We start from the raw sequence: 72,089 nt of genomic DNA on the forward strand, positions 1-72,089 counted from the left end.
CTTCACCCAATATTGTGGCAGGGAAACACCTCGGAATAGTATGTGAGGAAACCTTCTGTGATAGACACAATGCCCCTGGCATTTTCCTTCATTTCTTCCACAACTCAAAAGGTAGCTTAGAAGTTATAGAGCAAAAGACATTATTGTTCACTTACAGTGCAACCCAATCACTTGCTTCTAGGGGCTGCTAGCCACTCTTTTGCAGTTCCCCCTTCCTCCAGGAAAGGGCAATCCTGCTCCAAATATGAAAACACACAGGAGTTATGGGCTTCTTCAAGAATCTGTGCAGCTGGTGATATGATAGGATTCATGTTGGTCAGAAAAGGGGATGCAAAGGATGCAAAAAGACAATATCTGGAGCCAAAAGGAAAGTGGAATCTCAATGGATGTTACAGGAAATTCCTCAAGCTGTTGAGTAAACACAAGAAGCAAAAGTAAAATACAGAAGTAGAGTCTGATAATGCAGCTATTTGGTGACTTCTGTGCAGGGATAAAGATTAATACTATTAGAATCAGCACAGAGTTAGGAGCCCCTGGTAGGAGTCCTTTGTGCCGGCAGAACTGCTGACCAACAGGTCAGCAATTCAAATCTGGGGAGCAGGTTTTTTTTTTTTTTGTTGTGTCAGGAGCATCCTGTTGTGAGAGAATTGGACATCAGCCAGGACGTTGCCCAGGGGATGCCAGGATGATTTTGATGTTTTATCATCCCTGTGGGAGGCTTCTCTCATGTTCCTGCATGAGGAGCTGGAGCTGATAGAGGGAGCTTATCCGCCTCTCCCCGGATTCGAACCTGCAACCTGTCGGTCTTCAGTCCTGCTGGCACAGGGCTTTAACCCACTGCGCCACCGGGGGCTCCTGGGGAGCAGGTGAGCTCCCGCCTGTCAGCTCCAGCTCCCCAGGTGAAGACATGAGAGAAGTATCCCACAAGGATGGTAAAACATCCGGGCATCTCCTGGGCAAGGTCCTTGCAGACGGCCAATTCTCTCACACCAGAAGCACACAAAAAAAAGCACAGAGAAATAGAAGGGAACTACAAAAAAGGAAGAAAAAGAGACCTCTTCTGCAAGATCTAATAAACTAAAGGCAAACATAAATCAAGAGTGGAAATACTCTGCAATCAGCAGGGAAAGGGGCTATGTGACAAAGTACAAGAAAGACAATGAAAAAAACATATTTTTTTAAATTTCTTTATTGGGGTTTTTCATACTATATACATACATCGGGGGTAATGGAGAGATAGGGAAACGGTGGGGGGGGGGTCAGGTTGGTAGTGTGAAAGGAAGGGTATTGGGAGGGGGTGAGGGGTGAGGAGGGTGTTGGAGGTTGGGGAGGGGAGGGAAAAACAGAGGGGAGAGAAAGGGGGGAGATTGCTTCCCGTCAGTCTTCCAGGAATCTTTATTTTCTGCTGTTTCTTGTGCTTCAGTGTCAGCGTTGTCCTCTGTGTTTTCTTTCTTCATATGCAAGACAAGTTAATTTGTACAGGGAGATCCTTGAGTGTAATAAAGTCTTTAAAACCTGACCAATTTGTATGTTTATTTATTTTAATTTCTGGGAGAGACTATCCATTTGGATAATATCTAAGTTTTGATATACCTTTCTTCTATAGTCGGGACATCTTTGGACTTCCAGACTCTTGCAAGTAAAATTCTCGCAGCTGTACTGAGTAGAAAAATTATTTTCTCTTGGTTTTCGTTTAATTTTATGTTTGTAATTCCTAATAGGTATGTTTCTGGTGTTTGGGGGAAATTGACTTTTATAATTTTTTGCATTGCCTTATGCACCTCCTTCCAGAATTTCTTGACTAATTTACAAGTCCACCATTGGTGGAAAAAGGTCCCTTTTTCCTTACCACATTTCCAGCACAAATCCGAGCCACTTTTATTAAATTTTGATATTTTTTCTGGTGTAAAGTACCATCGATAAAACATCTTAAACCAATTCTCTCGTAGATCGCTGGCTTCTGAATATTTTATTTTTGTTGTCCAAATCTTTTCCCACTGCTTTGTTAGTATGCTATGTCCTATGTCTTTAGCCCATTCCACCTGACAGTTTTTAATTTGTTATTCTTCCGTGGACCATGTAAGTAATTGTTGATAGATGATTTTTATTAATTTCCTTTTCTTTTCCATTACTATTTTCCATACTCCTTGATCTAGACTGAAACCATATTTACTATCTTCTTTATATTCCTGGTATATTTGATGGTAGTTTAGCCATGATATCTTCCTGTTGATCTGTTTTAGTTCATCCAAAAATTTTAACCTTAATTCTCCACCCTCATTTTTCTTTAGTAGTTGTTTATAGGTCAGCCAATTCTTTTCCTCCAATTCCCTTTTATGCTTGGCCTCTGTTGGGGATATCCATAATGGGGTTCTCCTATATAACCTGGGTTTGTATTTTTCCCATGTTCTAATCAGGGCTGCTCTTATATAATGATTAGTGAAGGCTTTCTCCACCTTTCTTTTGTTATACCATAGATATCCGTGCCATCCGGCACGGATATCGTGGCCTTCCAGTGCTAACAAGGGTCTATTCTCCAGTGTAGCCCAGTCCTTTATTGCTACCAAATTACAGGCCTCGTAGTAGGCCTTGAAGTCCGGTAGCCCAAGACCTCCCCTTTTTTTGTCATCTGTTAGGATTTTTAGACTGATTCTGGGTTTTTGATCTTTCCAAATAAATTTGCTCACGTCTACATTCCATTTTTTGAAGAGGTAGTCATTTCTTAATACTGGTAGGTTTTGAAAAAGGAACAGAAGTTGAGGTAATATTGTCATTTTAATTATAGCAATACGCCCTAATAATGAAAAGTTTTTATATTTCCATCTATTAAGATCATGTTTTATTTTTTTCCATAATAGTTCGTAATTAGTTTTTACTAAATTTATATTACTTTTTGTTATATTCACCCCTAGATATTTTACTTTCTTTTCAATTTGTATCCCCGAAATTTCATGTAGTATGGATTTTGTTTTTGGGTCCAAATTTTTTACCAGTAATTTTGTTTTTTGTTTATTTAATTTGAAACCTGCCAATCCTCCAAAATTTTCTATTTTCTTAAGCCAGTTTTCTATGTTATTTATTGGATCTTCTATTATGCAGACTACGTCGTCTGCATAGACCCTCAGTTTGAAATTGTAATTTTGAATTTTCAATCCCTTTAGTGTTTGGTCTTCATTTATTGTTCTGATCAGGGTCTCCATTACAAAAATAAATAGTAAAGGAGACAAGGGGCATCCTTGTCGTGTTCCTTGTGATAACTTAATAGCTTCTTTTTCTTCCTCTCCGTTGATTATAAGAGTGGCTTCCTGATTGGTATATATAGTCTCCACCGCACTTTGAAAGTGAAACCCCATGTCTAGTTCCCTTATTAGAAGTTTTAGGTAGTCCCAATTGATCCTGTCAAAGGCCTCAATGAACATCAGTGCTACTTGTTTTTCGTTATGTCTCTCATAATATTCAATTGTGTCGATGATTATTCTGATATTATCCCTAATCTGCCTATTTGGTAAGAATCCTGCCTGATCTAAGGAGATCCAATTTTTTAAGAATTTTTTAAATCTTTCCGCCATTATTATTGCAAATATTTTGTAGTCCGTATTTAGTAACGATATAGGCCTGTAATTTTTTACTTCTTCCGGGTCTGTTCCTTCCTTATGGATTAGTACTATGTTGGTTTTTTCCCAGGATTTTGGCATCGATTTATTTTCTAGGATATTATTTAGGATGTCTTTTAGAAGTTGGCCTAATTCATTTTTGAATACTTTAAAGAATAAAGCGGTGTATCCATCTGGCCCGGGTGATTTATTGGGCTTTAATTTCTGAATGGCTTCATCAATTTCGAAAGGGGTAATTTTACCATTTAGGAGTTCTCTTTGTTGTTCTGTTAATTTTGGTATTTTTAGTTCACTTAGATACTGTGAGATGTTATCTAACGGGACATTTCTTTTCCTGTAGAGGTCTTGATAAAATATGTGAAATTGATTTGCTATGTCATGTCTTTCTGTATGTATTTTCCCATTCGTTTTAATTTTTGTAATTACTTTTGTTTACGTTTCTTAATTTTGTTGGCTAGCCAGTTTCCAATCTTATTGGCATTTTGAAAATAGTTTACTTTTGCAAATTTCATTTGTCTCTCTATGTTCTCGGTTTGTAATAATTCCAATTGTTTTTTAAGAATTTTGGATGTATAAATTAGTTTTTTATCTTTTGGCTTTTCCTTTAGTTGACTTTCGTTTTTGTTTAGTCTTTCCATTATTTCTTCTAGTTCCTTTTTTTTAACTTTTTTCCTATTGGCCTCTTGCTGTATAAAATACCCTCATAACAACCTTCATTGCTTCCCATTGGGTGCTTTTTGATGTTTCTTCCCCCTTATTTAAATCTAGATACTCTATTAGTAGCTTTTTATTCCTTTCTATGTCTTCTTCTTTTCTCAGTAAATTTTCATTCAGTCTCCATCGATATCGGGAACCTTTCCCTTTAATTGATACCTCTAGGGCGCAGTGGTCAGAGAAAATCCTTGGTAAAATCTCTACCTTTTTTATCATTATATTTAAGGAGTTCGTGGCCCAGGCCATATCTATCCGCGACCACGAATCGGGCCTGCCCGAATAGAATGTATAATCTTTTGTTTCACTATTGTGGTGCCTCCATACATCTTTTATTTGCAATTTTTCTAATTGGGAAAGGAATTTTTTTGGTAGTAGCCCAGTTTTATTTTTGGCTTTAATTTTAGCTTTCTTTTGCTTCCTACCTGATTTATCTAAGGTGCCGTCTACCACACCATTGAAATCCCCAATAAGGATTAGGTCTTCATAGTCTACCTTGTTTATAACCTTTGCCAATTCCGTTATAAATTAAAATTTTTGGTCCATTAGGGCAATAAATGTTGCACAGTAGAGTTTTTTTGCTTTTTATTTCAATTAAGATGCCTATGTATCTTCCTTGGGTGTCTTTAAACATTTGCTTGGGGTTTAGCCAATCCTTTGCATAGATGGCCACACCCCTTTTTTTCTGACTATAGGATGCCTGAAAATTTTTTCCTAATTTGTCTTGGTTTAGATGTCTTACATGTCTATCAGATATGTGAGTCTCTTGCAGAGTTATTAGGTCATATTTTTTTTTGTTGCAGGTATTTGAAAAATCTCCTCCTCTTCCTAGGGCAGTTCAATCCATTGATATTGTTAGAGTATATTCTGACACCTTCCCTACTCGTTGTTTTTGGGCATCTCCCACTGCAACATCTCCTGTGGGACCACTAATTGATAGTTCTCAGGAGAAAACTCTCTTAGTCTTTTGATGTCTCTTTTGTTTTCCTCTTCATGTTGTTCTCTTGCCCATTTACCTAGGCCTTTAACTTCCATTCCCTCCTCTTCTTCTGATTCTTCTCCTATTTTTGATTTTGTGTTTTCCTCATTTTGGTTTCCTTTTTTCCCATTGTCCTTCTTTTGTGTGAATTCTGTTGCTCTGTCCTTAATGTGGTTATTATAAAAGGCCTTGGCACTTTCCTCTGTATTCAACCAGTATCTCTTGTCGTTTAGAGTGACCGTCAGACCGTCAGATTTTTCCCATCTGAATTTTATCTTTTTCCTGGTTAGTTCTTTTGTGAGAAAAGAGAATTTCCTTCTTCTTGCCAGGATTTGTTGTGGGATTTCCTTCATGATGGTTACTTTTTGCTCCTTGTAGAAGACTGATTTTTTTGCATTTTCTTTTAGGATCTCATCCCTAGTGCTCTTTCTGCAGAAGCTTATTACAACATCTTGTGGTGTTTTATGTTTTCTGGCATATCCCGTAGGTACCCTATACACCCTATCCACATCCTGCCCGATTACTTCTATGGATACGTCCAACAATTCTGCCAATAATTCAATCATAGTCTGTTTTATGTTTTCATCTTTAACTTCTTGCAGGTTACGAATTCTTAGTTGATATTCGGCTTCTCTATATTCCAGTCTTTCGGTTTGTTCATTAATCTTTTGGGTTACTGTTTCCAGTTTGTTCATTCTGCCTTCCATCTTTCCTTGAGTTTTAAGTATTTTTTGATTTTCCTCTTGACTTTATCCACATCTTCTTGCAATTTACCAATTTCTTCCTTCAGCTCTTTTTTCATGTTTTGAATTTCATTTTGTAACTCTTTGTGCTGTTTATCATGTTTCTCTGAGAGTTTCTTGATCTCTGCCAGTATGTTACTTAACATTGATTCTTCTGTCGGGGGATCTTTCTTTATGTTACCTTCAGTTTGTGGATCCTGTTTGCATAGAGAGTCTCTTCTGTTTTGTCCTTTGAATTGTGGGTTCTTCCCTTTAGTGCTTTGTGTCGTCATCCTTTTTTTCCCCCCTAATTTTCTTGATTAATTATCTTCAGTTTATTATTATATTGTTGTATTAGTTCCCGCGAGATGTTAACGAGATTTCATCTAGCCTGGAAGTCTCGCATAATCTCGCGCTTAGCGATTGTGCTCACTTCCTCAAGCGCTTGGGGAGGAATGGGCGTGCCCGTCCTGCCTGTTGATTGATTGCCGGGGGCTGCAAGTCTCTTCAAGGCCTCCCTGAAGATAAGAATGTTTATGCCTCCCTTATCTTTTACTCCCAGCCAGCGCGTCTTCAAGGTCAGTAAGCCTCTGAGACGATGGTGGTGTGGGGATAAAGGGTTTTGTTTTCCACAGTGACTTCAGGCTATGCCTCTTAAGTTTCAAAGTCTTAAATTTAATATCTTGTCAGCAGCCCACTATACCTTAACCTCCAATCTCCCATCGACCAGCCCCTTTAAGAGCTGGTCTCTGGGCTTGGAGGGTCTCTCGGTTTTGCTGTCCCCTTGAGGGAGGGAGCAATCCTGCTCTACCCGGCTGCTGCTGTTTTCTTTGAGTGTTTAATTTCCCTTTTCCCCACTTCCTTTACCTTTCCTTTTCTCCTTCTATCCTTCTCTCCTTTTCTTACTGTTTCATACGTCTTTCACGCTTCCCACCAGTCCGGTCCGGTTCTTTGTTTACTTAGATCGGGTTTCATATACAGGGCTCCTGTTGTTTCTTTGCTGTGCGTCCTGACTTGCCTCAGCTGGTCAGTGTCTCTTTATTTTTCGCTGACTCGTGATCCCGAAAGAGCTGTTCGCTTTGTATTTGTATTTGATTTTCCTTCAAGTTTCTTCACTTTTCGGTGTGTTGGCAGCCAATGCGGAGTTGAGGGCAATAGCCTTCTACCGAGGAATGGAGTCCTTCAAGTATGCCTAATTGCCGGGCGTCTCCGGGTGTCTCCTTGAGGGGGGCACCTCTCAGACGCCGTCGGCTGGCATCACTTAGAAATAGCCCCTGCGACCTCCGACCATCGACAGGGGAGGGGTGATGATTCCCTGACCTTCCAATACCTGGTTGCCTGAGCTCTCTTTCTGGAGAGTCTCAAAGCATGTCCGTCATCTTGCAGCCACCAACCGGAAGTCTCAATGAAAAAAACATGAGAGCAATATTAAAGAGATGAATGAATGGCAGATTATTTTCGAAAGAACCATATGAAGAGCACTCTTCCACTTCAGAAAGTGAAGTGGAAGCTTCACTCGAAGAATGCAGGAGAAATACAGCAAATCACCAGGGACGGACAACATACCAACAAAGCTCGCTCCAGCTTCCGAGACAGATTCCTGAAGTTCAAACTAAAATCTATCAACAGAATAACGGCTCACAAGATTGGAAATGTTCAATTTTCATTCCAGTTCCCAGAGCCCTCAATGGTTCAATGGGTTAAACCCTTTGTGGTGCAGAACTGCTGACCAAAAGGTCGGCAGTTTGAATCCAGGAGCTGGGTGAGCTCCCATCTGACAGCTCCAGCTTCCCATTCAGGGACATGAGAGAAGCCCCCCACATCTGGGCATCCCCTGGACAACATCCTTGCAGATGGCCAATTCTCTCACACCAGAAGCAACTTGCAGTTTCTCAAGTTGCCCCTGACAAACACAAAAAAAAATCCAATCCTCAAAGAAGGGGGCAGCAGGGATTGCAGTGACGGTGGGGTCCTAGCATTAATTAATCTCCCACGGAGGGAGGCAATGGGATGCTTGAACTTCCACAAACCCCTTGAACACAGTGGAGCAAAAAATGCCAGTCCTTCAACGAGTGTTCAGGAAAGGAAGGGGCACTGGATCATATTGCAAACATTCCTTGGATACGGCAGACAGCAAGGAGTTTCAGAAGAAAGCCAGACTGTCCTTCTTAGATTATAGCAAAGCCTTTGGTTGTGTAGGTAAAGTAAAGGTAAAGGTTTCCCCTTACATTAAATCTAGTTGTGTCCAATTCTGGGACGTGGTGCTCATCTTCATTTCTAAGCTGGAGAGCCGCCATTGTCCATAGATGCCTTAACTGTCATGTGGCTGGCATGACTGCAAAGAGTACCATTACGTTCCTGCCAAAGCAGTACCTATTGATCTATTCTAATTTGCATGTTTTCGAACATCTGGACAATGCAATGGGAAAATAATTTTAGTGATGAGACACATGACTTTTTATGGTTTTTATTGTTCTACTTATATGACCTATATTATATTTTATTGTTTTTGATTTTACTTTATGTTGTGGGGGGCATTGATCTGCATCTGTAAATCACCTCGAGTCACCTTCGGATTGAGAGAAGCGGTATATAAATAGGGTAAATAAATAAAATGTTGGCAGAAGCTGGAGCTAGCAGCAGGAGCTCACTCTGTCCCACAGATTCAAACTGTCAACCTTTTGGTCAGCAAGTTCAGCAGCTCAGCGGTTTAATCTACTGCATCACGAGGGGGAACATCAAAAATCATGGGTCCCCATTGAAGAAATTGGTGAGTCACAACATTAGATTGCCTTGATGTGTAAAAGGCGGCTCTTGGAATGCAGAGAAATGGAATGGTTTCCAGTTGGCAAGGGGTCATTGTGAGGTGAATTATTTTCAGCATTGGGTTGTTGTAAGTTTTGCAGGCTGTATGGCCATGTTCCAGAAGCATTCCCTCCTGACATTCATCTACATTTATGGCAGGCATCCTCAGAGTTTGTGACGTCACAACCTCGGAGGATGCTTGCCATAGAGGCAGGCAAAACATCAGTAGAGAATGCTTCTGGAACATGGCTCTACGGCCTGGAAAACTCACAACAACCCAGTGATTCCAGACATGAAAGCCTTCAACAACATTTTTAGCATCCCTAAGCAGGATTGTGTCCAGAGGAAGGAAGGAAGGAAGGAAGGAAGGAAGGAAGGAAGGAAGGAAGGAAGGAAGGAAGGAAGGAAGGAAGGAAGGAAGGAAGGCAGGCAGGCAGGCAGGCAAGCACTGAAGGGGTGCAGTCATTGAAGAAATGTGGGCTGAGCAACCCTTCATGGCGTGGCCAGCCTTTCCCCTGCCAAGATCAATACTGCCATAACTGTATCAGAAGATGAAATTAGCGCAACTTTATTTACATTTTAAAGTGCTGCGGAAATAATTCCCAGGCCAGACCTAATTAATGTTGTGGGCTTGAAACACGCCACTCTGCACCATGGTGCGAAGAGATTAATGCACCTTTTTACAAATAATTAGTAGCTTAATGAAGTGGGGAAGTCATTGCTGCCGCTGAGGCTTGGATTGGCTTCAGAGGAAAGAAGAAAGGGAAGGGATGCGATGGAGAGGGACGCAGATGGGGCTGGATTTTTTTTGGATGCATCCTTTGCGGCAGATAGGGCTCCATCCTTCTCCCCGTGAAGGGGCTGCAGACTAACTGAAAGGCTTCATGAAAGTAGAGGTGAGAGTATGGACAGCCATTCTAAACTACTGGCTATGCCTATCCGTCTCCCCATCCTTCTCCCCGCATTGTCTTGTCCCTCTAACCATGACAACTTGTTAGAGCTGTTAGGCTCAAAATAACTCTCACTTGGGCTGATTCATAGAATCATAGTGTTGGAAGAGACCTCATGAGCCATCCAGTCCAACCCCCTGCCAAGAAGCAGGAAAATTGCATTCAAAGCACCCCTGACAGATGGCCATCCAACCTCTGTTTAAAAGCTTCCAAAGAAAGAGCCTCTACCACACTCCGGGTCAGGGAGTTCCACTGTTGAACAGCTCTCACAGTCAGGAAGTTCTTCTTAATGTTCTGATGGAATCTCCTTTCTTGTTGTTTGAAGCCATTATTCCGCATCCTCCTACTTTCCAGGGCAGCAGAAAATAAGTTCGCTCCCTCCCCCCTATGACTTCCTCTCACATACAGTATTTATACATGGCTATCATATCTCCTCTTAGACTTTTCTTCTTCAGGCTAAACATGTCCATCTCTTTAAGCTGCTCCTCATAGGGTTTGTTCTCCAGACGCTTGATCATTTTAGTTGCCCTCCTCTGGACACATTCCAGCTTGTCAACATCTCCTTCAGTTGTGGTGCCCAGAATTGGACACAGTATTCCAGATGTGGTATATCCAAGGCAGAATAAAGGGGTAGTTTGACTTCCCTGGATCTAGGCACTAGATGTAGGCCAAAATCCCATTGGCTTTTTTGCCGCCACATCACATTGTTGACTCATGTTTAACTTTTTGTCCACGAGGACTCCAAGATCTTTTTCACTCGTACTGTTCATGAGCCACACGTCCCTCATTCTGTATCTTTGCAGAATGGGGAACATCTATATTTTTTGCAGATCCCACCAAAAATATAGCAGAGTGCAAGAAGCACAGTTCATAACCAGCAGAAACTTACATGTGGTGAGATAGGGTTAGCTTTCCTTCAAAAGGATGGATCAGGATTGCAGAGTCACAACTTTAAGTTCCCAAAATAAATTTATTGAAGTAAAAAGAAATCCATTTTAGATAAGAAAAGGGTCTTGGAGCTAACTAGCTTGCTAAACTCATCTTCTAAGGAAGGTAAAGGATAAAATAACAAAAGTATCCATGCAGCTACATTTTGCCTGATGAATGACAAAATGCATCCTCACTGGAAGGAAGGCAAAGGCAGAAGAGAAAGGCCAAAATGGTGAATAAACCACGTAGTCAAAAGCCAGGACAATTAAAAATATCTTTAAAGAGGAAGTTATTTCATCTCTCACAGAGATTACATTGCTACATCTTCAAAGGGGGGAGGAGATAGTGAACAGAGATAAGAATAAGACAAAGGCCCTTCGGGGATAGGCATGCATAGAAATGTGGGGAAGGAATCTCTCAACTCCAGTGTTTCTCAACCTGGGGGGGGGGGGGGAGTCGTGAGGAAATTTCAGAGGGATTACCAAAGACCATCAGAAAACATATATGTCTGATGGGCTTAGGAACCCCTTTGGCAGAGAAGGCTGAAGATCTCTCCGCTTGTCCTTCTCTTCCTATTTGGAAGCAGATGGAAAATCCTTCTAACAAAATTCCTCCTCCGCTGTGATTGGCTGGCCTCTCAGCCAAGGGGATTTTTGTTCTTGAGACTCCAAGCCGGGAAGGGGAGAGCAGACATGCTCAGCGCATGGCAGTATGGTGAGCATGTGCTGGTGAGGGAGAGTATACAAGCCTGGAGGGAGGCTCAGACCAGCAAGTCCCTTCAAAGCATGGGGATTCTGTGTGGGAAGTTTGGCCAAATTCTATCATTGGTGGCATTCAGAGTGCTCTTTGATTGTAGATGAACTATAAATCCCAGCAACTACAACTCCCAAATGTCAAGGTCTATTTTCCCCAAACTCCACCAGCGTTCACATTTGGGCATATTGACTATTTGTGCCAAGTTTGGTCCAGATCCACCATTGTTTGTGCTCTCTGGATGTAGGTGAACTACAACTTCCAAACTCAATGACAATGCCCACCAAACTCTTCCGGTATTTTCTGTTGGTCAGGGGAGTTCTGTGTGCCAAGTCTGGTTCAATTTCATCATTGGAGGAGCTCAGAATGCTCATTGATTGTAGGTGAACTATAAATCCTAGCAACCACAACTCCCAAATGTCAAGGTTTATTTTCCCCAAACTCCACCAGTGTTCACATTTGGCCATATTGAATATTCGTGCCAAGTTTGATCCAACTTTATCATTGTTTGAATCCACAGTGTTCTCTGGATGTAGGTGAATTACAACTCCGAAACTCAAGGTCAATGCCCATCAAACCTTTCTATTATTTTATGTTAGTCATGGGAGCTCTGTGTGCCAAGTCTGGTTCAATTCTATCGTTGATGGAGTTTAGAATGGTATTTGATTATAGGTGAACTGTGAATCTCAGTAACTGCAACTTCCAAAGGACAAAATCAATCCCCTCCCAATCCCACCAATATTCAAATTTGGGCATATCGGGTATTTTGTCCAGTGAATGAAAATCCATCCTGCATATCAGATATTTACAATTGTATATTGCATATTTACAAAATATTACAATGTAATGGTATAGTACAATGTAGTAATTTTTAATACTGATATTGTACTGTGCTAATAAAATAATATATTGTATGTATATATATCTTGTAAGTCACTCTGAGTCCCCTTTGGGGTGAGAAGGGCGGCATATAAATGTTGTAAATCTATATAAATAAAAATGTAATGTTTATTATTATTATTATTATTATTATTATTATTATTAACTTTATTTGTACCCCGCTAGCATCTTCCGAAGGACTCGATGCGGCTTACAAAGGCCGAAGCCTCAGAACACAATACAGTAAAAACATAATACAACAATAAACAAAGCAAATCAAAATAGTTAAGCAGAATAACAGCAACAGTGACAATACATCAGGACACTTTAAAACTGGGCCGGCCAGAGCAATGGGGTACAGGGTTAAAAGTGCTGAAATGGCAGGAGGAACGTAGGATTAAAATAGTGCGGTGTGCAGCAATCTTAATTATACTAAAGTGCTTCTAGGACTTGGGATGGGGAATTCCTAATCTGAGAAGGCATATCGGAACAGCCAAGTTTTTAGGTTCTTTCTGAAAGCTGCTAAAGTAGGGGCCTGTCGAAGACCTTTTGGAAGGGCGTTCCAGAGTCGGGGGGCCGCCACAGAAAAGGCCCTGTCCCGTGTCCCCACCAAGCGCGCTTGCGACGTGGGTGGGATCACGAGCAGGGCCTCCCCAGATGACCGGAGTGAGCGTGTGGGTTCGTAGATGGAGATGCGGTCACGCAGGTAGGGTGGTCCCAAACCGTTCTGGGCTTTGTAGGTGAGCACCTGCACCTTGAATTGGGCTCGGAAAATAAATGGCAGCCAGTGGAGCTCCTTAAACAGAGGGGTAGACCTCTCTTGATAATGAGCCCCGGTTAGCATCCTGGCTGCTGCCCGCTGGACCAATTGAAGTTTCCGAGCCGTCTTCAAGGGCAGCCCCATGTAGAGCGCATTGCAGTAATCCATTCTAGAGGTGACCAAGGCATGGACTACCCTGGCCAGATCAGCCTTCGCGAGGTACGGTCGCAGCTGGCGCACAAGTCTCAATTGTGCAAAGGCCCTCCCAGATACCGCCGACACCTGAGCCTCAAGTGTGAGCGAAGAATCCAAGAGGACACCCAAACTGCGGACCTGTGGCTTCAGGGGGAGTGTAACCCCGTCCAACACAGGTAGCCACCCTATACCCCGATCCGGTTTACGATCGACCAGGAGGACCTCTGTCTTGTCAGGATTGATCTTCAGCTTGTTCCTCCTCATCCAGATCGACACAGCGGCCAGGCACTCATCCAGCACCCGAGAGGCCTCCTTGGAATTAGGTGGAAAAGAGTAGTAGAGTTGTGTGTCATCTGCGTAAAGATGGCACCCGACTCCAAAACCCCGGATGACCTCTCCCAGCGGTTTCATGTAGATGTTGAAAAGCATGGGCGACAAAATAGAGCCTTGCGGGACCCCACAGGTCAAAGGCCAGGAGTCTCAGCAGGCGTCACCCAGCTTCACCATCTGGGTTTGTCCCTCCAGAAAGGACCGGAGCCACGACAAACCCGCGCCCCCGAGGCCCATCCCAGAGAGATGACCCAGAAGGATACTGTAGAGATGTGTTCATTATAAAGTGTTATTTATAATGTTTATTATAGAGTGTTAAATGTACTGTGTTGAATCTGTATTTATGTATTACATTTATTGCCATGGCCTAGCTGTGAGGGATAGGTTGCCATGGTGACAAGACAAAGCCTCAGAGGAGGTGGGCGGAGCTTAAGGAGAAAAAGGTTTGAAAGTGGCAGTTAAGCTCCAGTCCGGTGGAAGAGACCCGGGGAAGAGGAGAGCCAGTTAGGGCTCTGTTGTGAAGCTGTGAGAATTCAGTAGTTCCTAGAATTTGTGAATATTTCTTCAGCAAGAAAGCTGAAGGTGTTACCTTGTTAGATTGCTTAGGTTAAAGGAATCTAACAGAGGGGGTTTTCAGGATTGCCAGTAAGGAAAGACTGGTGATCAGTGGTTTGTTCCGAGTATAGGGCAAACCGTGTGGATATTCACAATAGGGAACTCTGAAGTAGTATAAGCACTTCACTAAAGAAGAAGTTTGTAGAATTGTATCATCAGAAGCATGTATCTCAAACCAGCCATTTTGTAACATCAAGCCTTGTGCCAAGTTCAAATTCTCAAAACTGCAACAATTACGTTCTGTTAACAATAAATCTTGTTCTCTTTGTATTTCAAACCTGCCTCCTCCATTGCTTTTATGCTTGGTGCATTCCACACTACCAAAGTCACCTCACAACACAACTAAAGATAAACAGAGACATAATCCAGCGTCTCTAAACATATTGGTGGCAGCTTAATTGATATTTAAAAGAAGGTTCCTCACAGAATATTGGTGGCATTAAAGAAGATTAATACTTCCTCACATAATTTTTGGTGGCATCTAGTGAGATTAGCGCTGCTTCTTTACATTTTTGTTGACAAGTGGTGGGATTAACGCTTCTTTACAGATACCATGATCGATGGTATCGAAAGCTGCTGAGATGTCCAAGAGAACCAACAGAGTCACACTCCCCCTGTCCAGCTCTCTGCGGAGGTCATCCGCCAAGGCGACCAAGTCTGTCTCGGTACCATGACCAGGCCTGAAACCAGACTGTGACTGATCTAGGTAGTTGGTATCGTCTAAGAAGCTCTGGAGCTGGGAGGCGACCACCCGCTCCAGCACCTTACCCAAAAAAGGGAGGTTGGAGATTGGTCTGTAATTGCTCAGCACCGTGGAGTCAAGGGAAGCCTTCTTGAGGAGTGGACGAACCACAGCCTGTTTCAAATTAGATGGAAAAATCCCTTGCTCCAACGATGCGTTGATAATCAATACAAACCAATTAACCAGCCCCTCCCTGGCTGATTTAATGAGCCAAGATGGGCACGGGTCTAGGGGTGAGGTGGTCGCTCTCACAGCCCCAAGAATCTCCTCCACAGTTTCAGGAAGAACAAGCCTAAAAGAATCCCACAAGGTTGGACAAGCAGATGCCTCCGTCACCTCTTCTGGCACTGCGATGAAATTGGAGTCGAGCTCAAGGCGTATCTGGGCGACTTTACCTGCAAAATGGTGTGCGAAATCGCGACACCGAGCTGCTGAGTCATCAGTGACCTCCCCCACCACAGGTAGGTGGAGGAGTTCTCCCACGACCTGAAACAGCTCCGATGATCTATTTGCTGCAGACGCTATACGGGTGGTCGTGAATGATTTCCTGGCCACCCGTATAGTATGTTTGTTTGTAGGATTAACAGAACTCAAAAACCACTGGACGAATTCACACCAAATTTGGGCATAAGACACCTAACAACCCAATGTATGTCCTTCACTCAAAAAAAATTATTTTATCATTTGGGAGTTGTAGTTGCTGGGATTTATAGTTCACCTACAATCAAAGAGCATTCTGAAATCCACCAATGATTCAATAGAACCAAACTTGGCACACAGTTTTCCCATGGCCAACAGAAAATACTGGAAGGGTTTGGTGGGCAGTGTCCTTTGGTTTTAAAGTTGTAGTTCACCTACATCCAGAGAGCATTGTGGAATCAAACAATGATGGATCTGGACCAAATTCTACACGAATACTCAATATGCATGAATACCAGTGATCACTGGTATAGTTTGAGGGAAATAGAATCTTGATATTTGGAGTTGTACTTACTGGGATTTATAGTTCACCTACAATCAATGAGCATTCTGAACCCCACCAATGATAGAATTTGTCCAAACCTCCCACACAGAACCCCCATGTGGGCCACAGCAACGTGTGGCAGGGGATGGCTAGTATTACAATATAATGGTATAGTACAATATAGTAATATTTAATACTGATATTGTACTATGCTAATAACATAATATTATGTATGTATATATACCTTGTAAGTCGCTCTGCGTCCCCTTCAGGGTGAGAAGGGCGGCATATAAATGTTGTAAATAAATAAATAAATTTGCATTACGATTCATAACAGTCGCAAAGTTACAGTTATGAAGTAGCAACGAAAATAATTTCATGGTTGGGGGTCAACACAACATGAGGAACTGTATTAAGGGGTTGCAGCATTAGGAAGGTTGAGAAACACGGTTCTAATATTATTTAGTCTAGCTACTCATTGAGGACTGGAGACTTGTGCAGTCAGGAATGAAACCCAACTCCCAGTCCACATGGACTAAAACTGTGGCAGGAAAGATTGCAACACTAGCTCTCCCAAGGATAGTTGCTAAGCATGAGATGGGACCAAGGCAAGGACTGCAAGGTCCATGAGGCGCCTGGGAAGAGGGTCCCAGGGCTCTCCCACTCCCTTGACTGGCTCCTGCAGAAGGGGTTTCTGCACCACAAGCCCCCCCCCCCTTCTCCCTTCTCCCTCGCTCTTTCTGGGCGACTCAACCGCCCCGCTTTGTGTTTCCTTCCGGGAGGAAGCAGCGGACGGCGGCGGCGAGGGGCTCTGAGTGACAGGCGCTAATTGCCGGCGACAGTGATTGGCAGGCACATTCCCTCGGCCGCGAGCCCCTCCCTCGAGGCAGGAAGCCGCCCTGATTGACAGCTGCCTCCGAGAGAAAAAGAGATTGGGGTGGCGGGAGGGGAGAAAGAGAGAGAGAGAGAGCGTATCTTCGGCTTAGCCGTCGGTTCCTTCGCAGAGAGGGGAGAAAGCAAAGGCACTGCTGCGTGGGCTCCTTCGGCTCCTCTCTGCTTCCGCGTGTGTTCCACAGCGGGTGTTTTAATTATAGGACACCCCAGTGCAGATGTTCCGGCCGCGTGGAAACTTGTTTTCTTTCCCGGGACCTGAAGAAGGAGGCAAATGAGTTTCCAAACCTGGGCAAACTTGGGCTCTCCCTCCACGTGTTTTGAACTTCAACTTCCACCAATCCTATCAGCCTCAGGCCCTTTCTTTTCCTCCCTCAGTGGTTTAAGCGGAATTCCAGACAGGAAACAATTAGGGCCAGCTAACACTTCCCAACAAAGGATTTCCCCAGGCAGGAAGCAGCCAAGCCTTGAAGCCACAAGGCTATTCAATGCTAATCAACTTCCACCATTCCTAACAGCTTCAGGCCCTTTCCTTTTCCCCCTCAGCCGCTTAAGCGGAATTCCAAACAGGAAACAATCAGGGCCAGCTAACACCTCCCAATAAAGGATTCCTCCAGGCAGCAAGCAGCCAAACCTTGAAGCTGCAAGGCTATTCAATGCTAATCAACTTCCATCATTCCTATCAGCCTCAGGCCCTTTCCTTTTCCCCCTCAGTCACTTAAGCGGAATTCCAAAAAGAAAACAATCAGGGCCAGCTAACAACTTCCCAACAAGGGATTTCCCCAGGCAGGAAGCAGCCAAATCTTGAAGCCGCAAGGCTATTCAATGCTAATCAACTTCCACCATTCCTAACAGCCTCAGGCCTTTTCCTTTCCCCCCTCAGCCGCTTAAGCGGAATTCCAGACAGGACACAATCAGGACTAGCTAACACTTCCCAACAAAGGATTCCCCCAGGCAGGAAGCAGCCAAGCCTTGAAGCTGCAAAGCTATTCATTGCTAATTAAGGTGGCCAATTGAAACATTCACACTTGCCTCAAACAGACAAGAGTTCTTTCTCCCACCTTGGACATTATTCCATAGATATATAAGTGGTTGAGGGGGGAAAGGAAGGGATCTTAGGCTGTTAGGAACGGTGGGAGTTGAAGTCCAAACTCCTGGAGGGAGAGCATAAGTTTGTCCATGGCTATTCTAAATGCTTAACGATAATATATTTGCCAGTCACGTCTGTACCTTGGGAAGTCAGACTTGACCGTGGTGGTCCACACTCTGGTTACATCTCCGAATAGACTACTGTTATGCGCTCTACGTGGGGCTGCCTTTGAAGACTGTTCAGAAGCTCCAAGTGGTCCAGTGGGCAACAGCCAAATTTCTCACTGGACCGACGTACAGAGAGAGGACTTCTCTCCTGTTGCGTCAGCTCCGCTAGTTGCCAGTCTGTTTCCAACCACAATTCAAAGTGCTGGCTTTAGCCTATAAAGCCCTAAACAATTCTTACCCAGCTTACTTGCCCGAACATATCTCCCTGGGAGATTAAGATCATTGGGGAAGGCCCTGCTCTCAGTGCCATCACATTTGCAGGTACGTCTGGTGGGAACAAGAGACAGGACCTTCTCAGTGGTGGTCCCTTGGCTCTAGAACTCCCTCCCCAGTGATATTAGAGCAGCTCCCTTCCTCCTGGCCTTCAGGAGGAAAGTGAAAACCTGGCTCTGGGGTCAAGCCTTTGAAGATTAACTACAGTGCAGTGATAACTATGAAATATGTGCAATGATGCTTGGAATGGCCTCGGATTGCAACTGTGGATGGTGTGATTTTAATAATGATTATAATGCTATATGTGCATTTAACTCTAATTTTAAATTTTAACTTAAATTTATTTCCTTGCCTGTTGTCTAAAGGCATCAAATAGTTGCCATATGTAAAGCCGCCTTGAGTCCCCTTTGAGGTAGAGAAAGGCGGGATATAAATAGAGTAAATAAAATAAAATAAAATAAAATAAATAATAAAAATAATCTGTGAACTCCACCTCCTTTGAGGTGAACCGAACCACCTTAACTGGGCTCTCCAAGCCAATGGAGACTCCACCATGGACATCAGAAGAGCTGCAAGACTGAGAACACAAGAGTCAAGACAAAGATCCACCCAGAGGAAAACCCAGTTCCTACATCAAAGGAACCACTGACCACATAGTGAAGCTGATGAAAAAACACAACCTACAAACTATCTACAGACCCACTAAGAAAATCCAACAAATGCTACGTTCAGCAAAGGACAAGAGGGATCCTCTCACCTCTGCAGGAGTCTACCGTATACCATGCAGCTGTGGACAAGTCTACATAGGAACTCTCAAACTGCCCAAAAATCAATCAAGGAACATGAAAGATACTGCAGAAGCTACAGCAGAGCACTTGATGAACCAACCTGGACACAGAATATTATTTGAGAACACAGACATGCTGGACCACTCTAACAACCACAATGCCAGACTACACAGAGAAGCCATTGAAATCCATAATTTCAACAGAAAGAAGGAAGTCATTAAATTGAACAAAATCTAGATACCAGTATTTAAAAAAGCTAAAATCAGGACAGTAAATAAAGAACAACACTCAGAAAACAGGGGAATTCCAGACAGGAAACAATCAGGGCCAGCTAATACCTCCCAACAAAGGATTCCCCAGGCAGGAAGCAGCCAGGCTTTGAAGCTACAAGGATATTCAATGCTAATCAAGCCGGCCAATTGCAACATTCACATTTGTCTCAAGCAGACAAGAGCTCTTTCTCCCACCCTGGCATTCCACAGATATATAAAACCCAATGGCCTAGTTTCCAACAGACCCCACAACCTCGGAGAATGCCTGCCATAGATGTGGGCAAAAGGCCAGGAGATAATGCTTCTGGAACATAGCTGTACAGCCTAGAAAACTCACAGCAACCCAGTCAACTACTCTTTTGGGGGCCATCCACATGCTGGATGTCACAGTAGGCAGGGAGGAGATTCCCTTTGCTATTTAAATAGAGAGGAAGACCCATTTGTTTTTTGAGATAACCAGTGAGCTGCCCTTTGTCTCCAGTCTGAGGTGTTCCTTTTCCTCATCCTCATCATGAAATGAGAGGTTTCTCTCTCTCCTTACTAAGAAAGAGAGAGAGAATCTTCTCTTTTACTGTTTTTTTCTTTTCTTTTTCTACTTGGATTTAATCAATATCAGAAAGCCTGTACCTGTGTGATGTTTCTTACTTTTGATACTTTGACCATAAGGTCTGTTTTGGGTCTCTGATCTCGTAGGGCAAAGAAAAAGGAGGGACTGGAACGGAGTCTCTTTATCTGCCCACTGACTCTACTGAGTATTTTGACCAAGAGGCTTAACCCTTCATTTTTCGTTAAGGGAATACAAATCCTGAAGGGTTTGATATCTAGCCAGTGGCCACAGAGATATCCCAATAATGCAGCCTGCCCCCACCCTTCCAGGCCTCTAAGGAAGCCAAGGGAGCCGGAGAGCAGAGACTTCTCCCCTTACTGGATTCCTCTGTAGGGCTTTCCATCCTGGGGGAGATGGGGGAAGATGGGGGCAAAGATACCAGTTTCTGTTAGAAAAGATAGCACCATGCTACCCCTGAGATATCATGCTTAAGGAGCCAGGGGCGTTCATTAAAGATTTCCCCCGACCCACTTCTATTTATTACAGGATGCTGAAACTGAACATGTGTAATGATATAAGTCTCTATAGGTTACATGCCAATTTACAACCCAGAACTGATAATGGTCTTGATTGTACAGGTGCTGAAGTGGTGTGAGGTTTGATAATGGACCCAGTAGAATACAGAGCAGTCCTCAAGTTCCTTTACTTGAAATGCTGCACACCAAAGGAGACGTTCGATGAGATGAAAGAGGCTTATGGTGATGATTCCCCATCTTATGATGTAGTCAAAAACTTGTTACAGTAAGTCGTAACAGGATCAAGTATGTGTGTGTGTAAAAGAAAACCTTATATTGTTGATTATTATGTGCAGCTGCTAATATAGGTCAACTAGTAAGTTTGGATCACACCCGGTGGGGTATAACTGTATGGATTTTATGGATTTTGCTCTGAGGAGCCTTTGCTCAGGCATTTTGCTCAACCATTTGTACTGCTCTCTCATTTGGAGGAAGTTGAAGAAGCCTTGTTCTGTACTGCTTACAAAGACTATGTAAGTTGGTTGCACTTTTTGTTTTGTTTGCAACACTGCAAGTTTATGTTTTAACTCTGCTGATAAGAGTAAAGTTTTCTGTTCATTTTTCCTCTTGCCTGTGTGCAATGTTATTGTGTCTTCTGCACTGGACCTGACTGAAACTTGCTTGAGCGCATAGTCAATTCAAATGTGCTTGTACTTCAGTGCAAGCAGCTCCAATTCCAGGGCCACCCCACTCTGCTATTGAACACACCATCCAGCAAGTGGAGGTCACCATTTTGGAAAATTGCTGTGTAACCATTTGCCACCTAGCCCAAAATGTTAGTGTGCGGTCCATGGGGGAAAAAAACCATCTTCATATGCATAAGGTATCCATCTTCATATGCATAAGGTATCCACTCGCTGGGTCCGCCGGCTGCTCACACCTTTCCAGAAGCAGGAATGAGTCTAATGCTCTCAGGCTGTATTGACAATGTGCTACGGAAACCAGGAGGACTTTTTCAACAGACTGATCACACAGGATGAAAGCTGGGCCCATCACTATGATCCTGAGTCTAAAGTCCAGTCGATGCAATGGAAGCATCATGACTCACCACCTCCAAAGAAGGCATGTGCTCAATTCTCAGCAAGCAAGGTCATGCTCATGGTATTTTGGGACCAGAATGGAGTAGTATCGATGGATTTCCTAACAAAAGGTACCACGATCAATGGGGCGTACTACACTGCTGCGGAAATTGCAGGAGGCTATCAAAACCAAGAGATGTGGTATGCTCACCAAAGATGTCCACCTTCTGCAAGACAATGCACCAGTTGCCCAGATGGAAGCATGCTCCTGTGGCTTTGAAGTTCTACTGCATCTCCCTTATTCACCTGACCTTGGAGCAACCTGTTGACTTCTACAAGCGAGTTGTTTACAGATGCTCAAAAAGATGGGAGAAGTGTGTGTCCCTAGTTGGCATTTATAGAGAGAAGGACTCAGAACTGTGCCAAGTTTGATTGCTCTCAGTCCACAGGAAGTGGGTCAGGGGAAATCTTTAGTGAACGCCACTCGTAAATTTATGAACATTTACTTCAAAAGAATTATACAACTATAGGAAAGGAAACAACTGGAAAGTTCCAGGAACAACTCTTCTTACAGTCAGAAAGTTCTTCCTAATGTTTGGGTGGAATCTCCTTTAAAAGTGTGTGGAAGTAACTGAAGAAAGTCTCAGTTGCCTTAGAAAACCCCTTGCTCTTATCCATAACTAGAAAACAAAAAAAATTATACTAAGGAAGCAAAAATGTTCAATTTGGTTGCAGCAGTTCATAGAAGTGAGTAGTTCAATCATAGGGGAAAGTTTTTAAACAGAACTTCATGTTTAAGGGCTTAAGAAAATTTGGCACAGTCCTGCACAACCTGTGGTATTCCAGATATTTGGGACTCCAACTCCCAGAAGTCCTAGCCAGCTTGTTCAATGGACAGGAATTCTGGGAATTGAATTTCAAAACCCCTGGAGGGCCACAGTTTGTGAGGGCCTGATTTAGCACACTGATGACCAGAAATATAATCTTATGACCGTGTCCCTTTAAACTAGACATTGGAAGTCTATGGGTCTTCAGATAGGGTTTATGGAAGTTTCTTTCCATCAAATGGGGAAGACACAAATTTCCAACACCCCCCAACAAAGGATTCCCCCAGTCAGGAAGCAGCCAGGCTTTAAAGCTGCAAAGCTATTCAATGCTAATCAACATGGCCAATTGCAACATTTACACTTGCCTCCAACAGACAAGAGTTCTTTCTCCTACCCTGGACATTCCACACACATATATACCCCACTTCCTTAGTTTCCAACAGATCTCACAACTTCTGAGGATACCTGCCATAGATACAGGCAGAACATCAGGAGAGAATGCTTCTGGTGATGTGGCAGGGAAATGGGTTTTGAGGAAAGGAGAGATAATTACCAAGAGACATCCTTTCTGGAGATCAGAAAAGGTACGGCTTTATTTCCAGCTGGCAACTCTGGTGTGGACTCATGTCCCAAAAGTAAAACCAGAGCGTCCGATCAAGGTGCGGACTGGCCTTTTATAGTTTTCCAGTTTCAAGCAGACAAAGAAACATACATCTTCATACAATTTCATACAATATCGTCATTCCTACGTCATCTGAGCATCATAAGAATATCAGGTTCCCCCTCCAACATGCAAAGCATGTCTGTGTTTCTAAAGAGCAAGCATGTCTGTGTCTTGCTGGAGAGCAAGCATGGAATGTCCCTCCTCCCTCTTGGCTGTGCTTACAGTCATCCATCAAGGGGCCAATTGGACCTGTCAGAGGTGCTTCTTAGTACCAGTCCATGGCTCCTATTAGGGCTTATCTCTCTCTCCTGGAATGTTTAGATAATATGCTGGACACAGCTTGCTTTTCAGCTAGGGTTTCTTACAGAGAGAGAGAAAATCCTATGCATTTCAGGGTTGTAAAATACATACGATTAATGCATAAATCAATAGATATCTATATTTTCCCAATATCTCCTCATCACTGGAACATGGCCTACAGCTTGGAAATCTCACAACAACCCAGTGATTCCAGTCAGGAAAGCCGTCCACAAGACTTTGACCTCAGATTCATTCCATCACACACAATCTTTCACAACGTGTGCATCTTCTGTGTTGTAAGTCATGACTGAATGAAGCTGGTCTTGGCATTAGTAATAAAATGTGTGAAAGAGCTGTGTGGAGTAGGCTGTTTTCCAAATTCAGCATCCAAAAATACATTAAAGATACAGACTGCTACAATATTGTAAAAGTGCCATTTTTCATTGCAAGCTTGTGTAATTTGAACAGGAAACATCCAGCACTATTAAAAAGACACAGCAAGATCAGTCCAGCACTTCACTGCCATAATCACAGCTCAAACTGCGGCAGAAACATGAAAACCAAGCAAAAGCTATTCGACTGAATTGTTCCTCAGAGGTTTCCTTGGCCTTGTCTTTGGCTGGACTGACCAGGTGGAGCAGGATCCTGATACCTATGGGACATGAGGAGAAGTGGATTTGGTTTGACACACACACAGACACACACATATATCTCAACCAATAAAAAGCCCCAAGAAGAGTGCACTGAAATAGCCCGCTCCTTTGGGCTTGAATATTTCAGCCACCGAACGTCCAGGCGCCTTTGGGCTTGAAGTGCTCCGACGGAGAGGAAGCGGAATTAGCACTGAGGGCCCTTCTGTCTTCTCCCAGATACAGAAATCCTGAGCTTTCAAAAGGGACATTCAAACTCTCCACAAGGATGGGCTTTTCCAGAAAAGCATCTTTATTCACATTTTAAAATCTGTATATTCCCTTCCTTTGTTGTTGTTCATTCGTTCAGTCGTCTCCGACTCTTCGTGACCTCATGGACCAGCCCACGCCAGAGCTCCCTGTCGGCCGTCACCACCCCCAGCTCCCTCAAGGTCAGTCCAGTCACTTCAAGGATGCCATCCATCCATCTTGCCCTTGGTCGGCCCCTCTTCCTTTTGCCTTCCACTTTCCCCAGCATAATTGTCTTCTCTAGGCTTTCCTGTCTCCTCATGATGTGGCCAAAGTACTTCAACTTTGTCTCTAGTATCTTTCCCTCCAGTGAGCAGTCGGGCTTTATTTCCTGGAGGATGGACTGGTTGGATCTTCTCGCAGTCCAAGGCACAGCTCAAAAGCATCGATCTTCCTTCGCTCAGCCTTCCCTAAGGTCCAGCTCTCACATCCGTAGGTGACTACAGGGAAGACCATGGCTTTGACTAGGCGGATCTTTGTTGCCAGTCTGATGTCTCTACTCTTCACTATTTTATCGAGATTGGACATTGCTCTCCTCCCAAGAAGTAAGCGTCTTCTGATTTCCTGGCTACAGTCTGCATCTGCAGTAATCTTTGCCCCTAGAAATACAAAGTCTGTCACGGCCTCCATGGTTTCTCCCTCTATTTTCCAGTTGTCAATCATTCTTGTTGCCATAATCTTGGTTTTTTTTACGTTTAGCTGCAACCCGGCTTTTGCGCTTTCTTCTTTCACCTTGATTAGAAGGCTCCTCCGCTCCTCCTCGCTTTCGGCCATCAGAGTGGTGTCATCTGCATATCTGAGGTTGTTAATGTTTCTTCCAGCAATTTTCACCCCAGCTTTGCATTCATCCAGCCCCGCACATCGCATGATGTATTCTGCATACAAGTTAAAAAGGTTGGGTGAGAGTATGCAGCCTTGCCGTACGCCTTTCCCAATCTTGAACCAGTCTGTTGTTCCGTGGTCAGTTCTGACTGTTGCTACTTGGTCCTTGTACAGATTCCTCAGGAGAGAGACAAGGTGGCTTGGGATGCCCATCCCACTAAGAACTTGCCACAATTTATTATGATCCACACAGTCAAAGGCTTTAGAATAGTCAATGAAGCAGAAGTAGATGTTTTTCTGAAACTCCCTGCCTTTCTCCATTATCCAGCGGATATTGGCAATCTGGTCTCTCGTTCCTCTGCCTTTTCTAAATCCAGCTTGGACATCTGGCAACTCTCGCTCCATGTATTGCTGGAGTCTTCCTTGCAGGATCTTGAGCATTACCTTACTGGCATGAGAAATAAGGGCCACTGTACGGAAGTTTGAGCAGTCTTTCGCATTTCCCTTTTTTGGTATGGGGATATAAGTTGATTTTTTCCAGTCTGATGGCCATTCTTGTGTTTTCCATATTTGCTGGCAAATGGCATGCATCACCTTGACAGCATCATCTTTTAAGATTTTAAACAGTTCAGCTGGGATCCCGTCGTCTCCTGCTGCCTTGTTGTTAGCAATGCTTCTTAAGGCCCATTCAACCTCACTCCTCAGGATGTCTGGTTCTAATTCATTCACCACACCGTCAAAACTATCCTCAATATTATTATCCTTCCTATACAGATCTTCCGTATAGTCTCGCCACCTTCTCTTGATCTCTTCAGCTTCTGCTAGGTCCCTGCCATCTTTGTTTCTTATCATACCAATTTTTGCCTGAAATTTACCTCCAATGTTTCTAATTTTCTGGAAGAGGTCTCGTATCCTTCCTATTCTGTTGTCTTCTTCCACTTCCATGCATTGCTTATTTAAAAATAGTTCCTTATCTCTTCTGGCTAACCTCTGGAATTGCGCATTTAACTGGGCATATCTCCCCTTATCCCTGTTTCCTTTTGCTTTCCTCCTTTCTTGGGCTACTTCCAGTGTCTCAGCAGACAACCATTTTGCCTTCTTGGTTTTCTTTTTCTTTGGGACGTACTTTGTTGCTGCCTCCTGAACAATGTCTCGGACTTCTGTCCATAGTTCTTCTGGGACTCTGTTTACTAAATCTAGTCCTTCAAATCTGTTCTTCACTTCCACTGTATATTCGCTAGGAATGTTAGTGAGATCATATCTAACTGGTCTGTGTATTTTCCCTGATCTCTTTAGTTTTATTCTAAATTGGGCAATAAGAAGTTCGTGATCTGAGCTACAGTCAGCCCCAGGTCTTGTTTTCCCTTCCTTAGTCTTTGTTATTCTTTGTTCTCCAGTTATGTTTGGCAATCTGGGTGGCTAGACATGTGTTGATGGCATATGTGTGCATAATGTATGCACATGTCTTCCTTTGGATCCTCTTGTGCCCTTGTTCTGAATAATTTGCCTGGTGCTGTTAGTGGTGGGAGAAGCAACTGGCACTGGGAGGGGTCTTGGGGATAAAGGTGGCCAGGTTGGCCCCATGGATCCCCATGAATTGGGCCTTTCCTACATTGCCCTCTGCATCTGCCCTCTCTCTCTCTCTGCTTCCTTCCTTCCTTCCTTCCTTCTCTTTCACTCCCTTCCTTCATAACCCACCTCTTCCCCCTCCCTTTCCTTCCTCCTCTTTTCCTCCCTTTCCTAACCCATGTCTTGCCCTGTTGTCGAGCCCTTTTTGTGGGGCCCTCCCAGTGAGGGAGATCTCTGAAGATCGCTAATGGGGTCTTTGACCTTGGTGAGCAGCCAGCGAGAGCCAATCCAAAGCGCAAGAATATTAAGAATTAATCTCACCAGAGGCTGAAGAGGTATCCAGTGACTGAAGCGTTTATTGTGATTCAGCTGAGATCAGATGCGTTACAGGGATAATTCCACCATAAGCATACGGTACAGAGGTTTTTTTCAGCATTTTTATACACTCAGAACAAAGGAAAATCAGTTGAAACTCCCGCCCGCCCTCCCTCAGCTGGCTTCGCCCTGATTGGCTGGCCCTGGAACAGCTGGGAGGAGGCTTGGCCGCATGTCCCGCCTCTCCTCCAATCGGCGAGTGTTGCTGCTTCCAGGGGGCCAATCGGAGCCTTCCTAGCACCTCCGAAGATGGTCCAATCAGCAGCCAGGAGGCGGGACTCAGGCGGGACTCAGTTTGACAGCTTAGGGGAGGCGGGACGCCCCGGAGGCGTCCCCCAGCTGATTTCCGAGCCTTTGTGTTTGTCAAGGGGTGGCAGACAGGGGGGACAAAGGGCTTCCTGGTTTTGTTGATGAGATTTGGAGGAAATATGAAAAGGGGCTGATGATGGTATTTGGATCTCAAAACTCTGTAAACAGGGGAGCCCTGCAAACAAAGGAGCTGCACAAACACCAAAAGTTGAGTTAATCAGTCTTTTACCGGAGTTTTTGTTGACCTATCTCTCAGCTCATTGTCTGCTCTGAAAACGAGCCTCGAGATTAGGATCAACCACGGCCCATGCAGATGCAAATGTGGATGGATTTACTTTTGAGGAAATAGGATTTCCTCTTGGCAGTAACCTCAGGTCACATTCCTTTTGGGGCAAAGTTCAGAGGGAGAAAAGGTGGGGAAGAGGGTCAGGGTACATTTCATATGATAGATTTCCATTATATACATTTCATCATGCTTCATATCCTTCATACATTCCATAAATGAATCCCCATCCACAACCCAGCAAAGTTTATTAAAGACAACAATAATAAATGTATTTCATTATTGTTGGAATCATAGTCTCCTTGGTGAAGGCTCATGTAGGCTGAGGCTGCTTGTCCCTCCAAGCTAGCCTGGTCTGAGGTTTGTGTCCAAAAGTGTGGCTGAAAACAGTCCGGGATGTGGAGCAGAAAGTCAATAGGAGAGGGCAAGCAAGAGAGTTCAAAGGTGGGCTTCCGGGTCGCGATCTGTGAAGCAGTGTCCTTTGGGAAACTACATTTCCCTGATCAGGGGCCAGGGTCCAGTGCACAAGCCAGAGAATTCACAGAGAGGAAACAGGAACCCAGTTATGTGTGCTGGGTCAGGAAGCAACAGAATCCATTGTCCGGCCCTTGGCGAACTACAAATACTTGGGGGGGGGGGGGGGAAGATGCTCCACATCAGCCCTTCCCCTCCCTCCCTCCCTTCTCTTTCCATCCTTTGCTCCCATCCCACACCTTCTCCTTCCTTACCTTCCTTCCTTTTCTTCCTTCCCTAACCCACATCTTCCTCTTCCCCTCCCTCCCTCCTTCCCTCCCTCCCTTTCTTCTATTTCACTCCCTTCCTCCTTAACCCACCTCTTCTTCTTCCCCTTCCTTCCTTCCTTCCTTCCTTCCTTCCTTCCTTCCTTCCTTCTCTTTTCCTCCCTCCCTTCCTAACCCACCTCTTCCTCTTCCCCTTCCTCTTCCTTCCTTGCCTTTTCCTCCCTCCCTCCCTAACCCACCTCTTCCTCTTCCTCTTCCCCTTCCCCTTCCTTCCTTCTCTTTTCCTCCCTTCCTTCCTAACCCACCTTTTCCCCTTCCTTCCTTCCTTCCTTCCTTTCCTTTTCCTCCCTCCCTTCCTAACCCACCTCTTCCTCTTCCCCTTCCTTCTCTTTTCCTTCCTCCCTTACTAACCCACGTCTTCTTCTTCCCCTTCCTTCCTTCCTTCCTTCCTTCCTTCTCTTTCCCGCCCTCACCCACCTCTTCACATCCCTCCCTCCCTTCCTTCCCTTTCCCTTCCTCCCTCACCCACCTCTTCCCCTTCCCCTTCCCCTTCCCCTTCCCCTCCCTCCCTCCTTCGCTCAGCCCTGGCAGGAAAAGAGGGAGAAAGAGAGAGGGAGGGAGAGCAAAGAGGGAGCGAAGGGCCCTTTGTTCTCACCTCCGCTTTTGCTGAAGGTAACAACTGAGTTCCTGTGAGAAGTTTAATCTTCTTTTATCAAATGTCCTGTAAAATTCAAGTCCTATCAAAGCTGCGGAAAAACACTGAAGCCCTAATTTAAACATAATAGCATTTACATTTCAGCAAATCACAGCTCTATTGTTAGAGGAAGTTTTGCTACTCGAAGGAGGTAAGAGGGTCCTTCTCTTTAGAGGGAAAACACATAGGCACCCTCTTCTTTTCTTTAAAATAGTCAATTACATCTTTTCCAATTCTTTTTGTCTCTGTTAAATCTCTGGAATCATCTAACCCCTCCTGACTTGATTTTTTTACTTACTGTATGAGAAAACACTCCAGCAAAGGATCACCGCCTTGTCGGGGCACTGGAGCTTGAGCACCTCAATGATGTCATGAGCAAAACTGTGAAGGGCCACCCAAGACGGGACGGTTGTGGCAGAGAGGTCAGACCAAGCGTGATCCCTGGGGAAAGCAATGGCAAACCACCCCAGTATCCTTGCCAAGAAAACTAAATGGACCAGTACAACCAGAGATATGTCGGTATGCCATTGGAAGATGGGACTCCCAGGTCGGAAGATGGCCAAAATGCTACTAGGGAGGAGCAGAGGATAAGTTCAACTAGCCCCAGATGTGATGACGCAGCTAGTTCAAAGCCGAAAGGAAGGCTAGCGGCCGACGGTACTGGAGGTGGACGAATCCAATGCTCTAAAGTTCAACACACCATAGGAAACTGGAATGTAAGATCTATGAGCCAGGGCAAATTGGATGTTGTTATTGGTGAAATGTCAAGACTAAAGATAGACATTCTGGGGGTCAGCGAACTGAAATGGACTGGAATGGGCCACTTCACATCAGATGACCACCAGATCTACTGCTGCGGACAAGAGGAACATCGAAGAAATGGAGTAGCCTTCATAATTAATAAGAAATTCGCTAAAGCAGTGCTTGGATACAATCCAAAAAATGACAGAATGATCTCAATTCGAGTGCAAGGAAAGCCTTTCAACATCACCGTGATCCAAATATACGCCCCAACCACAGCTGCTGAAGAAGCAGAAGTAGATCAGTTCTATGAGGATCTGCAGGACCTACTGGATAATACACCAAAAAGAGACATTATTTTCATTACAGGAGACTGGAATGCCAAGGTGGGAAGTCAAATGACAACTGGGATCACAGGCAAGCATGGTCTGGGAGAACAAAATGAAGCGGGACGCAGGCTGATAGAATTTTGCCAGGAAAACTCGCTGTGTATAATGAATACTCTCTTCCAACAACCTAAAAGACGGCTTTATACATGGACCTCACCAGGTGGTCAACACCGAATTGACTACATCCTTTGCAGCCAAAGGTGGCGGACATCCATCCAGTCGGTGAAAACAAGACCTGGGGCTGACTGTAGCTCAGATCACGAACTTCTTATTGCTCAGTTTAGAATAAAACTAAAGAGATCAGGGAAAACACACAGACCAGTTAGATATGATCTCACTAACATTCCTAGCGAATATGCAGTGGAAGTGAAGAACAGATTTGAAGGACTAGATTTAGTAAACAGAGTTCCAGAAGAACTATGGACAGAAGTCCACGACATTGTTCAGGAGGCAGCAACAAAGTATGTCCCAAAGAAAAAGAAAACCAAGAAGGCAAAATGGTTGTCTGCTGAGACACTGGAAGTAGCCCAAGAAAGGAGGAAAGCAAAAGGAAACAGTGATCAGGGGAGATATGCCCAGTTAAATGGGCAATTCCAGAGGTTAGCCAGAAGAGATAAGGAACTATTTTTAAATAAGCAATGCATGGAAGTGGAAGAAGACAACAGAATAGGAAGGATACGAGACCTCTTCCAGAAAATTAGAAACATTGGAGGTAAATTTCAGGCAAAAATTGGTATGATAAGAAACAAAGATGGCAGGGACCTAACAGAAGTTGAAGAGATCAAGAGAAGGTGGCGAGACTATACAGAAGATCTGTATAGGAAGGATAATAATATCGAGGATAGTTTTGACGGTGTGGTGAATGAATTAGAACCAGACATCCTGAGGAGTGAGGTTGAATGGGCCTTAAGAAGCATTGCTAACAACAAGGCAGCAGGAGACGACGGGATCCCAGCTGAACTGTTTAATATCTTAAAAGATGATGCTGTCAAGGTGATGCATGCCATATGCCAGCAAATATGGAAAACATCAGACTGGAAAAAATCAACTTATATCCCCATACCAAAAAAGGGAAATGCGAAAGACTGCTCAAACTTCCGTACAGTGGCCCTTATTTCTCATGCCAGTAAGGTAATGCTCAAGATCCTGCAAGGAAGACTCCATAATACATGGAGTGAGAGTTGCCAGATGTCCAAGCTGGATTTAGAAAAGGCAGAGGAACGAGAGACCAGATTGCCAATATCCGCTGGATAATGGAGAGAGGCAGGGAATTTCAGAAAAACATCTATTTCTGCTTCATTGATTATTCTAAAGCCTTTGACTGTGTGGATCATAATAAATTGTGGCAAGTTCTTGGTGAGATGGGCATCCCAAGCCACCTTGTCTCTCTCCTGAGGAACCTGTACAAGGACCAAGTAGCAACAGTCAGAACTGAACACGGAACAACAGACTGGTTCAAGATTGGGAAAGGCGTACGGCAAGGCTGCATACTCTCACCCAACCTTTGTAACTTGTATGCAGAACACATCATGCGATGTGCGGGGCTGGATGAATGCAAAGCTGGGGTGAAAATTGCTGGAAGAAACATTAACAACCTCAGATATGCAGATGACACCACTCTGATGGCCGAAAGCGAGGAGGAGCTGAGGAGCCTTCTAATCAAGGTGAAAGAAGAAAGCGCAAAAGCCGGGTTGCAGCTAAACATCAAAAAAACCAAGATTATGGCAACAAGAATGATTGACAACTGGGAAATAGAGGGAGAAAATGTGGAGGCCGTGACAGACTTTGTATTTCTAGGTGCAAAGATTACTGCAGATGCAGACTGTGGCCAGGAAATCAGAAGACGCTTACTTCTTGGGAGGAGAGCAATGTCCAGTCTCGATAAAATAGTAAAGAGTAGAGACATCAGACTGGCAACAAAGATCCGCCTAGTCAAAGCCATGGTATTCCCTGTAGTAACCTACGGATGTGAGAGCTGGACCTTTGGAAAGGCTGAGCGAAGGAAGATCGATGCTTTTGAGCTGTGGTGTTGGAGGAAAGTTCTGAGAGTGCCTTGGACTGCGAGAAGATCCAGTCCATCCTCCAGGAAATAAAGCCCGAATGCTCACTGGAGGGAGGGATACTAGAGACAAAGTTGAAGTACTTTGGCCACATCATGAGGAGACAGCAAAGCCTAGAGAAGACAATTATGCTGGGGAATGTGAAAGGCAAAAGGAAAAGGGGCCGACCAAGGGCAAGATGGATGGATGGCATCCTTGAAGTGACTGGACTGACCTTGAGGGAGCTGGGGGTGGTAACGGCCGACAGGGAGCTCTGGCGTGGGCTGATCCGTGAGGTCACGAAGAGTCGGAGACGACTGAACGAATGAACAACAACATGATAAAACAATGATTATTAGCATTTAAAAGAAATTGGTTTTAAAGTAGCTAATCACTTTACATATCTGTGAGCAGAGCTTTCACTTCCAAGGATGATTCTGCTGCACTTTAACTGATGGCTGATATTTATTTAAACATTCAGACTTTCCAGTACAGCTGCTGGTTTTGGGTGGGTGAGGGGGCTCCTTGCAGCCAGTTTGGTCTGTTGGGAACCAGAGCTGTTAGGCTAAAAAATAATCCGCACTTGGGATGATTCCACCATAAATATAGCAGAGTGCTAGATTCAAACTTCATAACCAGGAGGAACTTACGTGTAGTGAGTCAGAATTAGCTTCTATTGAACAAGATGGTACAGTCACAACTTTAGGTTCAAAATATTTATTGAAGTAAAAAGAAATCCATTCCAGATAGAAAAGGTCTTGATAATAACTAGCTTGCCAGAACTCATAAGGAAGGTAAAAGGATAAAAAGTCAAAATATCAATGCAGTTACATTTTGCCTGGAGAAAGGCAAAATGCGTCCTCACTGGAAGGGAGACAAAGGCAGAGAGAGAAAGAGAGAGAGAGAGAGCGCACGCAATGGAGAATGACCATATGGCCAAAAAACCAGGGCAATAAAATACCTTTAAAGAGGAAGTTACCTCCTACCTCACAGAGATTCCATTGCTCCATTTTCAAAGGGGGAGAGTATAGTGGCAAGTAAGAAGAGTAAGGACAAAGCCCCTTCTAGGAGAAGCATGCATATGAATATGGGGGAAGGAATCCCTCACTCGAATCCTATATCTAAGTCCAGCTTTAAAAAAAATTCATATCAAAAACATTAGTATAATTAGTATAATGCTGATACAGATAGAAGGAGCACAAGTGGCTAAATATCTTTTGACCAAAACAGGCAACAGCAACTGCATTATCTGTAGCCTCCAACAACTTTTTCTTTGTACATGAGGCAGGACATTGCGGACAAGCATACAGATGTGGAGTTGTTTGTTCTGCTCCACAGTCACATAAGGTATGGAATTCTTTTAGGTAGAGCCATTTTGTCAGATTGTCTTTTGATCTGCCCACTTCACTTCTGAGTCTCTTCAGGAACTTCCAAGTTGCCCATTCTTGGTTTGCCCCTGGAAGCAGACCCTCGAGGGGGGCCATTCAATTGGGATTTCCTGGTTTAGCTGCCCAGAGGGAGACTCTTGCTGTTGCTGCGGGAACATTAAGAGGAGTGGTGGTTGTCACGAAGCTTTTCCTTGATTTGAGTCTACTGGGAGGAGGCTGCTAGCTATGCAGTGGGTTGCTTTCACAGTGTTCAACCTTATTTCTCTCACAGCAGCAACTTCCCATTGCACACCGGGGGGGGGGGGGGGCAATGCCAGATAGTTTGTAGAGTTTATTGACAGTGTAGGTTTAAGACATCCTGTGATTATTATGCATGTTTTGTTCAGTGCTACATTCATCTGCTTTGCATTGGTAGACTTGTGCCAGACAGGATCTAGAAGCATTATCTTCTGACTTTTTGCCTGCATCTGTGGCAAGCATCCTCAGATATTGTGAGGTTTGTTGGAAACTAGGAAAATTGGGTTTATATATCTGTGGAAGGTCCAGGGTTGGAGAAAGAACTCTTGTCTGTTGGAGGTAGGTGTGAATATTTCAATTGGCCACCTTGATTAGCATTTGATGGCATGACAGTTTTTAGGTGTGGCTTGTTACTGCCTGGGAAATTTCTTTGTTGAGAGGTGATTAGGTGCTCCTGATCGTTTCTTGTCTGGAGTTCCCCTGTTTTTGAGTTTTGTTTTTTATTTACTGTTATAATTTTAGAGTTTTTTTTTCAATACTGGTAGCCAGATTTTATCCATTTCCATGGTTTCCTCCTTTCTGTTGAAATTGCCCACATGCTTGTGGGTTTCAGTGGCTTCTCTGTGTAGTCTGACATGGTGGTTGTGAGAGTGGTCCAGCATGTCTGTGTTCTCAAATAATATGCTGTGTCCAGGTTGGTTCACCAGGTGCTCTGCTATGGCCAACTTCTCTAGTTGAGTTAGTCTGCAGTGCCTTTCATGTTCCTTGATTCAGTTTTGGGCAATGCTGTTTGTTGGCATCGAATTGTGCTTGTTGGCATCAAATTGTGCTGGTTGTAAGCCTCCCTGAGTCCCTCCTAGGGGGTTGAGAAGGGCGGGGTAGAAGTACTCTAAATAAATAAATAAATGCTGCATTTGGTAGTCCCTATGTAGAATTGTCCACAGCTGCATGGGATACAGTAGACTCCTGCAGAGATGAGAGGCTCCCGCTTGTCCTTGGCCGAACATAGCATTTCTTGGATTTTCTTAGTGGGTCTGTAGATATATTGTCTACGTTCAGCCAAGGACAAGAGGGATCCTCTCACCTCTGCAATTGTCTACCGTATACCATGCAGCTGTGGACAAGTCTACATAGGGACCACCAAATGTAGCATTGCCCCAAAATGAATCAAGGAACATGAAAGGCACTGCAGACTAACTCAACCAGAGAAGTCAGCCATAGCAGAGAACCTGATGAACCAGAGTGTCCTGGCCTCCTGGGGCTCAAACACAAGAGGTCAGAAAGATACAAAATGCCAACAAAACTTGGGGAGAAAAATAATCAAGCCAAAACACTGTAAATATGTATCACATTAGACATTAGACAAATAACTCTTCAAAACACAAAACAAAAGCATTCCAAAATCACCAAGAAAACAATGTAACTGCAATATGCCTTGTGCTCAATAGATAACCAGTGAAGGTGAAGAGGCTCAAGGCCCTGCGCACCAGAGGCCAAAGGGAAGGAGCCTGTCTCTCTGTTCCTTGAATGACACTCCCGCAGTCGTCCCCCCCCCCCCCGATCTCCGCTTCTCCTGAAAAGGGAAAAGGTTCCCAAGGACCTTCCGCCCAGCCCCTAACACACAAAGAGTGCCCTCCCAAAAGAGGCCCCGGAAAGCTCTGTTTGAAGGCCTCCAAAGAAAAGGGGTTCTCCAGCCCTTTCCATTCTCCATCATGTTTAGGTCAGCCTTCTGGAAGAAGAAACAAAAGCCACCAGCATTGAAGTGTGATCCTCCGCCATTTTTTCACTATTGGTTGCTACTTCTCGGCGGATGTCAAGTGGAGCAATACTGGCTAAACAGTATAATGGGAAGTCTGACTTGGCCACAGTAGTCCATGCTCTGGTTACATCCCATATAGACTACTGCAATGCACTCTACATGGGGTTGCCTTTGAAGACGGTCCAGAAGTTTCAATAGTCCAACAAACAGCAGCCGGGTTGCTAACAGGAGTGATGCTCAGGGAGCATACAACCCCCACTGTTGCGCCAGTTCCACTGGCTGCCAGTTTGCTACTGGGCCCAATTCAAAGTGCTGGCTTTGGCCTATAAAGCCCTAAATGGTCTGAACGTATCTCCTTGTCTGAACGTATCTCCTTGGGAGGACGTGAACACAACGATGGACAGGCTATAGGGATTTTATCTTTGAAGATCCCCACCGCTATCACCAATTGTGAGGAGGTGCTTGTGTGTTGTGAGGTTGGCAACGGCAGGACCTAATAATGGAGGTAATTTACCTCAGGCACTTTTTAATCTCACCGCTGCCACCAATTGTACAGATGTGGATGTTATGGAGGGAATTTACCCCAGGCCTCAATTGTGTAGAAGAATATATTATGGAGGAGGCCAATTATTATTTGTAAATTAAGTTAACTGCCACCAACGTGAGGCATTTGAGGTACCACCAATGAGATTTGGCCCTACAGACGCAGATTAGTTGAGATGGTTTTCAACAAAAGATAACAAGTTTATTGTGTACAAAGCTTATGGTTGCAGGCTGTTAAATAACTTATGGAACTTTGAACATCACGTGGTTTATAATACAGTCCACTCTTCCAGATAACACAGCTTGAGGCTAACTCTCACTGAGGTGAAGCTCTCTAGTGAACAATGTTTCACTACTACAAATAGCCTTTCAATTTGATCTTCCCTCGATCAAATCTCTGATCTTTAGTCCTTCCTTAACTAGGGATCTTAACTAGGCTTCCTTTAGTCTTCTTTGACTTAAGAATCTGGCCTGGTTTCTTTCTTCAGCCCTCCTGGACTGAAAAACACCAGCCGCTCACACACAAGCGTCTCTCTCAGGCCTTTCCAAGCCTCTCTCCGCTGTTTTTTTTTAAACGCCCATAACTTTTCTTGCTTGGCTCCGCCCACTTCTCCCTCTCATGAGCTAGCTAGCCTCGTCTCCTTGGCAACGCTCACTGTGGATTCAAACCAGATTACTCCAGTTTTAGCTACTGTTACAAATACAAATACATACTCTAACAGTTAATCACAAACATAATAACAATGACTTCTGCACACCCCCTTACGAACCATTGCAAAATTTAAGATCGTCTGGGGAGGACCTGCTCTCAGTCCCACCTTTGTCACAAGTATGTTTGGCGAGGATGAGAGACAGGGCCTTCTCAGTGGTGGCCCCTATGGAACACCCTCCCTAGGGAGATCAGACCTGCTCCCTCATCAGAAATATATCTTTTTATTGGGAAGTAAAAACATGGCTGTTCAAGCAAGCGTTCACAAATGCAGAGTAGCTAATATAGGAAATCAAATGACTTGACAATGGAACTGGACAAAGCTTGATAATAAGGAGGCGCTAATAATGTTGTTTTTATTGCTCTTGTGGTGTTTTAAACTGTTTTAAACTGTTTAATGCTTTAATTTATATTATGTTTTATGTGTACTGATTTGTTGGAAACTGCCTTGAGTCGCCGATTGGCTGAGAAAGGCAGTATACAAATACAGTAAATAAATAAATAAATAATTTCTCCAGTGGTGTAGGGCACAGACCCCCCATGATAATGAGGCATGTCTCATTAAGAGACACATCCACTGTTTTAGCGTGGTGAGATGTGTTCCACATGGGCATGTGTACTCAGCAGCAGAGTAGCAAGCGCAAGGGCAGTTGTCTTCATTGTATCTGGTTGTGATCCCCAGGTTGTGCCAGTCAGCTTTGGTATGATATTGTTTCTAGTGCCTACCTTTTGCTTGCTATTCAGGGAGTGCTCCTTGTAGGTCAGATAACAGTCCAGGGTAACTTCCAGGTATCTAGGTGTGCTGCAATGCCCACTGTGGTCCACACTGGGCTCCAGTGATTACTTAGGCAATCCCTTCTTGTCCAAATAGGATTGTCTTCCAAGATCAGTGTACTGGTGGTGGTGGGTGACTGTGGAGCCCTTTTCTTGACCTGTATGTTCTCCTGCTGTGAGGGCATCGGTTTCCAGGTGGAAGACGGTCCCAGTCGGGGTTGGCTTGACGAACCTTCCTTTTGGCACGTTTCTCTCTTTTGCCCTCTATTCGTGCCTCTTCAAATTCTACAGCACTGCTGGTCACAGCTGACCTCCAGCTGGAGCGCTCAAGGACCAGGGTTTCCCAGTTTTCAGTGTCTATGCCAGAGTTTTAAAGGTTGGCTTTGATCCTATCTTTAAATCTCTTTTCCTGCCCAACAACATTCTGTTTTTCATTCTTGAGTTTGGAATAGAGCAACTGCTTTGGGAGACGGTGGTCAGGCATCCGGACAACGTGGCCAGTCCAGCGGAATTGATGGTGGTCTTTGCTTCTTCCAGCATGCTGACATTTGTCCGCTTGTCTTCCCAAGAGATTTGCAGGATTTTTCAGAGGCTCCAGTGATAGCGGGGTGGGGCTCCTGGGTGTGTCTTGGGGACCCCTCCCTTCCTTTTCCGGCATGGGGAGGGAACCCCCGTCTCTGCGCCCCTTCACCCTTTTGGTCCGGAGCAGCAGATACCCATTCCAAGGGATGCTCCTTTCATTTTAGGGGGGTGGGATTAACTGCCAGATCAGCACTTTCTTCTTTTTCTTCCTTCTTCTGTGGATTTATGCTCCTCGCGTTTGTATTCAGGGGGAGAAACTTCCATTGTCTTTCATGCTTCCCTAAAAGCCACGGGTTTCGGGATAATGCCTGTTAATGGGCCTGCCTGCCAAAGGCGACCTGTGGGAGGGGGGGGGCATTAAGGGAGAGGAGGGGTGCCTCTTCATTTGGGTTCATGGTTTTGGAAGAAAGGCCCTGGGATGAAGTCCCTCTCCTCTTTGCCTAGGACTTTTTTTTCGTGTCAGGAGCGACTTGAGAAACTGCAAGTCGCATCTGGTGTGAGAGAATTGGCCGTCTGCAAGGACATTGCCCCGGGGACGCCTAGACGTTTTACCATCCTCTGGGAGGCTTCTCTCATGTCCTCGCATGGGAAGCTGGAGCTGACAGACAGGAGCTCACTCCACTCCCCAGATTCAAACCGCCAAACATTTGGTCAGCAGTCCTGCCAGCACAAGGGTTTAACCAGTGTTTCTCAATCTAGGGGTCGAAACCCTTGGGGGAGGGGGAGTCGCAAGTGGGGGTTTCAGGGGGTTAACCAAAGACCATCAGAAAACACATATTTCTGATGATCTTAAGAACCCTTTTGTCAAAGGCTGAAGATCTCTCCGCCTGTCCTTCTCTTACTTTTTGGTGTTGGTGAACTACAACTCCCAGAATTCAAAAACGGACCCTCCCCCACCAACCCCACCAGTATTCAATGTTGTCTGAAAGAGAAAAAAAGAGAAAAAAAGAAAAAAGACGAGAAAGAAAATAATATCAATATTACTATTTTTTACATTTTCTCCTCTTTTTTCTTTTTTTCTCTATAACACACAACCCTCTTCCCTCCTCCCTTTCCTTCCCCTTTCTCTTCCCTTTTTTCTTCCCATATCCTATTTTAACCTTACAGTAAAACCAATAAAGATATTTGGAGAAGAAAAAAAAGAAAACATATTTCTGATGGTTTTAGGGACCCTTTTGGCTGAGAAGGCTGAAGATCTCTCCGCCTGTCTTTCTCTTCCTTTTTGGGATTGGTGAACTACAACTCCCAGAATTCAACCCCCCCCCCCCCCAATCAACCCCATCAGTATTTGATGTTGGCCATGTAGGTAGTGTGCCAAGTTTGGTGTAGATCCATTGTGAGCTGGGTTCAGGGTGCTCTTTGATTGTAGGTGAATTATAAATCTCAGCAACTACAACTCCCAAATGTCAAGGTCTATTTTCCCCTAAACTCCAACAGTGTTCACATTTGGGCATATTGCGTATTCGTGCCAAGTTTGGTCCAGATCCATCATTGTTTGAGTTCACAGTGCTCTCTGTATGGAGGTGAACTACAACTCCCAAACTCAAGGTCAAAGCCCACCAAAACCTTCCAGTGTTTTCCTGTTAGTCATGCAAATTCTGTGTACCAAGTTTAGTTCAATTCCATCGTTGGTGGAGTTCAGAATGCTCTTTGATTGTAGGTGGACTATAAATCCCAGCAACTCCAACTCCCAAATGACAAAATTAACCCCACCCCCCACCCCACCAGTATTCAAATTTGGGCGAATCGAGTATGTGTGCCAAATTTAGTCCAGTGAATGAAAATACATCCTGCATATCAGATATTTACATAATGATTCATAACAGTAGCATAGCTATGGAATAGCAACAAAAATAATGTTATGGTTGGGGCTCACCACAACATGAAGAACTGTATTAAGGGGTTGCGGCATTAGGAAGGCTGAGAAACACTGGTTTAACCCATTGTGCCACCCGGGGCTCCCTTAAATTCCGATGCTTTCTGCTCTTTCTCAATCGGCCCTTTGGGGGCGCCAGTTCCATTGACTTTGAGTGCTAACTTGTTTTTTTTATAATATATTCTTTATTGAAGTTTTTTATATTACATTATAATTAAAAACCAGAAAGAAAGAAAGAAAGAGAGAAAGAAAGAAAGAAAAGAGAGTAAAGGGAAAAGGAGAAGAGGAAGAAAGAAAAGAGGGGGTGGGGGAAGGCATAGAAAGTTAAAAAGAAAAGTCAAGAAGTGGATTTTCACCACCTGAGGTTTCCCTTCTTCTTCAAGTTGACTTCCAGGGTGCTTCGAGGATAGTTTCTTCCTTTTCCTTTGTTCTTCTTCCTTCTTAGTTTTCTTAAATAAATATTTAGCTTTTTGACTAATCTACTAAAGATAATTGTGTATTTACAAATTAACCTTTCTTTCTTTTTTGAACAGATTTTTGTCATCTCACTTCTCTTGCATTAGGTATTCATTAAGTGGTGTCCAGTCTGTACATGTCACTGCTATTCCTTTATTTCTTTGTAATAGATAACTTAGACTATCCATATTTTTAACATCCAATATTTTCCTTTTCCATTCTTCCATTGTTGGTGTTTCTTCCTTTCTCCACCTTTTGGCGTAGCACATCCTGGCTGCCGTTGTGGATAGGAATATCAATTTATCTGTGTTTTCCTCAATTTTCATATCTGTTATACCCAATAGAAATAACTCAGGTTTTAGGGGGATTTTAATTTTTAGGATTTTTTGTAAATTATTTTGAATTTCTTTCCAATATTTTTTTGCCTTTTTGCATTGCCACCACATGTGGTAGAATGGGTTGTTGTAGGTTTTTCCGGGCTACATGGCCATGTTCTGGAGGCAATTTTTCTCCTGACGTTTCGCCTGCATCTATGGCAAGCATCCTCAGAGGTAATGAGGTCTGTTGGAACTAGGAAAAATTGGTTTATATATCTGTGGAATGACCAGGGTGAGACAAAGGACTTTTGTTTGCTGGGGCTAGCTGTGGATGTTTCAGCTGATCACCTTGATTTGCATTCAATGGCTTGGTAGCGCCTGGGGGGAATCTTTTGTTGAGGGTAATTTCATGTGCCTGTTTGTTTCCCCTCTGTTTCTTCCTTTCTGTCGAAACTGTCCACATGCTTGTGGATTTCAATGGCTTCTCTGTGTAGTCTGACATGGTGGTTGTGCGAGTGGTCCAGCACTTCTGTGTTCTCAAATAATATGCTATGTCCAGGTTGGTTCATCAGGTGCTCTGCTATGGCTGACTTCTCTGGTTGGAGTAGTCTGCAGTGCCTTTCATGTTCCTTGATGCGTGTCTGGGCGCTGCGTTTGGTGGTCCCTCTGTAGACTTGTCCACAGCTGCATGGTACACGGTAGACTCCTGCAGAGGTGAGAGGATCCCTCTTTTTTTTCTTCTCAGACATTTCTTAGTCTGAGTTAGTATTCTGTTTCTCTCATCTCTAAATTTTCTTGTCTGGCTAATAGTTTTTGGTTTAATATCTCCAGAGTTTTCATTCTTGTATGGACTGCATTTTGTTTTTCTTCCTTTTTGTTTTTTTTTCTGCAATTGTTTTAATTCTCCTTTCATTGTTTCCTGGTCTTTTCTCATTGCTCCCAATTCTTCTTTAATCTCCTTCTTCAATTCTGCCATTTGTTCCTGGGCTATTTGTTGGTATGCATCCTGCTTTTCATTCATTTCTGTCAGTTCTTTTCCAATTGCTTTTATTTCCTTTAGTAGTTCTTTCATTCTCATGTCTTCTCCCAGGGAAAATCTTCTCCCCATATTACTAATGCTGTCTGTAATGTTTGTATTATTCGCTTCCTTGGGTTCCTTATCTTTGTCTTTTTCTTTATTTATTTCCTTCGTTTCTTTAGATTTTTTGCCATTTTTAAGATACTGGATTGCGGCTTCCTTGCCATTCTTGACCTTTGCTGCTGCTGCCATTTGTCCCTTGTAGATGTCTATCTGTAAATAATTTTATTATTTATTTTGTAGTTCTTTCTTGCATGTATTTTGCCTATATCTTAAAGTTTCTTTACTGGCGCTTCTCTTTTCTCCTTTCTAATGCTTCTCCTTTCCTGTATCCTTATTGTCCTTCTTCTGCTAACAACTTTATCTTTTGGCCACTTGTTCCCTAGTTCTCTCTTCCTTTTTCCTCTCCCTTCCTCTCTCTCAGTTTACCCAGTATTTACCTTACTTCGTTCTGTTCGTTCTATCCATTTCTTTCCTTTCCCTTCAGCTGCTCTGTCTATCCTTCAAGCCGCTTTTCTCCGTTTGCCACTTTTTTCTCTTCCGCCCTTCCTTATGTTTCTTCCGCCCTCACTTGTGTTGCTGTAAATGCCTTCCCTTCCGCTCTGGTCTGCCTTTCCTAATTCTCCCTTCCTCTCTGTTCTTCTCGTTTTTTATCACGATTTCTTGCAGTCTCTCCTTACTTCTAGTTCTCACTCTCACTCTCCTCCTAGTCTCGCGGGATCTTCTGGCCAGTTTGTTTTCCAACCTCCAGCCTCCGTAGACAAAACAAACCAGCCTCAAGGTCAGTCCTTTCCTCCAATATCAATCCTTTATTTACTTTAATAAGAAATATATCTTTATTGTAGTTATACTTCCTCTATAATTTTACTTAGTTATTTCTTTCTTCTTTTCTCCATTTCCTTCTCTTCTCTCTTCTCTCTTCTGTCTTCTTCTTCTTCTTCTTCTTCTTCTTTTTTATTTTTTTTGTCCTTACTGTATTTAATTTATTTCTAGTATCCAATCTTCCTTTACTTAATTTCAAGTCTTGTATCAAATCTTATAATATCTATATCACTTCACCTCCTCCTCCTTTCTCTCTTTTCTCTTTCTTTTTCACCCCTTTCGGGGTAGTTTCTGCTTCTCTGTTTGTCTGAACTACTTTTTCCTTCCTTCCTCCTTTGGGAAGGGGTTTCCACCCTCCTCTCTGAACCCTTCACTTATTTACTTACTTTTTCTCTCAACTTCTTGTTCTTCTCCATTTAAAATGCACATGGCTGAGGATTATTTGGGTGTAGTCCCGAGCGCCTTGCCGCGACCCGCCGTACCTCAGAAGGCTTGCCGGGTCTATTTGGAGACCCCCTCTTGAGGAGAGAGCCTCCTTTTAGATGATCGGCGGCATCCCCGGTTCCGCTGTTCCCCTCGTTTCAATCCGCATTGGGGAAGGGAGCTGATGCTCTATCCGGTCGATTGGTCAAGGCTGGCACTTGCTGGAGCACTAAAGTGCCTGTCTCCCCGCCATGTCCGTGCACCGGAAGTCCGAGTGCTAACTTGTTAGGAACTAGTCTTTCAATGAATTACCTTTCTGGAAAGGAGCCCCAGGTGGCTGGCGTAGTGGGTTAAACCCTTGTGCCAGCAGGACTGAAGACTGACAAGTCAGAGGTTCAAATTAGGGGTGAGTGCAGATGAGCTCCCTCTGTCAGCTCCAACTCCCCATGAGAGAAACATCCCACAATGATGGTAACACATCAAAAACATCTGGGCATCCCTTGGGCAACTTCCTTGCAGATGGCCAATTCTCTCACACCAGAAGTGACTTGCAGTTTCTCAAATGAAAAAATGTGGCTCAGGCCCTGTCCGAAGTGGGGAGGGTCTATGTCATGTGGGGGCCCTTGGAAAGCCCCCCCCCATCTCTGCGCTGCTTGGGCTCCATCTATTATTCATCACAATCCAAGATGACACTGTGAAGGCGACTCCAGAAACCCGCGTTTCGCCTCAGAATTGCTTTTATTGCGCAACAGACTCCGGGCCCTGAAATGAGCCTCTCTCTCTCTCTCTCTCTCTCTCATTGTAATGAGGCGCTTCTGTCATCTCATTATTATTGGTGTGATAAAAGATGAAATATTCGCTGAGGCTGCCCTCCTAACCTGATCACAATTTGATATTTGAGCTTTGGAAATGAGTGTTATCCGCTTTAATATACTCCACGGCAGAGTGACCCCTGAAGTTAAACATTATTACAGAGCAGATATTTTTTTAAAAAACAGCCGGGGCTGCAAACGACATCAGGATGAAAATCGGGAGGAGGAGGAGGAGGAGGAGGAGGAGGAGGAGGAGGAGGCAAGAAATAAATGGAGGGACCCCAAGGAAGGGAATGGAGAAAGAGAAGGGGGGCACCTGGGATTGAGGCCCCCGGGGTGGGACTTCAAGCGGGAGTCCCCTTGGCCTTGGGCTCCTCTCTTCCATGCTTCCTTGAAAGAAGGAAGGAGGGCACTTGACTCTTTAAGGGAACCTGCACTTTCCCTAGGTGTCCCAACAGGTATCTGGCCCCACCCACAGTGCAGGACACACATTGGACTTGGTTTTCTGCCAGGGATGGAAGGTGGCGGTGTTGAGGAGTTGTCCATCTCTCTGTTGCCATGGACCGACCACCACCTGGTCAGTTTTAGACTCACTGCACCCCCCAACCTCTGCAGAGGTGGAGGACCCATTAAGCTGGTCCACCCCAGGACGCTTATGGATCCGGATGGATTCCTGATGGCTCTTGGGGAATTTCCCGCCACCTCGGTTGGTGATCCTGTTGATGTCCTGGTCGCTCTCTGGAATGGGGAGATGGCTAGGGCAATAGACACGATAACTCCAGAACGTCCCCTCTCAAGTAGCCGAGCTAAACCAGCCCCTTGGTTCACTGAGGAGCTGGCAGTGTTGAAGCGAAGGAAGAGGGAACTAGAGAGCGTGTGGCGTTCGGATCCGAGCGAGCCAAATCGAACACGGTTTGTGTCCTTTCTAAGGGCATATGCCGTGGCAATAAAAGCAGCAAAGAAGACATTCTTTGCGGCCACTATTGCGTCTGCAAAGAACAGTCTGGTTGAACTGTTCCGAGTTGTCAGAGGCCTTTAAAAACCCACCACGCAGGATGGGTGCCCTGATGACTCGGCAGCTCAGTGTGAAGCCTTTGCTCAGTTCTTTGCAGACAAAGTCGCTTTGATCCGCTCTGGTCTGGATACCATATTAACGGCAGTCTCTGGGGATGTAACACGAGCATCTGCTTGTCCAGTTTTGATGGATTCATTTCAATTGGTGAAACCCGAGGATGTGGACATTGACAAGGTGCTTGGAGGAATGAGGGCTACCACATGCATCCTAGACCCCTGCCCATCCTGGCTTCTGAAGGAGGCCAGAGGGGGATTGGCTGAGTGGGTGAAGGTGGTGGTTAATGCCTCCCTTCGGGAAGGCAAAATTCCAGCCAGCTTAAAACAAGCTGTAATAAAACCGCTGTTGAAAAAACCATCACTGGACCCCACTCAATTCGTCAACTATCGGCCTGTTTCCAATCTCCCCTTCTTGGGCAAAGTCCTGGAACATGTGGTGGCCTCACAACTCCAGGCATTCTTGGTAGACACTGATTATCTGGATCCGGCACAGTCTGGCTTTAGGCCGGGACATGGTACCGAGACAGCCTTGGTCACCTTAGTGGATGATCTGCACCGGGAGCTCGACAGGGGGAGTGTGTTCCTGTTGGTGCTGCTGGACCTCTCAGCGGCCTTCGATACCGTCGACCACGGTATCCTTCTGGGACGCCTCACGGGGATGGGTCTTGGAGGTACTGTTCTGCAGTGGCTCCGCTCATTCCTTGAGGGTTGGTCTCAGAAGGTGTTACTGGGAGACTCCTGTTCAACCCCACAACCTTTGTCTTGTGGGGTTCCTCAAAGTTCAATACTGTCTCCCATGTTGTTTAACATCTACATGAAGCTGCTGGGAGAGATCATCCAGAGTTTCGGAGTGCGATGTCATCTGTACGCGGATGATGTCCAACTCTGTCACTCCTTTCCACCTGCTACTAAGGAGGCTGTCGAGGTCTTGAACCGGTGCTTGGCCGCTGTGATGGTCTGGATGAGGGCGAACAAATTGAAATTGAATCCAGACAAGATAGAGGTACTCCTGGTTAGTCGTAAGGCCGAACAGGGTATAGGGTTACAGCCTGTGTTGGATGGGGTCGCACTCCCCCTAAAGACGCAGGTTCGCAGTTTGGGTGTGATCCTGGACTCATCGCTGAGCCTGGAACCTCAGGTTTCGGCGGTGACCAGGGGAGCATTTGCACAGTTAAAACTTGTGCGCCAACTGCGCCCATACCTTGGGAAGTCTGACTTGGCCACGGTAGTCCACACTCTGGTTACATCTCGTCTAGACTACTGCAACGCTCTCTACGTGGGGTTGCCTTTGAAGACGCTCAGCAGCCATGATACTAACAGGAGCGGAGCGCAGGGAGCATACAACTCCTCTACTGCACCAGCTCCACTGGCTGCCGATTTGCTACCGGGCTCAATTCAAAGTGCTGGCGTTGGCCTATAAAGCCCTAAACGGTTCTGGCCCAAGTTACCTATCCGAACGTATCTCTGCCTATCAGCCCGCCAGGACCTTAAGATCTTCTGGGGAGGCCCTGCTCTCTATCCCGCCTGCTTCACAGGTGCGGCTGGCGGGGACGAGAGACAGGGCCTTTTCTGTGGTGGCCCCCCGGCTGTGGAACGCCCTTCCTATGGAGGTAAGATCAGCCCCCTCGCTAATGGTGTTCCGAAGAAGATTAAAAACTTGGATGTTTGAACGGGCATTCGGTTAAACAGTGCAATGAATGTGATGATTACAGGAATGGAAATTTGGACGACGGATTGGATCACGACTCTAGTTATGAGATGCATTGTGTGGTCTATTGTTGTGTCAATATTGTGTATTATGCTTTTATGGTTTTAAATTGTATATCGTTGATTGATTCTTATCCCTGTTGTAAACCGCGTTGAGTTGCCTGTTGGGCTGAGAAACTACGGTATACAAGTAAAGTAAATAAATAAATAAATAAAATAAATAAATAGGTGTTGGGTTTCATCCCTGACTGCCCACTGCCACTGTTTTAGTCTGTGTGGACTGGAAGTCGTGTTGGGTTTCATCTCTGATTGCACAAATCTCCAGTCCTCAATGAGTAGATAAACTAGATAGGTTTTTTTTCCATGTCAGGAGCAACTTGAGAAACTCCAATCCGCTTCTGGTGTGAGATAATTCGCCATCTGCAAGGATGTTACCCAGGGGATGCTTAGATGTTTTACCATCCTTGTAGGAGGCTTCTCATGTCCCTGCATGGGGAGCTAGAGCTGACAGAGGGAGCTCATCCATGCCCTTTTGGATTCGAACCTGCCAGTACAAGGGTTTAACCCATTGCGCCACCAGGAGCTCCTACTAGATAGATTTAGAGTGAGGAATTACTTCCCCACATTCCTATGCATGCTTAAACCAGAATGGGTTCAGTCTTTACTCTTCTTTTCTTGCCACTATCTCCCCCCCCTTTGAAGACCCAGCAATGTAATCTCTGTGAGGGATGAGGTAACTTCCTCTTTAAAGGTACTTTTATTGCCTTGGCTTGTTGGCCATGTGGTCTATTCTCCATTTTGGCCTTTCTCATCTGCCTTTGCCTTCCTTCCAGTGAGGACGCATTTTGTCATTCTCCAGGCAAAATGTAGCTGAATGGATATTTTTGTTATTTTTACCTTTTACCTTCCTTAGAAGAAAGCTTAGTAAGCTAGTTAGCTCCAAGACCTTTTCTATCCAGAATGGATTTCTATTTACTTCAATAAATATATTTTTGGAATCTAAAGTTGTGACTCTGTAATCTTATTCATATTCTTGAATAAAAGCTAATCCTATCTCATCACTCGTAAGTTTCTGCTGATTATGAACTATGCTTCTGGAACTCTGTTATATTTTTGGTGGAATCACCCCAAGTGAGGGTTATTTTGAAATTAACAGTTCCGATTCCCAACACTGGGTTCACCTGCTTGAATTTCTAATCCACTTCCCAGAACCATAAAGCCGGGAAGCTGCCTAATGGGCTGCTAATGGGGGCAGGGGCCGCCTGGCAGGGATCATGAGGAGGTCCTCCTCTGCCCTTCCCTTCCTTCCCTTCCCTGGACCAAATCCAGCCCGCCTCACCCTTCTTGAAAAGAGGTGCCCCAACTGCCCCTCCTCGCCTTCCATCCCAACCTGGATGCTTCTTCCTTTCTTCCATGAATTAAGAAGGCTGAGAGAGAGAGAGGCCCCCTCCCCAAGATGGGACCATCCTGATTTGGGCAGAGGGAAGCCTGCCTCAGTCTCATGTTATTCCCCTGGCATGGAAATGACTCCAAATAATAAACAAGCCGGCAAACTTCGAAAAAGTTCCCATTCACCTTGACCATTTAGCATAGGCAAACTTTCTTTTTTTTAAAATTAGAATTTTATTAATTTTTATATAGATTACAACGAAAGAGTGAGAACAATAAAGTATAGGAAAGTGAGGAAATAAAGAGAAAAAAGAGAAAAAACAAAAAAGTATACTAAAATCCCAAATAACCCCTAAAAAAACTCTACAAAAATACACAAAAAACACAAAAAGAAAAAAAAAAGAAAAAATGACTTCCATTCCATCTTCTTGGATCATATCTTCTTATTATTCAAAAAAAAAATAAGTTCAAAAAGAAATTGTCTCTCTTGTTTCTTATTTTCCCAAATTGTCCAGATATTCATGGAGATTATCCCAATTCGTTCTTCTTAGTATCATACCTGTATTTTTCTTCAACAAAAAAGTCAATTCATCCATGTCCTTTATTTCTCTGATTTTTTCCACCCATTCCTGTATGGGTGGGACTGAGTCTTTCTTCCATTCTCTAGCAAAAACAATTCTAGCGGCAGTCGTCATATATGTAAAAAGTTTATCCTCTTGTTCCGTTAGTTGTAGCTCTAAATCTGTAAAACCTAACAAATAATACTCCGGCTTTCTTATGAATGTTCTTTTAAAAATCTTTTGTGTCTCTTCATGAATTACCCTCCAAAACTTTACTGCTTCTTTGCAAGTCCACCATATATGGTAGAAGGAGCCAACCTGTTCCAGGCATTTCCAACACTTATCAGAAACTGTTTTATACATTTTAGCCAATTGTTTCGGTGTGGTGTACCATCTGTGGAACATTTTTATCCAATTTTCTTTTAAATCCATTGTGTATGTATATTTTAATTTTTTGTTCCACATCTGTTCCCACTCCCTCATTTGAATTTGTCTTCTTAAATTTTGAGCCCACTTTATCATACAGTTTTTAACCTGTTCTTTTTCAGTCAGCCAGGTAAGTAATATGTTATAAATATTCGATATTACTTTCTTTTTTAATTTTAAAATTTTATCCCACACTGTTTCCTCCCAAGAGAAGCCAATTTTTTTTATCTTGATTGTAATATTCTTTAATTTGCATATAATGTAACCAAGTAATATTAGAAAATTTTTGTTTTAATTCCTCATAAGCATGGGCAAACTTTCTAACTTGGGAGCTGTATGGCAGGCCAGAGCAAGGTAGGCATGCTGGGAGGGAGGAGATTATCTTCTCCTTCCTCTTTTCATTTGGAGGCAAAAAGTGAAGGAAAGATGGGAAATGTTTGGATTAGGCCTGGGTAACAACGGAAAAATTTGTTTCTAAAATCGATTCGTTTTTGGGGGGTTTTTGTGTGTCGATTTTTAAAAGAATTCCGAAATTTTTCTGTAAAAAAGTTCGATATTTACGAAATTTCGTAATTCGTAAAATAATTACGAAACAATTACGAAACAATTACGAATCGATTCGTTAATGGCGGACGCGACCGCGCAATACGCTAAAAAACCTCCAAATGGGACAGGGGGAACTTCTGAATCTTCCCTCTCCCTCTGTTGTTGACTGTTGGTGTGATATTTATAATTTTTTTTCACTGATTAAACAAACAACAACTATACAACTTGCCCCAGACATGCGGAAATAATAACGAAACGATTTCAAAACAATAACGAAACGAATACAAAACAAATCCGAAGCAATTACGAAATGAATTTAAAAATTCGTTTCGTTTTTTAGATGCTCCTGAATGGTTCGTTATCGCTTTGTTATAAAAAAAATAACGAATTTTTAACGAATTACGAAATTACGAAACGAAACCGCCCAGCCCTAGTTTGGATCCCAAAAGCACTGGCCTTGATCAGGATGAGATGTTGCACAGGAAAGAAAAAGTTCATCAAATAGTCCGAATATTGTCTAATCCTGCCTAATCCTGATATATAGAATCCTAGAGCTGCATCCAACCCCCATGCAAGAAGGCACAAACAAAACACTCTTGATAGACAGCCTCTGCGGAAAAGCTTCCAGAGAAGGAGACTCCACCACACCCCCAGACAGCCTATGCCACTCTCCCGGAAGTTCTTCTTGATCTTCTCAGTCAAATCTCTTTCTCTGCCCTTTGAAACCATTGCTCCCTTGTGTCTTGGCCTCTAGAGCAGCAGAAAGTCAGTTTTTCCCCTCCCTCCTCCTCAATGGGGCACCCTTTGAAATCTCAAAGCATGGTTCTCATGCTCCCTCTCTACCTTCTCGCAGCTAAGCATCCCCCAGGAGCAGGGCCATAGCCAGAATTTTTTCAGGGGGGGGGGGGGGTTGGACCCCTCCCCCCCCCCCATTACAGGCCTGGTGCTTGCAGTTCTGGAGGGACTCTTCATTTTTTGCATCTCATAGACTTAGCATGGGGATTCGGTTAACCATTTAAAATTCATGAGTAAACCAGGGGTTTTTTTAACCTGAAAAAAAATCGGGGGGTGGGGGTGTGCCCCTAGGAAAGGAGGAAAGAAAAAGGGATGAGAGGAAGGATGAAAGGAAGAGAGGGAAGGAGGAAGAGAAGGATGGATGGAAGGAAGGAACTGTGGAAGGGAATGGAGGGAGGAAAGAGAGAGGGAAAAACAAAAGGGAAAATGGAAGGAAGGATAAAAGGAAGGAGAGAAGAAAGGAGGGAGGGAAGAGGGAAGGAAGGAAAGACAAAAAGAAAGGGAAAGAAGTAAGGATGAAAGAGTGGAAGGGAAAGATGAAAGGAAGGGAGAAAGAGGGAGAGAGGAAAGGACAGAAGGGAGGGAGGGAGGAAGAAAGGAAGAAAGGAAGGAAGGAAAAAGAGGAGGGAAGGAAGGATGATGGGGAGAGAGGAGGGTCTGAGAAAAGAGCCCAAGGGGCCACATCCGGCCCCCTGGCCTGGGTTTGCCCATACCTGATCTAGCTCCCTGTTTATTCGTTCAGTTGCTTCCGATGCCAGAGCTCCTTCAAGATCAAGCCAGTCACTTCAAGGATATGATCCATCCATCTTGCCCTTAGTTGGACCCTCTTCCTTTTTCCCTTCATTTTCCCAGCATCATTATCTTCTCCAAGCTTTCTTGTCTTCTCATTATGTTGCCAAAGTACTTCATCTTTGCTTCTAATATCCTTCCTTCCTTCCTTCCTTCCTTCCTTCCTTCCTTCCTTCCTTCCTTCCTTCCTGTAGTCAGGCTTTATTTCATGGAGTATGGACTGGTTTGATCTTCTTGCGGTCCAAGGCACTCTCGGAATTTTCCTTTAGCACCACAGTTCAAAAACATCTATCTTCCTTCGCTCAGCCTTCCCTATGGTCCAGCTCTCACATCCGTACGTGACTATGGGGAATACCATTGCTTTAACTATGCAGATCTTCATTGCTAGTGTGATGCCTCTACTCTTCACTATTTTATTGAGATTGGTCATTGCTCTCCTCCCAAGAAGTGAGCGTCTTCTGATTTCCTGGCTGCAGTCTTAGTCTGCGGTAATGTTTGTGCCTAGAAATACAAAGTCTGTTATGGCCTCCACACTTGCTCCCTCTATTTGCCAGTTATCTTTCAGTTTGGTTGTCATCATCTTTTATCCCCATACCAAAAAAAAGGGAAACGTTAAAGAATGCTCAAACAGTGGCACTTATTTCTCATGCCAGTAAGGTAATGCTCAAGATCCTGCAAGGAAGATTCCAGCAATACATGGAGCGAGAGTTGCCAGATGTACAAGCTGTGTTTAGAAAAGGCAGAGGAACGAGAGACCAATTTGCCAATATCGGCTGGATAACAGAGGTTTTAGAAAAACATCTATTTCTGTTTTATTGTCTATCCTAAAGCCTTTGACCATGAGGATCATAATAAATTGTGGCAAGTTCTTGGTGGTATGGGGATACCAAATCACCTTGTCTGATTCCTGAAGAATCTGTATAATGACTAAGTAGCAACAGTCAAAACAAACTATGGAACCATAGACTGGATCAAGATTGGGAAAGGAATATGGCAAGGCCGTATACTCTCACCTGACCTATTCAACTTGTATGCAGAACACATCATGCAATTTGTGGGACTTGGTGAATCCAAGGCTGGAGTTAAGTGGCAGAGGGGGGAGAGGGCCTGAGGCTGTTAGAAATTGTGGGAGTTGAAGTCCAAAACACCTGGAGGAGCCAAGTTGGCCCATGTTTGAGCTAGCTCCAAACAGAAGAGCCCTGGTGAACCTCAGATGAGAGAGGATGCAGAGACCCCAGCGAAGGGCATGGGAATGAGTTTGGGCCTGCAGGAACCACCTGGGCCCCCTTGTTCCCAACAGCAAAGGCTGTGTTTCTCCTTCAAGAGGAAGGAGTGACAGTGAAAGCAGCTCTGCAAGACCTCCAACTTCATCATCTGGGTGGCTGCTTTCCGCTCAGTGCCTCTCTTTTGGAATGGGAAAAGAGAGCAAGGCCTGAATAACAGGTGGGTGGCACCCCGACCCAAGAGGCCACTGGGAATAGAGAGGCCACAAAGTGGAGGGGAGGGAGGGAAGGGCACGGATGCTGGACAGGCCTTAGGAGAAGAAGAAGAGGGTCTGCTGCTCTTTCCATGCCGCGCCTGTGTCTCTGTGTGTGCTGCAGGTGCCATAGAGGCTTCCTTCCAGTGACCAGGAGAGGAGCAGTCTGACAAACACCCAACTTGACAGCAGCTGCTCATTTGCCACTCAGCTCACCATGCTTTCCTTCCTTTCCTCAGCTCATTGGGATGAACTCTCCCTGGGAACATGCTGCAGAGCCTGGCCTGGTGAAGGTTTGTCTGGGTTAATAATAGATTCCTAGGGTTGTCACCCTTTGCTGCCAACCGCTTGTGCTCTCCATTGTTGGATTCCTCTCCCCTTCCATCCCCTGTCTGCAGGCTTGAGTGACTGTGGGTTTGGTCCTATGAACCCGAAGTGGAATGGAGCCTCACATTTATATACCGCCTTTCTCAACTCGAAGGCGACTCAGGGCAATTCACAATTGGCAACAATTGGATATCTCCACAACTATAAAAATGCAAGTTAAAAACAGATTATAAATACAATTAAAACATTAATATATAATATAAAAAACCCTAAACAATATAAAAATATAATCTGGAGCGTCTCTTTACTAAAATTGTGATCCAAGTGCATCATCAAATGGTTCCGAATTTCATCTTAATTTGGAAGGTTGGAGACATGAAATGCTGGAGTATTCACTTGTAAAGGTTAAACCAAACAGAAGTAAACAACTTGCTGGATATAAAATGGAAGAAAAAATTCTAAATTTATAGAGAAACTGACCAAAGAGAAACTGGAAATCCACTTTAAATACAAATTTATGTATATTTTGGTATTTTAGAGTTCGAATCCAGGGAGTACAGCGAGCTCCCGCTATTAGCCCCAGCTTCTGCCAACCTAGAAGTTTGAAAACATGCAAATGTGAGTAGATAGGTACCGCTCCGGCGGGAAGATAATGGAGGTAATTATGTTGCGTTAGCAAAAGCTTGCTTAAAGAGTCATGTTTTAACCTTCTTACGGAATGTCAGGAGAGATGGGGCTGATCTTATATCCATGGTGTTCCACAGCTGAGGGACCACTGCTGATAAGGCCCTATCTTTCGTTCTCCTTCACGCAGAGGCGGCCCTAGGTAATTTTCAACGGTAAGCAAACAGTATTTTGGCGCCCCCTCCCCAACCAATCATTTATATATATTTTCTGTTTGTCATAGGAGTTCTGTGTGCCATATTTGGTTCAATTCCATCATTGGTGGAGTTCAGAATGCTCTTTGATTGTAGGTGAACTATGCACCCCAGTAACTACACTTGCCACATTTGCTCCCTTGCCTGGCCCGCTTTGGGTCCGGAGGCGTGCCTGAAGACCCCGGCATGTGCACCAAAAGTCACCTCTTCTCCTGACTTTCTCCTCAGCCATTGGGACCGAGAGAGAGAGAGAGAGAGAGAGAGAGAGGTGGAGATGCCCACCTTTCTTGAAGGTAGGCGCAAAAACAAAGGAGGGAGCGGAGGTGGGAGATACCTCCAGCTGGAGGGGCTCTCTCTCTCTCTCTCTCTTGGTCCCAATGGCTGAAGAGAAAGTCAGGAGAAGAGGCAACTTTTGGTGCGCACCCTGGGGTCTTCAGACACGCCTCCGGACCCAAAGCAGGCCAGGCGCGGTGGCTCCGCCCCTTGGCCCACTCGTGGATTGAGGAGAGGAGAGGAGACGGGTGGAGCACCGGGGGATCGGGAAAGGGAGCCAGTCATGGGGAAGGGATCGAATGCAGAGAACAATTGAGTGCCGGCTCTGCTCGTGCACCCGGTGGCTGGGTGGAGCAGGAACGAGAGGGGCTAGGCGAGGCTCAAGGGCCCGGCCCCTTTGGGAAGAGGATTGCCCGGCAGTGAGGCAAGAAAGCTGAGGCTCCCCCCAGACTGCTAAGGCTGTTGTGAGCTGAGGGGGTGCTCCTCAAGTGGCAATTGAGGGGAATTTACAGAGGCGCCACTGCGCCCCTGGCAAAAAAAAAGTGTTCTGCGACCGCTTACTTCGCGTAATGGATGAGCCGCCCCTGCCTTCACGCATCTGTGAAGGAGGCAGGACTGAGAACAGGGCCTCCCCAGAAGATCTAAAAGTCCTAGAAGGTTCATAAGGAGAGATACGTTTGGACAGGTAAGGTTCTGCTTAAAGGTCTTGGCTGTCCCCTTAAGAGATGGTGCTGAGGACCCCCGAGGACGTTGAAGAAGATGCTGCCTTTTTGACAGCAGTGTTGAGACCTCTGTGGTGTCCATCTGCCCCAAAGAACACCTAGTCCAAAGGCACTCGGCCCCCTCCTAGAAATGGCTTATGGAAGGAAGGTGGACAGAGATGGTTCCAGGGACAGAGCCAGATCCAGGGGAAGTCAACTGAGGCAATCCTGAGGAGTAAAAGGGCCGGAATGGAGAACTGGGTGGTCTCTTTTGGATGCTAGGAAGTGAAAGGGAGAATGTTTTGGGTTTCATCCCTGCACTGGACAAGTTCTTTGTGTTATCAAGTTTCTAGTCCTCAATGAGTAGCTAGGCTAGAGACAGGGATAGGCTGAGGGATTCCTTCCCCCACATTCCTTTGCATGTTTACCAAAAGGACTTTGCCTTTCCTCTTTAATGCTAGCCACTCTCTCCTCCTCCTTTGATGTTGTTGTAATAGAATTTCTGTGAAGAAACTTTCTCTAAAGTTTAAACTGCCCTGGATTGACCATGCAGTCTCCACCATTTTATAGTCTTCTGCTTTTCTTTCTCCCTGTGAGGATGTACATTTTGCCTCTTTCTAGGCAAAATATAGATACATGGACTTTTTACCTTTTACCTTCTTTATAAGGTAAGATTTATTAAGCTAGTTAGCTCCAAGACCTTTTCTATCAAGAATGTATTTCTTTTTACTTCAATAAATATTTTTGAACCTGAAGTTTTGACTCTGCTATCCTGAGCCATTCTATGGAATAGAAAGCTACCCCTTCTCACCACATATAAGTTTCTGCTGGTTAAGGAGTTTACTTTTGGTACTCTGCTATATTTTGGTGGAGTTACCCTAGGTAAAGGTAAAGGTTTCCCCTTGACATGAAGTCTAGTTGAGTCCAACTCTGGGGGTTGGTGCTCATCTCCATTTCTAAGCCAAAGAGCCGGTGTCGTCCGTAGACACCTCCAAGTTGATGTGGCCACCATGACTGCATGGAGCGCCATTACCTTCCCACAGAAGCGGTACCTATTGATCTCACATTTGCATGTTTTTGAACTGCTAGATTGACAGAAGCTGGGACTAACAGCGGAAGCTCACGCTGCTTCCCGGATTTGAACCACCAATCTTTCGGTTAGCAAGTTCCACAGCTCAGCTATTTAATCCGCTGCACCCTATCACCCTAACTGATGGCTATTTTTGAGCCTAAAAGCTCAGATTACCCAATCATAGAATCATAGAATTAAAGAGTTGTAAGATCTCATAGGCCATCCAGTCCAACCCCCTGCCAAGAAGCAGGAATATTGCAATAGAATGTGTGTTTGCCTACGTGTATCCCCTGTAGTGCCTCTCACAGTCTCCATCCAACATCAGTCGGGTCTCTTTGTGGCCTTTGTGCTCCATGGGATTCAACTCCTGGCCCAGAAGTTTTCTCTACAGTGTGGCCCTGGATTGGATCATGGCTCCTGATAAGTCACTGCTCCTATGTCTGGCATTCTCTGTTGCTACCGAGGCTCCTTTCTCCTTGTGAAAGGGCTTCCTGTGCCCCACCCAGGAAATCCTGTCTTCCCAAGAGATTTGTAGGATTTTTTGCTGATGGAATCGTTCCAGGAGTTGCATGGGACGTCTGTAGATAGTCCACATTTTGCAGGCATATAGCAGGGTTGAGAGGACAATAGCTTTATAAACAAACACCTTGGTATCCCTATGGATGTCCCGGTCCTCAAACATTCTGTGCTTCATTTGGAAAAATGCTGCACTTGCAGAGTTTGGGCTGTGTTGTATTTCAGTGTCAATGTTGACTTTTGTGGAGAGGTGGCTGCCAAGGTAACGGAAATCATCAACATCTATGGAAGGCAGCCTCAGAGGTTGTGAGTTTAGCCCCACTGCTGCTGCCACCATTGCCCCTTTACCAACGGTGCCACTGGGTTGGGGTACCCCTTCCACCCAGTAGGTCTCCAAACTGGCGAGGGAGTCATGGGATGTGCCACGCCCATAGGTCCTGTCCAGCTGCATTGCAGAAAGGCCTCAGCTCTTTTTTAACTAAGGCAGATGCCAGGTAGCCAAGGAAAGGGAGGGAGAGCTATGGTGTGAAGAGTTGTGGGGGGGGGGGGGGGGGCTGGGGCAGGGCTGGCTGCTCTTGATCCCGAAGGGAAGGCAGACTTTGCTTGCCTGCTTGCTCACTTGCTCCTGTGTATATGCTTTCCCTCCTAGAGCTGCAAAACAGGGGCAGATGAGAGCTGACAGATGCCAGGGGATGACAGAAGATGCTCATTCGGAAGAGGCTCCTTTGGCCACAGACTCCGGGAGACAATGCGGAAGACCAGAGAGCTAACTGCAGAAGATTTTTGCCTCCAAAACTTGTCCAATTTCATTTCTGAATCCTTCCAGTGGAGGTGAAACTGTCTTGTATCTGTAGACTATTTTATCCCTGGAGGGCTTTCTAACAGACATGGAAGCAGATTGCTTGTGACAGACACTTCCAGAAGTCCCCATGTGCGGCACCCAGCTCCAGTCCGCACTGCCAGCGAAGGAGGAGGAGGAGGAGGCGAAGGAGGAGTTTGGGTTCAGACAATGTGATGGTGCAAGTGGAGGACACGCGCCTGCACACACAGCCCCCTCAAGTCTGGAGTCAGTGATCAGAACAGATCCTTATGTGTCCTGATACAGTTCCCCCTCCATGTCATTAGGTTAAAAATAGGGACCAGGAGGAGACATGATCGGAGTTTCTCACAGGGAAAACAAACAAACAAAGCGTTGCCTTGAAAACTACACTCAGACACAGAGCAGACAGGTTAACTCACCTCTTCATCTTGCGTTAGTGTCATACCTGTCTAGCATTCGGCTCCAAACTGACCCCCAGCGAGGCCTTTGAATCAAGCCCTTTGCCCTCTTTGTTCTCCTTGGGATTCTCTCTGTAGGAAAATTGCATTTACTCCGCTGCTCTGTCCGTCCGTCCGTCTGTCCCCTCAGAAGCCATTGCCTGCTGATGCTGGGCCATCTCCACAGCCCTTTTGAAGTTGATGCTGACTTTAGGAGGGTCTCCCCAGGATGAGAGACCCCTAGGACCGCACCAAAGAGGGTCTGCTACTTTGGCGAGGACAGAGAAGACTAATACCAGCGATTTTATAATTATTAATAAATAAATATGCTCACCAAAGTGGAAGAAGCAGCGACCGAGGCATTTATTGGAGCGATTCAGCTGAAGCGGATGCAATGCAGTGATAGCTCACATACAAGCATGCCAATACAAAGTTTGGAGGCATTTTTATAGCATAAACAGGTACAGAGATTTCAAAATTCCCGCCCTCCCTTCCCCGCCCGGCTTGATGGTGATTGGCTGATCGTTGGACAGCTAGGAGGAGGCTTGGCAGCCCGCCCCCAATCTGGGTCAATCATGAGGTTTCTCCGCTTCACGGGAGCCTATCAGGGAGCTTTCCCTGCTTCAAGGAATTGGCGAATCAGAAAAGAGGAGGTGGGGCAAAGGAAGACAATGGGGGATGAAAGGATTATGACATTCCTGAAACCTATGCATCCCTGCGTCCAGAAAATCGGCCAGCTGAGGGATCATCTTATTGTTTTAGTAATGGGGGGGGGGGGGGGTGATTGAATTAAGCCAGGTTTTCCTGTCCTGATCAGATAAGGTGTGTATTTTGAGATGGGTTACGGGTGAAGTGGATGGAGCTGGGCAGAAGACCCCCCTGGGGACAGTCTCGCCCTTATTGTGTTCTGTCAATCAAAGCTGACCGGAGGAAATATCCATCTATCAGCTTTACTCTGAAAATAAATAGGAATTTCCTTGGCTATTGTCCATGCAAAGGTGTTGTGTAATGTTTGCTTTTGTGAGGGCAAATGGTCCTCTCGGGCAGTTGGTTGCTTCCTGGATGCCACTTCAAGGTTGGGCAAGGGGCCAAGGGCTTGGCAAAGCCAAAAGGGAGAAAGGAAAATTTATAGAAGGATATACATAGAAATCATAGGCATTTCATAGCAATAAACCCCATCCCTGCCCCACATTCCAAGTATTCTTAATAAAAGATTAATTTCATAAGAAAACTTTGAGTACAGAGTCCTTGAAGATAATTCATGGGAGAAATGATGCTTTTTGAAGTCCAAAACATGCAGCAGGGAGTCCATGATCTTTGGGGAAGGCTGGCTGGTATCCCTGGAGCTCACGGATGGAGCCCCAGCAGGGCTGCAATCGATCCGTGCTTTGGCCCTTGGAAAACTAGAATTCCCCTTCAAGGTCCGAGGCCCCAAGGCCAGGCTCTTCCCCGTAGTCCCATGGGGGAACCGCATCGAGTCTCCATGTCAAGAGCTTGGCAGGAGCAAGGGGCGGCAAGGCGAAATGGAACAGCAGCAATGGAACCGGCACTTTTGACAATCAGCTGTTTCTGATAAAATATATTCTCAAAACTTGAGAGGTTATTTCCTGAGCATAGGAGCCCGTGATAAGAAAAGCGAGATAGCCGATAAAGTTAGAATTTAGCACAGAAAAATAAGACATTAAAATGGAGCCGATCTGCCATTTTGTGGATACGGAGATCCGAAAGGGGAGATTCCGTATCCGTGGCGCCAGGGAGGCATTCCGGGCAGGCTCGCAGTCCCCCGCGACCTGGAAAAGGTTGAATTCACGCAATTAGAGAGTTCAGGCAAGACACAAAGTATCAGGCTAGAGAGTTAAAAAGTTGCAATCTCAAGTATCTTTATTAGGGGAATTGTTACAAAGTTTGGGCCTGGGGGGAAAGTGAGAGAAAGGCATAGAGGCTATGCATAGTCCCTGATTGAGCTGGCTGTTGGGGCACATTTAATCGGTTTGTCCCAATTATGGCTTCCAGGAACTGCGGAACTCTCTCCTGCGTGTCAGACCAACTTGGAAGCAGGGTCCTCCGATGCCCTCAATGACAACACCCCACTCGGAAACTGACGTAGGCCACGCCTACTTAAAGTTTCCGCCCAAACATTGTACCCAGCCAAGGGCAGCAAGGGCATCTGATGAGATGGGTCTGAACGTTCCCTTTTTCAACAAGTTTTGAACAGAGACGGAATGAGACCAACAGCAGCTCAAAACAAGGAGGAAAAGGATGAGACCTAGGAAAACTAGAAAGCCCTTCCTTAGCCAGTCTAGAGAGGGAAGCCAATCTGTCAAAAAGCTGAGATCAAAGCCAATGGTCTCCTGAATTCCGGCTCCCAAATTCTTCGTACCTTCTATGGCTTTGTTGACTACAGGGGTCTGGTCTGTCAAGTTAAAGCAACACATGTAGAGCACACTCTCACAGCCATAATGATTCTTTGACAACAAGAAGTCAATGGCAGCACAGTTGTCCAACACTCCCTCAGCTCATGCATCTCTGAAACCATGGAAGCTAGGGCTTGTGAGGTGAAGTTGATGTTCTTGACCAGAGCACAGGCCAGATGTTTAACGGCCCTGTAGTTATGCCAGCTGCCACCCCAGGGGTGAACAGGGCTGTTGCCACAAATTGAGGAATGCCCTTGATTACCACAGAGGGATCACAATATGGGTCCATGTTTTGGATGGAACTTGCCTCCCTAGCCAAAGAGTGTGACAACTCCAGGTCATCTTTGGAAGGCATAAAAATGGACAGCCTGCCCAGGGCACAATTCCCCAAGGAAGAATTGGCTGGTAGATAACTATAGGCTGTCTGCCCACATAGGAAAAACCATCCTGGAGGCAAGACCAAATGGGCATTCATACAGGGCAACCTTTCTATGGAAGAACAATTTAGTGAATTATCCTTGGGCAATTTTGGCACTTTCCCACACATTTGGAGATTTGAAAGCAGTGGGAAGCATGGGGGCTGTGGGCCAATTTGATAGCAACCATACTTGGCTCCCTTTCCCTGGCAGCCCTGCCCCACATAGAGAAATCTCTATAGGACATGGGCTTTGAGGGAATGTTCTGAAAAATAGTATAATTTCGAAAAACCTCCAGAGATTCAGGAACGCCAATCAAACATGTGGAGAACAAATCAGTGGCAGTGATTCCACTTGACAGACAGAAGTCCGAAACATTAAGAACCGTGGATGCCAGCTGTTGCCAGAAATTGGTCTTTGTTGAAAGCCATTTGTATAGCACAGGGCTATAGGCTGTGCACTGTTAGGGATATTAGGCAGAAAAAGACAGGGGAAAGTGTGCTGAAGTTGCGTGGTGCTGATGGACAGCTCCGCTCAGGAAATAATAGGGATAAAATTGACTTACAGTTTCAAATGGTGCTGAAAGGACAGCTCCGCTGCGCTCGCTCTGGACGGGGCTCAGTGGAAATCGAAAGCAGGAGACTCTCTGGAGTGCGCTGTCAAAACCAGCTGTTGGGGTTTTGACAGCTGTCAAGCGAGCTGTCAAAGACCCGGAAGTATTGAAAAAGTGGGTTCCCATGGTGCTAGAAACGTGAAATTAGGAGGGAAGTTTTGGAAATTGTCTGTGGCCCCGTGTGCGATGTTTCTTCTTCTTGGGACTCAGAAGGTGGTGGGTTGGCTTGGTCAGTGGGAGGGGGGTCCTGCGGTGGTACTTTCCAGAACAACAGCCGCAGGTCCTCTCCTGGCTCAACGGCCCACAGATCCTTGCCCTCCTCCTCAGCGGACCCCACTTCTGGCTCTGGGGCTCGTTTCAACCTGGAGTGATGGACCCAAGCCTGGATGCCAGCTACCTTGGCTGCTGTGTGTGTAGTTAGGAGGATCTGATGAGGTCCGACCCACTTTTCCGACAGAGCCTCGGGTTTCCATGTCCACATGAGGACCAATCACCAATGGAGAAGTCATGAATGGGAGCATCCAGACGGACAGGAAGGTGGGAAAGCAGGTACCTATTCAGAGAAGAAAGGATGGAGGTAAGAAAAGACAGCCTTTCTCTGACACTATCGGACCCAACCTCGTGCAGATGCTCAGCCTTCAGAGGGACCTGTGAAGAAGGGAAAGGCCTACCATAGAGAATTTCAAAAGGCCTCAGCTTCAACCCACCCCAAGGAGCCGCCCTAACCCTAGTGAGAGCAAAGGGAAGGGCATCAGGCCAAGGCAAGCTCGCCTGCTGGCAGATCTTTGCCAATTGTCTCTTGATGGTTTGGTTCATCCTTTCAACCTTGCCACTGGCTTCAGGGTGCCAGCTGGTAAGTAAGTCCCACTTGATCTGGAGGGCCTGGGCGACCTGCTGGGTTGTCTTGGAGATGAAAGATGCACCGTTGTCTGAGGAAAGGCAGATGGGCAGTCCGAAGCGAGGGATGATGTGGTTGAGGAGGGCATGGCTTACTTCCTTGGCTGTGCAGGTGTAGCAGGGGAAAGCCTCTGGCCACCCACTATAGCAGTCCACAAATACCAACAGGTACTTTTACCTCTTACTGGATGGCAACTCAGCAAAGTCCACTTGCCACACTTGTCCTGGTTGAAGGCCTGCCTTGAGATGCCCCAATTCTGGCTTCTTCTGGACCTTAGGGTTGTTCTTCAGGCACAGGAGACACCGCCTGCAGGCCTAGATGGACTGTTGGGCCATGCGAGGACCGATGAAGAAAGTCCTGAGATGCTCCAGCATGACATCATGACCCTAATGGGTACTCTTATGAAGGCGGAGGGCCACTTCCCACACGAGGGGATCTGTCAGGAGCAGGCGGCCTTGGTTGTCCTTCCACCAGCCTTCTTCCTGCTTCAGACCCTCTCCCTTAGGAAATTCATCATCCATAGTTCCATACACAGGGAGAGTGATCACGGTGGTATCAGGAATCAGGGCCCCAAGGAAGGTGGACTCCCAGTTGGCAGCCCCCTTGGCGGCAGCGTCTGCTCTCCGGTTCCCCTTAGCAGTGTCCTGGTCCCCTGTCTGATGCCCCCTACAGTAAATGACAGTGACTGCAGCAGGCTTGCAGACAGCTTCCAAGTCTTAGAATTTCAGCCTGGTGTTTGACAGGGCTGTCAGCTGTTGTCAGCAGCCCTCTCTTCTTCCAAATGGCTCCATGGGCATGAAGCACATGAAAGGCAAACTTAGAGTCCGTGTAGATGTTGGCAGTCTTTCCTTCAGGCAGCTCCAAGGCTCTGGTGAGGGCGATGAGTCCCATAGAGTGACTACCACGTATCCTGCTCTTCTCTCCTCATGGTGTATGCTACTGCTGCCATCTGTGAAGAACTCTAGCTCTGCATCTGGAAGGGGCTGGTCTTTGAGGTCAGGGCGGCTGGAGTAGACTTTCTTGATGGTGGCGATGCAGTCGTGGGGCTCCTGGTCATCTCCCTCAGCAATCTCGAAGGGCATCAGGGTGGCTGGGTTGAGGCAGTTGGTAGTAGCTAGGATAAGGTCTCCCTGGTCGATGAGGAGGGCCTGATAGCAAGTGAGCCGGCCATCAGACAGCCAGTTGGTTCCCTTGGCATCCAGGACAGCCAGGACACTATGGGGCACATAGACAGTCATTGGCTGGCCCAATATCAGCTTTCTGGCTTCTTCAGCTACCATGGCAGTGGCGGCCACAGCCCTCAGACAGGCAGGCCACCCAAGGCTGGTGTGATCCAGCCGCTTGGAGAAATAAGCGACTGGCCTCTTGGTGTTGCCCAAAGGCTGGGTCAACACCCCCGCTACCACCCCCTGACTTTCATGGATATAAAGATAGAAAGGCTTGGTCATGTCTGGGAGTCCCAGGGCTGGGGCAGACATGAGGGCTTTCTTGATGGTTTCAAAGGCAGTCCTACATTCGGCAGACCAAACAAGGAACGTCTCTGGCCCACATGTTGCCTTGTACAAGGGTCTGGCAAGTAGTCCAAAGTTCGGCAACCAAATTCGACAAAACCCAGACATCCCTAAGAACCCTCTCAGCTATTTCTTTATCTTGGGCTCCCAGACCCTACAGATGGCCTCCTTCCTCTCTGGTCCCAATGCCCTCTGTCCTTGGGAGACATCAAACCCCAGGTACCTTACAGTGTCCTTGCAGATCTGGGCCTTGTTCTTGGATACCTTGAATCCAGCCTCACCCAGGAAGTTGAGAAGACTGATGGTAAGCCGCTCACAGGTGTCCATGTCCCCACAGCAAAGAAGTAGGTCATCAATGTACTGCAGCAGGACCCCCTGGTCCCGATCCGACCATTTCTCCAACTCCGAGGCAAGGCTTTGGCTGAAGATTGTTGGTGAACAGGTGAAACCTTGAGGCAAAACCGGCCAGCAAAGCTGCACCCACCTGGCAGTGCCCACATGCTCCCACTTGAAGGCAAAGATCTCGACTATCTTCATGAACTGTGATAGAAAAGAACACATCCTTCAAGTCAAGGACAGTAAAGCATGAGTAAGAAGTAGGGATAGTAGAGAGAAGAGTGTAAGGATTTGGCACCATGGGATGTATGTCCACTATTATGGCATTGATGGCCCTAAGATCCTGGACAAAACAAAATTCGTCCGAATTCGGCTTATGAGCAGGCAGGACTGGAGTGTTGTAAGGTGAGGCATACTCTCTCAGCAGAGAATGGTGGAAGAAATTATCAATAATAGGCTGGAGCCCCTGGCGGGCTTCCAGAGAAATCCTATACTGGGGGATCCTAGGAAGTGTTGTGTCAGGCTTGAGAGCAATGGTGACAGGAGCAATGTTCTTGGCTCTCCCTGGGACCCCATCTGCCCAAACGATGGGGCCCACCTGCTGGAGGATAGCCAAGGGGATTAGATCAGCCTCTGGGCTGGGCTGAATGGAGCAAGAAAGCCTGTGCCCTCCACCCTTCCTCTTCAGGCACAGCCAGAATAATCTTTTCTGGCCCAAAAGCAACTTGAGCCCTGATCTTACACAGAATGTCTCGGCCCAAAAGGGGAACAGGACATTCAGGCATGTAAAGGAACTCATGAGACAAAGTCTTCCCTCCCACCTCACACTCCATGGGCTTCAGGAAGGACCGCCACTTTGAATTGATGGGCCAGGAGGTTGAGAAGAGGAACTCTCCACTGCAGGAGGATTGGAGCAGCTCTGAGGCAGGGCAGGGGAAACTTGGAGTGTGGGGACCCCAGGGAGGAGGGGCTGGTCAGAGGGGGAATCCCTGGGGCGGTGAGGGGTATTGGGCTGGGGCAGGGGAAGGAGAGGGATGTGGTGGAGAGGTGGGTGAAGGTCTGGGACGATAAGGAGGGGGACAAGCAAAAATTTCAAGGAGATCCTCCTCTGGAGGAGGTAATGGGTCTGGAGAGGGGCTTCTGGGAGAAGGGGGTTTCGTGGCCACCTCTTTGCATGGTAACAGTTGGGCACTTTCTTCTCTCTCTGTCCCTTTCTGGCTTAGGGCCAAAAAGCATGAGGCATAAGCAAGATCTTTCCATTTGGCTCTATCATGGCAGTCCGCCTGAAGCTTCAAAATAAGCTCTTGGCCCAAACTGCCATGGGGGGCCTCGGAGGCTCCCCCTTCCAAGGGACTTAGGGGACACATGCACACGATAATTGACCATCCTGGCCTGCACCAACGAACGTGATGCCATCCCATCCCAATTGGCCAGGAGCTTACCAAGAGGTGTCTCTTTTGGGATGGGATGCCGATATTTCGATGTGCAAGCACCCATTTCTCTGCCAACTGTAACACGAGCTTTCCCACCAAAAGTTCCCTCTGCTGAGAATTAAGTGGCCAACACCTGGGCCGACTTGTAGGCAAAGAGAAGGATGCTTCCCCTCCCTACAGAGCCCCCAAGTATGCAAAAAGCAAGTTAGACTGCAGCACCTCCACCCAAAATGCCAGATCTTCCCCACACCTCACCCAGGAATTTGTTCCTGAATCCCCGTTTACCAGAAGTTCCAAACTTCAAAAGGGATCCCTCCCACCTGGGAATCTCGATGTGGACCTCGGTTGCTTTTTCTTACCCTTAGATGTCTTCTAGTTTCACATCGATGTTCCTTCTTCCAGGAAGTCTTTGAAAAAGCTTCCCTGTGGCTCCTTTGATGCTGAAAATCTGGGACAATTCACCAAGAGGAAGGTGCTATAGGATAATTTATTTTTTCAAGGATTGAGTCGCCTCTTTTCCCTAGCCGTTCCTCCTGTCGAGCTGTCCCAGAAATTCTGGACCAAGTAGCCGCTTGGAAATTTGCTCTATAATTTATCTGGACCTCCAAGCCGGGTCCCTTCGTAGTATAAGCCAAATGAAGTCGATGCTGACTTTAGGAGGGTCTCCCCAGAAAAACTACACTCAGACACAGAGCAGACAGGTTAACTCACCTCTTCATCTTGCGTTAGTGTCATACCTGTCTAGCATTCGGCTCCAAACTGACCCCCAGCGAGGCCTTTGAATCAAGCCCTTTGCCCTCTTTGATCTCCTTGGGATTCTCTCTGTAGGAAAATTGCATTTACTCCGCTGCTCTGTCCGTCCGTCCGTCTGTCCCCTCAGAAGCCATTGCCTGCTGATGCTGGGCCATCTCCACAGCCCTTTTGAAGTTGATGCTGACTTTAGGAGGGTCTCCCCAGGATGAGAGACCCCTAGGACCGCACCAAAGAGGGTCTGCTACTTTGGCGAGGACAGAGAAGACTAATACCAGCGATTTTATAATTATTAATAAATAAATATGCTCACCAAAGTGGAAGAAGCAGCGACCGAGGCATTTATTGGAGCGATTCAGCTGAAGCGGATGCAATGCAGTGATAGCTCACATACAAGCATGCCAATACAAAGTTTGGAGGCATTTTCATAGCATAAACAGGTACAGAGATTTCAAAATTCCCACCCTCCCTTCCCCGCCCGGCTTGATGGTGATTGGCTGATCGCTGGACAGCTGGGAGGTGGCTTGGCAGCCCGCCCCCAATCTGGGCCAATCATGAGGCTTCTCTGCTTTGCGAGAGCTTATCAGGGAGCTTTCCCTGCTTCAAGGAATTGGTACATCAGAAAAGAGGAGGCAGGACAAAGGAAGACAATGGGGGATGAAAAGATTATGACATTCCTGAAACCTATGCATCCCTGCGTCCGGAAAATCGGCCAGCTGAGGCATCATCTTATTGTTTTAGTAATGGGAGAGTGATTGAATTAAACCAGGTTTTCCTGTCCTGATCAGATAAGGTGTGTATTTTGAGATGGGTTTCAGGTGAAGTGGATGGAGCTGGGCAGAAGACCCCCCTGGGGACAGTCTCACCCTTATTGTGTTCTGTCAATCAAAGCTGACCGGAGGAAATATCCATCTATCAGCTTTACTCTGAAAATAAATAGGAATTTCCTTGGCTATTGTCCATGCAAAGGTGTTGTGTAATGTTTGCTTTTGTGAGGGCAAATGGTCCTCTCGGGCAGCTGGTTGCTTCCTGGATGCCACTTCAAGGTTGGGCAAGGGGCCAAGGGAGAAAGGAAAGGGGGAAAGGAAAATTCATAGGATATACATAGAAATCATAGGCATTTCATAGCAATAAACCCCATCCCTGCCCCACATTCCAAGTATTCTTAATAAAAGATTAATTTCATAAGAAAACTTTGAGTACAGAGTCTTTGAAGGTAATTCATGGGAGAAATGATGCTTTTTAAAGTCCAAAACATGCAGCAGAGAGTCCATGATCTTTGGAGAAGGCCGGCTGGTATCCCTGGAGCTCGCGGATGGAGCCCCAGCAGGGTAAACAATTTGCTGGATATAAAATGGAAGGAAAAAAATCTAAATTTATAGAGAAACTGACCAAAGAGAAGCTGGAAACCCACTTTAAAAACTAATTTATGTATATTTTGGTCCTTTTAGAGTTCGAATCCGGGGAGTAAGGTGAGCTCCCGCTATTAGCCCCAGCTTCTGCCAACCTAGCAGTTCGAAAACATGCAAATGTGAGTACATCAATAGGTACCACTCTGGTGCTCCATGCAGTCATGCCGGCCACATGACCTTGGAGACATCTACGGACAACGCTGGCTCTTCGGTTTAGAAATGGAGATGAGCATCACCCTTACCTTTACCTTTACTTAGAGTTGTACATTGAGATGTATGTCATTCTCTAAGTATGTCTACATTTGTGTACTTACATGTATCGTCGCTTTTATTTTTGAGTGGTTTTTGATAAAGAGTTTAATTAGAAATATTGAGAAAGAGAAAAATATTGTAGCAGTTTATTCGATGCTTCCACATACAAGGCAAGTCAAATAAATAAATACATGAGCAACAGATTATTAAATACAATATAAAATACACAATAAAATCCTATAAAACATTAAAATATATTGATGGCAAGATGCACCTTTAAGATACTACATTATATATATACTCACACCTGTGTAGTTAAAAACCAATTAAAAGCAAATAAATGTAGCATTATTAAAACTACATAAACAGCCACTTTTAATTGAAAACATCCCAGCACAGTCAACTGCAATATCAGAGATTAGTTTTGACCGGAATTTCTGTGCTGCCAGGGCAAAAAGAGACATCTTGTGAGGAAACAACGGGGTTAGTGTCAGCCAAGAGATAGAAAATCTTTTCGGGCACAGTGTTAGTCTGAAGGAGATGAAGAATAAACCTCAGGATTTTGGTTCTTGGTTCCGAGTACAAAGGACAAAAAAGCAAATAGTGAGGCAGATCCTCAATTGCCGGGGCCCCGCAAACACATAAATGAAGAGTCAGAGGGGTGCCTGTATATCTGCCATCAATCATTGCTGTGGGCATACTTTGGAAACGAAGGGCTGTGAAGGCTTGTTTAAGTTTTGGAAATGTGAGCCTAGTCAGGTAGATAGCTCTATCAAGGTCAAGTTTGTACAGTCTAAACCAGTGGGAGAATTTGGAGTTATTAATGGCTTGCCTATCATGGTGGGCACAATTATTAAAAATATATTCATGGAGCTTCTCCTTTGAGTTCAAGATAGAAGGCTTATCAGAAAGAGTAGAGTGAAATTCCAGCAGCTTCTGGAATCTAGTATTCCAGACTTTGCATTTTACTAGCTGTTCAAAACATCCCTTGGGAAGAACCCTAACTGAGGAGACCTCCCACTCCCCTCTACGCCCCCTTCCTTCGCCCCCCACCCCTTCCCTCCCTCACTCAGTCCTCCTCCTCCACCCCCTCTGGTAAGACACGCCCGCTTCCTTCGCCCACCACCCCTTCCCTCCCTCACTCAGTCCTCCTCCTCCACCCCCTCTGGTAAGACACGCCCGCTTCCTTCGCCCACCACCCCTTCTCTCCCTCACTCAGTCCTCCTCCTCCCACCCCCTCTGGTAAGACATGCCCCCTTCCTTCGCCCACAACCCCTTCCCTCCCTCACTCAATCCTCCTGCTCCCAACCCCTCTAGTAAGATATGCCACCTTCCTTCGCCCGCAACCCCTTCCCTCCCTCACTCAATCCTCCTCCTCCCAACCCCTCTAGTAAGATATGCCCCCTTCCTTCACCCGCAACCCCTTCCCTCACTCAATCCTCCTCCTCCCACCCCCTCTGGTAAGACACGCCCCCTTCCTTCGCCCGCAACCCCTTCCCTGCCTCACTCAATCCTCCTCCTCCCAACCGCTCTAGTAAGACACGCCCCCTTCCTTCGCCCGCAACACCTTCCCTCCCTCACTCAATCCTCCTCCTCCCACCCCCTCTGGTAAGACACGCCCCCTTCCTTTGCCCGCAACCCCTTCCCTCCCTCACTCAATCCTCCTCCTCCCACCCCCTCTGGTAAGACACGCCCCCTTCCTTCGCCCGCAACCCCTTCCCTCCCTCACTCAATCCTCCTCCTCCCAACCCCTCTAGTAAGACACGCCCCCTTCCTTCGCCCGCAACCCCTTCCCTCCCTCACTCAATCCTCCTCCTCCCACCCCCTCTGGTAAGACACACCCCCTTCCTTCGCCCGCAACCCCTTCCCTCCCTCACTCAATCCTCCTCCTCCCACCCACTCTGGTAAGACACGCCCAGTTCCTTCGCCCGCAACCCCTTCCCTCCCTCACTCAATCCTCCTGCTCCCAACCCCTCTAGTAAGATATGCCCCCTTCCTTCACCCGCAACCCCTTCCCTCACTCACTCAATCCTCCTCCTCCCACCCCCTCTGGTAAGACACTCCCCCTTCCTTCACCCACAACCCCTTCCCTCCCTCACTCAATCCTCCTCCTCCCACCCCCTCTGGTAAGACACGCCCACTTCCTTCGCCCGCAACCCCTTCCCTCCCTCACTCAGTCCTCCTCCTCCCACCCCTTCTCGTAAGACACGCTCCCTTCCTTCGCCCCCCCACCCCTTCCCTCCCTCCCTCCCTCAATCCTCCTCCTCCCACCCCCTCTGGTAAGACACGCCCCCTTCCTTCGGCCCCCACCCCTTCCCACCCTCATTCAATCATCCTCCTCCCACACCCTCTGGTAAGACACGCCCCCTTCCTTCGCCCCCCAATCCTTCCCTCCCTCACTCAGTCCTCCTCCTGCCATCCCCTCTGGTAAGACACGCCCCCTTCCTTCTCCCTCAACCCCTTCCTTCGCCCGCAACCACTTCCCTCCCTCACTCAATCCTCTTCCTCCCACCCACTCTGGTAAGACACGCCCCCTTCCTTCGCCCGCAACCCCTTCCCTCCCTCACTCAATCCTCCTCCTCCCAACCCCTCTAGTAAGATATGCCCCCTTCCTTCACCCGCAACCCCTTCCCTCACTCACTCAATCCTCCTCCTCCCACCCCCTCTGGTAAGACACTCCCCCTTCCTTCGCCCGCAACCCCTTCCCTACCTCACTCAATCCTCCTCCTCCCACCCCCTCTGGTAAGACACGCCTCCTTCCTTCGCCCGCAACATCTTCCCTCCCTCACTCAATCCTCCTCCTCTCACCCACTCTGGTAAGACACGCCCCCTTCCTTCGCCCGCAACCCCTTCCCTCCCTCACTCAATCCTCCTCCTCCCACCCACTCTGGTAAGACACGCCCCCTTCCTTCGCCCGCAACCCCTTCCCTCCCTCACTCAGTCCTCCTCCTCCCACCCCTTCTCGTAAGACACGCCCCCTTCCTTCGCCCCCCCCACCCCTTCCCTCCCTCCCTCACTCAATCCTCCTCCTCCCACCCCCTCTGGTAAGACACGCCCCCTTCCTTCGGCCCCCACCCCTTCCCACCCTCATTCAATCATCCTCCTCCCACACCCTCTGGTAAGACACGCCCCCTTCCTTCGCCCCCCAACCCTTCCCTCCCTCACTCAGTCCTCCTCCTGCCATCCCCTCTGGTAAGACACGCCCCCTTCCTTCTCCCTCAACCCCTTCCCTCCCTCACTCAATCCTCCTCCTCCCACCGCTTCTGGTAAGACACGGCCCCTTCCTTCGCCCCCACCCCTTCCCTCCCTCACTCAATCCTCCCCCTCCCACCCCTTCTGGTAAGATACGTCTCCTTTGCCCGCAACCCCTTCCCTCCCTCACTCAGTCCTACTCCTCCCACCCCCTCTGGTAAGACACGCCCCCTTCCTTCGCCCGCAACCCCTTCCCTCCCTCACTCAATCATCCTCCTCCCACCCCCTCTGGTAAGACACGCCCCCTTCCTTCTCCCGCAACCCCTTCCCTCCCTCACTCAGTCCTCCTCCTCCCACCCCTTCTCGTAAGACACGCCCCCTTCCTTCGCCCCCCCACCCCTTCCCTCCCTCCCTCACTCAATCCTCCTCCTCCCACCCCCTCTGGTAAGACACGCCCCCTTCCTTCGGCCCCCACCCCTTCCCACCCTCATTCAATCATCCTCCTCCCACACCCTCTGGTAAGAAACGCCCCCTTCCTTCGCCCCCCAACCCTTCCCTCCCTCACTCAGTCCTCCTCCTGCCATCCCCTCTGGTAAGACACGCCCCCTTCCTTCTCCCTCAACCCCTTCCCTCCCTCACTCAATCCTCCTCCTCCCACCGCTTCTGGTAAGACACGCCCCCTTCCTTCGCCCCCACCCCTTCCCTCCCTCACTCAATCCTCCTCCTCCCACCCCTTCTGGTAAGATACGTCTCCTTTGCCCGCAACCCCTTCCCTCCCTCACTCAGTCCTCCTCCTCCCACCCCCTCTGGTAAGACACGCCCCCTTCCTTCGCCCGCAACCCCTTCCCTCCCTCACTCAATCATCCTCCTCCCACCCCCTCTGGTAAGACACGCCCCCTTCCATCTCCCGCAACCCCTTCCCTCCCTCACTCAATCCTCCTCCTCCCAACCCTTCTGGTAAGATACGTACACTTCCTTCGCCCCCCACCCCTTCCCTCCCTCACTCAATCCTCCTCCTCCCACTCCCTCTGGTAAGACGCG

At 46.1% G+C, this 72,089-nt stretch overlaps 1 long non-coding RNA gene across 1 annotated transcript; it reads left to right on the plus strand.

The window, feature by feature from the left end:
- Positions 1–42,678: 42,678 nt before the first annotated feature.
- Positions 42,679–58,818, plus strand: LOC137095703 (uncharacterized). Its single transcript, XR_010908878.1, has 3 exons — positions 42,679–42,761; positions 53,037–53,090; positions 57,214–58,818. It is a non-coding gene; the product is annotated as an uncharacterized lncRNA (long non-coding RNA).
- The last annotated feature ends 13,271 nt before the right edge of the window (positions 58,819–72,089 follow it).

This window comes from Anolis sagrei, chromosome Y (genome assembly GCF_037176765.1).
Source record: "Anolis sagrei isolate rAnoSag1 chromosome Y, rAnoSag1.mat, whole genome shotgun sequence".
Lineage (NCBI taxonomy): Eukaryota > Metazoa > Chordata > Lepidosauria > Squamata > Dactyloidae > Anolis > Anolis sagrei.